Below are 72,085 nucleotides of genomic sequence, written 5' to 3'. Positions count from 1 at the left end.
ATTGATCAATAAACTTTTCTAGGAAAAATTAATTAATACGACGTGTAGGAAATTCAACATAACAGAAAATTCAAGAAACCAAATGCAAGAGGCTTCTTCGATTATTTGAATTAGCTATCAATGAAAGCATCGGAATCTCGATGCAAATTTTCACTGTCTTAAGTCTTGACGAAAATGCACCTGCAAAACAATCAAACACTTAAGCCTCACGCACCCACGAGGCGGGGGAGGGGGGGTTAGGCCAATGGATCTTCGATGCCTAAGTTAGTTTCTTGAGAGAGTAAAGTGTTTAGGACTTTTTAGGGGTAGCAAAAGCTTCTGGAAATTGGCAGAATATGGGGTATTTATAGGGATAGAGCTAGCAATGGTGTTAGGGTTTTACCCTACATGTGGCGGCATCCTATTGGGCAAGGTTTATGGAGAAATATTCTCAAGATATTAAATAGGAAATAATATCTTGAGATAATGGAGTAAATATCCCTAATTGATTTAAATTGGGATTACTTACTTGATTGGAGTCAATCTTTAATTGGGAATGTATTAAATATAGGATTTGGGTAATTAATCCTTATCTTTAATGATTTGACTTTTCCTTGCCAAGGGCAGGTGAGCTGGTAGCAGTCATATTCAGCTGCTGGGACATTCAAGGGTGTGAGCTGTGCATGGGAGCATCTGAGAAGCTTGCCCATTTATTGAGGGCAATCTTTTCCTTTTTTAACAAAAGTCCAAGTGTCACCTCTAGGATTTTTGGGATTATTTTAGGCTCCACATTATCAACTTATGAAACTCTTATGTGGTCATTTTATAGGTATGATTAATTAAGGTCAAACATTGTTAATTATAAGGATCATTATTACATTATATATTTCTAGATTCCTACACGCGGAGGTCTTTGATACCATTATAAACACATGAAAAATCTCCAAAATATAAAATCTTCAAACTAAACATAATTTCTAGAATTGAACATTACCATTATTTTTAGAATTGATGTCACATCCCGGCCTGGGAAGTGGTCCTCCCCGGGCCACAATCCCACATCACCCAAGGGAGTGATCCTTATATGTATATTATCATCCCTACCTAGCACGAGGCCTTTTGGGAGCTCACTGGCTTTGGGTTCCGTAGGAACTCCGAAGTTAAGCGAGAAGGGGGCTAGAGCAATCCCATGATGGGTGACCCACTGGGAAGTTGCTTGTGAGTTCCCAAAAACAAAACCGTGAGGGAATGGTAAGCCCAAAGCGGACAATATCGTGCTACGGTGGTGGAGCGGGCCCGGGAAGTGATCCGCCCAGGGGCGGGATGTGACAATTTGGTATCAGAGCCTAACCCTGGTCACGTGTGTGCCGACGAGGACGTCGGGCCCCTAAGGGGGGTGGATTGTGACATCCCACATCACCCAGGGAAGTGATCCTTATATGTATATTCCCATCCTTACTTAGCACGAGGCCTTTTGGGAGCTCACTGGCTTCGGGTTCCGTAAGAACTCCGAAGTTAAGCGAGAAGGGGGCTAGAGCAATCCCATGATGGGTGACCCACTGGGAAGTTGCTCGTGAGTTCCCAAAAACAAAACCGTGAGGGAATGGTAAGCCCAAAGCGGACAATATCGTGCTACGGTGGTGGAGCGGGCCCAGGAAGTGATCCGCCCCGGGCCGGGATGTGACAATTGAGAACTAACACTATCACTATTTCTAGAAATAAACACTAATGATTCTTAAAACTGAACAATGACTATTTCTTAAACTGAATGCTAGTACTATCAGTATTGTAGTTTCAGAAATAGTATTGGATATTTTGTTGTAATTTAGAAATAATGTTTATTTTGTTCCCTTCTAGAAATAGCTTGAGTTATTTTGGTTCAATTTCAGAAATGGTGTTGGATATATTTATGTAGTTCTAGAATAATGTTTATTTTGTTCACTTCCATAAATAGTGTGGGTTATTTTACAGTAGTTCAAGAAATAATGTGGATTATTTTGATTCAGTTTAATAAATAGTGTGGTTATTTTGCTGTAGTTCCAGAAATAATGTTTATTTTGTTCCCTTCCAAAAATAATATGAATTATTTTGGTTCAGTTTCATAAATAGTGTGTATTATTTTACTATAGTTCCAGAAATATTGTGGGTTATTTTACAGCAATTCCAAAAATAGTGTGGGTTATTTTGGTTTAGTTTCATAAATATGGTTATTTTGCTATAGTTCCATAAACAATATGAGTTATTTTGTTCAGTTTCATGTATAGTGTGGTTATTTTGTTGTAGTTCCAAAATTAGTATGAGCTATTTTACAGTAATTCCATAAATAGTGTGAGTTATTTTGGTTCAGTATTAGAAATAGTGTGGTTATTTTGCTGTAGTTCCAGAAATAATGTTTATTTTGTTCCTTCCAGAAATAGTGTGAGTTATTTTGGTTTAGTTTCATAAATAGTGTGGTTATTTTGATGTAATTCCAGAAATAGTGTTTATTTTGTTCCTTCCATAAATAGTTTGAGTTATTTTTGTTCACTTTTCAAAAATAGTGTGTAATTTTACTGTAGTTTCAAAAATATGCGAGTTACCAATGCCCCCTTAGTTGATATGATTTCGTGTATTAGATTAGAGATCAATTATGTATGTATGCACAAACACAAGAAAGTCAAGAATCATAATAATTTCGATACTTATTTTATGTAAGTAAAAAAATTGTGGATGAAGAGAAAATACTTTTTGAAAGGATAGTACATAGGAGGTTTGTACTGGTGCCCATGTTTAGATTTAGAAAATAGACCAAGGATGTCTATTTCTTGATTCACCTTTGCAAACTAAACTAGGGGGTGTTTAGTATAGTTGCTCACAGGCTCAAAAATCTTTTGATGTAATTTCAAGAAAACTTTCTACATATCTTAAACTCGCAAGCTAACTTTATTGGCAACGACCATGATGTATCAGTCGGTATTAGGTTCTTTCTGCATGGTTGACATGCGCTCGAACAAGAAAGAAATATCAATTCGAATGCTCAAGCTCTAATTTGTACACATAATTCAACATCCGTGAAAAGAAGAAACCTATTTGTAGAAGGCATTTCTACTTGTTACATAATCGTATGTTGTATATCCCACAAAACTTAAGAAACACGTGGAGCTAAGAACGGCCAGAAGCACAAGGTTAAAGGCTTGCCTGTTTAGCTTCACTTCTCATGGAGGTCCAAAAGTACCCCACAAGAGTTGTTTGTCATGCAGCATGGGATGCATTAGATTTACTTTTCTCGTTGGTGGATACCATCGACATCTTATAAGCCTGTTGATTGCTCTATCCATTATGGTCCTTCCCATTCCTCTTTGATTATGTGCTTCTCCTCCATTGCAACATGTATTGTCAGATCAAATTCCATCAAAGTGCCAATCAACATACACTAATTCACACAGATTTCAGTGCCAACTTTTTTATCATCTCTCATCAACCAAGCAGAAAAATAAAAAACAAACAAATTTGATTCGGTTTAGTTTACTAGTGCTAAAGCGTTAAAGCACCAACCGCTAGAGGACCATTCAAAGATGAATGGAAGAGATGGAAAATATACAGAACCAAAGTCTCCAAAGCATATGTTGAAATCAAAACATGACGGCACCAAGAATTCGACTCCCATAATAGCACTTTGCCTTAATTAGTATGCTACTGCGCTTGAAAAGGTGATCTTTGCCAATGAGGCGATCAACCCATGCAATAAGAAGCACCATGGACATGTTTAGGGAAGCCAAATAACAAGGGACATAAATTCCAAAAAATCACAAACCACTCAGATCACCAAAAGCATACCATAAGATCAAAGTAAAACAATTAGTCTTTACAGAGGAAAATCAAAAGTTTTTCGAAATAGAATCAAAATAATGACTAATGACATAGACACGCACATAATAATTTAATTCAAGGGAAATGCAAGTTACACAACATAAACTCAACGTAAAAACTTTACTAGACATAGATGGCAGCATCAACACTATGTTGTAACTTATACCTATCATCAATCTAATAAAATTAACAGGTAAAAGCTAAAAACCTCTGCCCGAATCCATTGGACATCTTTCACCATAAACTTAGCTAGCAGCCATATTTTGATATTCCCTTTCAAGCGCAGCGCAGATGTCAGTGGCCAACGCCTCCTCAACATTCATACCACCCAAAGCAGTCAAATCAATATCTCCATCAGGCAGATAGGTTTTTAGAGGTACAACCAAACCACGGCAAGGTAATTAAATGAATACTATCATTTATCATTTTCGCAAAAGCGAAAGGTCAATAGAAATAGATGAATCGCGGCAAGGTAAGTTTTAGCTCCAGACAACAAATTAATCTAAACAAACAATTTATATGCAGAATTCAAATTCACCCAAAGCCCAATTCATAAACTATACATACAAATATATGAGAAATTGGTTGTTTTGTCGCTCAATAAGCACAACAATTTGAATTAAAAAAGTCAAAACAAAGATTTATACCTTTGTTTTTTGAGATTTGTGCTCGGATCCTTGCCAATATTAGATGCATGCACATAAATATCTAAGTCTATAAGAACATGAAACAAAGAAAAGAGATGCACAGGTAGAAATAAAATGCAGAGTAACAACTTCAATCTGAACAATCAAGACGGTGAATTTTCGATCGCATCTGTTGTCCTTGCTCAGAAGATCTGCAACAGAAGCCAAAATGCATCATTTTAGATGCTAATTATGCTCAATCGAGAGACAAAAGAACAGTAGAAAGATCGCAGAGACAAAGAGAGAGAAAGAGAGTGAAAACAATTACACTATGGCTTTTTTACTAATGGTGAAAACTCCAGGTCCCTTTCTCATTTTTACAGAAGGGAGACATAGTGAGAAATTTTGGGAAAGGGAGTGACAAAATCATACCGTTTTGCATGCCAGGAAGAAATGGGGGAGAAAGAGAATGGCAGAGAGATCCATAAATGAAGGGAGATATTAGACGGAAGTAGGCTTTGCCATCAGGGACAAAATCGGAAAGTCAATATTTGGACCATTTTAATTAGACTGGTTTAATGTTGGGCCTTGTCCTAACCATTAAATAAAGTCTATACATGGTTTTCTATTAACATTTAAAGTTTTCAAGCGTTTTTCATTAGTTTTTAAAAAAAATTAGAACATCAAATGTGTTTGATAAAACAAAAAAAAAATGTTTTTTAAGAATAGAAAAAAAATTGATGTCAATGATAGTAGAAAAACATTGAAAAGTAGAAGCAGAGTCTATTATGCTTCTAAAAAAATGTTTTTTTTTTTTCAAAGCATAATAATCAGTACCTATTTAATGAAATTTTCCAATTATAAGTATACCCCTATATATTTTACAAAATTACTCATTGCCCCCTACATTATTCTCTTTAACAATTATTATATCACATTAAATATCTATCATTTTTAGTACTTTAACATATTTACAGTAATTTATATAAAAGTTTACCAAACACTTAAACACATTTTTTATTTTTTATTTTTGTTAAAAACACCTTTACAAAAAAAAACAAAAAAAAAAAAAAAGGTTTACCAAACACTTAACAACTTTATTTTACCGTTGTTTATTCTCACAACACAGTAGAATCAACTTTTTTCAAAAAGCGCAGCAATACAAAACTAGTTCTATGTAAGTTGTTTTACCTTCAAATGCATGAATTATTTATTTCTTATATTATTTACAAGGCGTCATTTTATAAACAAACCCCTTTTGGATGTCCATGGATCTGAAATTATTTTCGTATCTACAGCTGGAGGTTGGACTTTGCTCTTGGAATCATGCTAGAAGAGGACACATATCGTGGTCAACAGTCTCAAGCTAAAAGCAAGTGATCAAATGTGCTAGAGGATAAAATTTGTTTTATCAACTAATTGCGTAATTGCCTCAAACTTTCTCTATTCTTTTAGTCTAGCTAAAAGTAATAATATATATAATTATAATTAAAAAAGAAACTTCAACCATTCAACAAATTTGAATAATTAACTTAGAACTAAATATTTTGTTTTTAACTTGCCACTTAGTACTATAATCTAATGGTATTTCTTTTTACTTGTAAATAAGAGGTGTTAGGTCTAATTCTTGCCAAATGTGAATTTGAACCACATTATTGCTAGCTCATTGTAAAGTTTAATCCACATCCTTTTTTTTCTTAGCATAAATAATATCATTTGTTAAAAAAAAAAAATTTAATTCGAAAATAGTGGTTCATGAGTTATGAATGGATGACTTTCTCCAGCCAAACAAAGGCAGAGAATGCTGATTGTTACAGTGACCAACCAAGATTAACCCACAATAGCCCTATATTTTCTGTCATCTACTTCTTTTAGAAGAAAAAAAGTACATTTACATTCTTTTTTTCTTCCTCTTAAAAAAGATACAAAGGTTGGCAAGCTACAACTATTCATCCCTTTTAGGTCTTGAGAGGCTATGAGAAATTTTACCCTATCCATCGCCATAGTCAAACAAACTCATCAACTCGGAGTATCGAACTTGGGACCTCCCACATTTTCTATGCCTTTTTAAGGAACTGCAGTCCACTTCCTTATTGCTGAGCCACTTACTGTGGTTAAAAAAAAACATTTTATATTCACAAAAATAAAATAAAAAATTTCAGCACGTGCCACACATTTAGTATAGGCAATTATTGTGACACGATTTTATTTTTCTTCGTTATAAAAAGGCAGCTAACTAATTCTTTAACCCAATAGATGTGAATAACCAAGTGGGGTCAATGATAAAGATTCATATAGTTACAATAATCTGTGGTTTATAAGAGGAAGAGAGAGCTCAAAAATATTAGTTACAATAATTTAGGGAAATAAGAAGTTTCGAACCTGCAACTAGACCTAGTAATTTCTTACATGATCTGTTAACACGAAATGTAAACGACACAAAAATAACAGGTTTCGGGTCAACACGATAACTAATCGAGTCATTATCGGGTCACACGATAATAACCCGTTAATAACTGGTCCTTAACAAGTTTACATGAGAGTGACACGTGGGTAACTTGTTTCAACACAATAAGAAAAAAGTTATTTTAATGATTTTAATTTTTTAAACTACTAAAAAAAAACTTACTATAAAATACAATAGATATAATGAATATGTATATATTGTTTATTAATTATTATTCTATATAAATTTTAAATTTTAAGTTTTATTTATTTATTTATTTTTATAGTATATTATAGGCAAAGATTGAGATTAAAAATCATAAAACACATTAAAAATAAAAACATTAAGTAATTTAAAAATACCAAACACATTAAAAAAATTATAATAATTAATTTACATGTGCGAAAAATATAAAAAAAAAATGCAAACGCTCGTAGTCGCATTATCTACGCTTTGAGGATGGGTATATGATTGTCTGAATTTTTAAAACCATACAAACTCTCATGAATAGTATTTTTAAGGGAGTTCAAAATAAACAAAATTCATAATCATTAATGGATAAGTCTGAAATATGTGAAAGCATAATAAACATTCATAATTGCATTCTCAACGCTTAGACAATGGTTACATGGTCGTTTAGATTTTTAAAACCCTCCAAATCTCATGAATAGTGTTTTTTTATTTGAGTGAAAAATTAATAAAATTAATAATAATTATTGTAGAAGTGTGAAAAATTAATAAAATCAAGGCGTGCTAACCGTCACGCGAGGGTGACGAAACCATGTGCACAGTGCGGAAGAAAAAATAATAATATAAGTACGAATAAATAAAAACCAAACTACTAAACAATGTAGTTAACGTACAAGTGCAAGATTAAGTGTGATAAACAATATTCAGAGCACAGAAAGCCTAGTGCAGTCCAGAGGAACAAACACTAACTAAACACACCCAAAGGTGGTCCTACACTGGTGATAATCTTGCAGAGATGTCGTGGATTCCTCGTAAGCCACCAAAAGAGTAATCCAAACTAGAACCTGGAGGGGCGTAAAACAGAAAGTGTGAGTGGGCAAAAACAAAGTTTTTCAAAATCATTTCATTATCAAAAGTTCTAACCCCTCGCCGTAAAACCTGTATAGTTTCCCAGAAAATAGAATATACACATATATCGAAAACATGTTCAGAAATATGCCATGTCGAATGCCTCAACATAAAGTGTAAGTAACCTAGGTAGTGTCAATCAATGTAAATAACATGTCAGCCGGAGTCACCTAACGTGACCTGCACGACTGAACCTAGAGCTCAAATCCACAACTCACTAACTATACCTGCACACGAGTCGGAACTACCTAAAGTGGTCTGTACGACAGGACTGGGTGTAAATAAATATGCTCAAGTGCTATAATCACGTGAAGACTGGGCGAATAATCACGGGTCACCTACGAGTCGGAACCACCTAAAGTGGTTTGTACGACAGAACTGTGCACCTAACTTGGATCCAAGATGAGTGTGTGGTGCGGGAGGTGAACATCACGTGAAAGACTGTGCCCTACTCTGGGTGGGAGCAATAACACCGGGGGTGCAAGTTATGAGCTCTCTATGCATCTCACATAACTGCTACGTCACAACCATAAACTATAACTTACTTGACACTTACCTGAGCGTCCGCAGCACCAAACATACATATATGCTACTACTCATGCATAAATAAATATGCAACCACTATGCATGGCATTTTAAAACATATAAACATTCAATTTCATTTTTTGGGAAAAACCACAAGCATATAGGTATGTACGGAAAACCAAAAGCCCACTCACTGGTATGTGGAAGGGTCGTAACCCCTAAGCCTTGAGTGACTGCGCTTATCCTCAGGATAGATCACACCTATACGCGAAACAACTATAAAAATGTCAATTTAAAGCACATAACCAAAACAAGGTAATAACTTCTCATACAATGCTCAAATGGGGTGTTTGGATACACCAACGTGATTTACTCAACCTCACGAACATCCTCATATTTTTAAAATAATTTTCCGCGACCCCATGCGTCGGTGAGTGCACGGACCTACGCGCCCCCATGTGCGGCCACGTGACAGTCACACTGACGGCGTCAGTTAACGCCGTCAAGAATATTCCGTTAAACCCTAACGGATTTCGTTAAAACTGACTGACGGAATATTCCGTCTTCTTCTCCGGCGAGTCGCTAGTCCCCGGAAACTGGAAAGTCTTTAAAACCTTCATTTCTCACTCGTTTCTTCACCATTTTCTATGAAATTTGCACAATGGAAAGCTGGAGATGAGTAGAACAACGTTATACCTATTTGAAACCTCAAAGATCACAGGATCTCACCAGAGATATTCGAGAAAACCCGACCAACTTCAAAACTAGTTTTCCCGACGTCCAATTTCACCCAATGAACCACCTAGAGCTTCCTAAGGATCTCACTAAGCTTCCTATAAGCTTCAAATTCCCTGAAAATCAATATTCCACGTGTGCATTAACAGTGACAAAATCGGAGGCTCATGGTTCGATGTGAAATTGAAGGATTCCTTACCTAAATTTGGTATGGTTGAACTCGTATGGTCCTCACGAACACAAAGGTACTATTTTCCACTTCGATCCGTCACGTTTGCAAGGGTTTTAAGTCCCGTCCGTACAAGTGAGAAGGAGAGAGAGAGAGTTCACGATAGAGAGAGAGAGACACAGAGGGAAATAGGAATGGGTGTATGTGAGTGTGTGTGGTCCAGGTGTAACCAACCAAAACAACAAAACAACCACCCAAAATGAGAAATAACCACCAAAGGCAAAATTGTCATTTCACAACTACAGTACGAATAATTCGGAACGGGCTATCACAGTGCATGTGGCAAGATGCAAGTGGAGTGACAATTTTGTTGGTTTTGTGAAAAAATAGTTGTTGATGCCACTAAACTTCAACTTAATTACGATACTACCACTACGCTTAAACTTCAACTTACTAGTACTCCTATCTGCGATGGCTAATTTTTGTTAAGAAAGGGGTAACTTTTTTTTTTTAATTTTTTTGTTAAGAAGGTGCTAAATTTCTAATCTTACTTGCTCAACCATAATTTACCCAAAAATATTTTGGTGAGCTAAATTGTCTCGCCTTTAGGCTGATTTATTAATTAAAGTTAAGGAAATCACTTACACACGTTTGATCGACTGATTATAAAAAATCTCCAAACAAAATATTACCTAATTATGATGTCAAAAATTCTTTATTGCACAAAAAATTTACGAGATGTGAATGGTTGGTTAATTGGTTACATTGTGTTGATCGATTGGCTACTTAAATCCCTCAAAGTGTATTCAAAATAGTAGAAAACCCAATCATAGTCTTATGACATGCTTACTTATCACAAATTGTCATGTAAGGTATACATCATTTCCATTATCAAACACCCCCTCAATACTACAGTCTAATAATACTTTTTTAGTTGCATGTGAGAAAGCTTACGTCATACTCCGTCAATTGGTTTCAAATCTCCCACCCTAAGACCCACTACAACCCTGGGCTAAAACCTATAATTCCCTTCTTTTTTTTCCCCCCAAAACCCAAACCAATCCATGGCCTAAACAAAACCTAAAACCTAAAATTCATCCCAGGGCAAAATACTTGCCCAAATTTAGGCCACAAATTGGAGTGGGGCCCACAGGGTGCGAGTGAAACACATAGTTGACATGCCCAACACGCTAGATGGAAGCCAAGGCGAACCCTACCCATGTGGGCGTGTTCCCTGGCTATTAGTGGGTGTCGGTAGCCTAACGGCTACTTTTTTTAATCCAACGGTCCACGTTCATTTTTTTTCCTTTTTAGTTTTATATTTATATATTTATTGAATCCAACGGCTTAGATCGAATATAATCAAATCTAACGGTAAAAAAAAGATCTAACGGTCCAAATTTAAATCTAATGCTAAAATAATTTAAAAAAAATAATTTAACTAAAAATTCACCCAAAAACTCTATAAATACCTATGTATTTGTTCAAACATCCATACAAAACTCACGTTTCTCCTACAATTCTTCCAATTTTTCTTTCTACCATTTCTTCTCATTTCCAAATTTTTCAAGATGGCAAAAGAGCATGTTAGAGGTTGTAATTGGACCTTTGACGAAGATATTGCTTTATGTTTCGCATGGATTTCTATTAGCGAAGATGGTGCCGTCGGCATGAATCAAGATAGAAAGGTTTTGTGGGGTAAAATTGTTGATAAGTTCCATGAAAACTCTAATGCCGGTCGAAGGGAAGCTGGTGGTGTTTATGATTGGTGGAAGATTATCAACGAAGCATGCAGTTTATGGAAGAGAAGCTTGGAGAGAGCCACGGTTGACATGCATAGTGGAAGAAGCTTCTCGGAAATTGTGAGTTTCTTTGTTGATATTTTATTTGCAATGTATGTAATAGTATTTTTCAACTAATTGTTTTTACGTATGTGATGCATAGGGTGACAAAGCAATGGCAATTTACAAGACAAGAACTACACCAAAAAAATCAAGTTTTTAAGTTGAATCATGCTTGGAAGTCCTCAAGAATTGTTCGAGGTGGGGAACCGATGCAGACCAACAATGGGGAAGATTATTTCATAGTGAAGCCCCGCCCCCAAATGATTTCAATGAAGGTGTGAATGAAGGTGTCGAACAAATTACCCCCAACTTTTTCTTTTGCAAGGCCTCTGGGAAGAGATAAGCAAAAGGGAGCAAAGAGAAAAGGGAAGTCCCAAGATCTGATGAGTGGACCCATTGCTACCGGAATTGCAAAATTGAGCGAAACCCATAGTGCTCGCCAAAAAGAAGCAGTCTGAATGCATTTGCAAATGAAGGAAGAAGGGGATAGGGAGCAAGAAAGGTTCGAAATAAATTTGATGATGGAGGACCTCAACAAATACACTCTAGAGAGGAAGAATTACTTACGTGGTAAGCAAAGGGATGTCATAAGGAGTATGTTTCAAGAAGATAATTCATCTCAAGAGTATACCCCAAGTCCACCACGAACTCAATCACCAAATCAAGATGATGGATATCATTATTAAGTTTATGTCATTTATGAATTTTCGATTGTATTAAATTTATGTGGTTTATTAATTGTCGTTTGTATTAATTATTGTTTCTATTAATCTAGATGTCTTCAATAATTATTATACTTATTATTCCACACTTTGATGTAGAATAGATGTCTTCAATAAAATTAAAATGTGTCGATTTAATGATTTTTCAATATTTATTGGAATTTAAATATTTTTAAATTAAAATATTCATAAAATTAAATTACGATAGTCTACATAATTTTTTTTTTATTTTTAAAAAAGTTAATTCAAGAAAAACATTAGCCTAAGTTCATTCTTTAATAATTCCGAGCTAAAATTTTAGGCCAGAAGAGTTCGAGCAGAAAAACTGTTTCTGAGCTAAAATCTAAATTTTCTGAGTTAAATATTTTTAGGTTTTAGGCCAGAGTTGGAGATGGTCTAAATATAATATATAAAATAGAAAATTCCATTATGAAGCAAGGAGAAAAGTGTAATCTGGGAGATAGTACGAGGGATAAGAAGGTAAAACAAGTAAGGAGGAAGATGCACTAGTGTAATCAATAACTTTTGCCGTTGAAACTTTCCCATCAGAAGCTCTTCTGACAAGTGACAGCCTTAAAAGAGAAAAACAAGAGAGAGAAGAAAGGAATCCCAACGACCGAGAGAGAGAGAAGAGAAGGGAGAGGATGATTTGGGTTGTGGGAATAACTGATACGTGATCCCGTACGCGCCCTTCCTGCGCTTCTCTCTCTCTCCTCTCTCCCCCCCCCCCTCCCCCCTCTTCACAAGTTGAATCATTGGCAGGCAGCATTGGTTCTGGATTACAGTCCCTTGGATATGTTGGAGAAAATGAGAATTTAGTGAAGGAGAAGAAGAAGCAGAAGCAGATATTTCTTCACCTTGGTACTCTCTCTCTCTCTCTCTTTCTCTACATTTCCAAATTGTGCAGGAAGATGTATTTTTTGGAATTTCGGTTGTCATAGATAGACGATTTGCGACATGGGATTTCTGTTGCTTGAATTATTTTGCAGTGGTTGGGTGTTGAATGAATGTGTTGTGTAAAAGTAATGACCTTTTGGGTTTTCTTTTTAATTACAGGAAACTAACAGTTTGATGCATTAATAGTAATACTACCTTTACTTTGAAGTAGTTTGGTTGCAAAACAACTTCCATGGCCCATGTTAGTAATTATTCACAAAACCATTTCCTAGATTTCCCCAAATACCAGAAATGAAAAAAAGAACATCATATTAACTTGTCTCACAACTTAGGTTATTGTCTCATCGAGAGTGATACTTTCGTAAACTTTGTGTCTTTGTGCGGAACGAATTCCACACAAGCGTAGAAGAGAATTAGACAGGTTACGACAGTTGCAATTAGGATGATAGAGGTCTCATTAATTGGTTACTCGGCTCCAATGGATGTTTATGCACCCTTCCTTTTGTTTTACATTTTAAAACTTATTTGTCAATCACTGTGCAGCTGGCAATTTAGCCATTAATTATAATTAGTGCAATCATAATTAGTTGCGTTTGGATTGGTTACGGTGACATAATTTTTAATTGCAATAATTAGTGTTGGTCAAACTATTGAGGAGAGGAGAGTACAGGAGAGGAGAGGAGAGGGAAGGATAGGTAGTGGAGAATAGATTATTGCTAGAAAAAGTCGGTGGGGGTGAGATCATAGCAAAATAGCAAGTGAGAGAATACAACAGATATTTTGCAAACTCTTCCTTCAAACGGCAAAGAACAACGTTTTGGTTGCCAGTGTAGAAACCACTTCTTATTACTTGCAATTAGTCAAACAGAGTTTTGTACGGACTAGGCATGAAGTACGTTGTGGAAATTGGTTATAAATACTGTTATGTTCAAAGATTCAAAGATGTAAAATCTGATTTGATGTAATTTCAGAAACAGAAAAAATGTTGATGCGGGGAGATCTTGATCTGAATTCAATGCAAGCATACGCTGGTTCTCTAGACGATGTTGTGAGGAAGACTATGCTCAGCCAGGAGATTATGTTTAAAAAACAGGTATTAGGATACTCTAAATCACAGGATAAAAGTTGAGTCATGGAACAGATCTTGTGTTTGTGTATGATTGGCTATCGTATAAAATAATTTGCATTGGGAAAACCTTGTTGTTGATTGATGTTATGTAAGGCTTGAAAAAAAAACAACATTTGTATCAATTGCATATGTGAAACTTTTGCTGCTTACTTTTGGCGGATTGGAAATTTTGGGTTTACTCAAAGTAGGCTGCACTGAATTTGCCTTACACGTGTTTAAGATGCAAATGGGGAAAAATGCAAAAAAAAATAGATTCCACTCTATTTAATTTTCGCTACTGATTTCCCTCCAGGTTCATGAACTCCATCATCTATATAGGATACAGAAGACACTGATGCAGAACCTTGGCAGGATGGAGTTTGGTAGATACAATTATAGCATAGCTGGTGCTGAGTTGAATCTTTTACCTCGGAGAAATTATGGAAGAGACGAACGTATGGTAAGTGTGGTTTTATGATAAAGGGGAGTGGAAGCAGCCACAGTTTGTGCTCCCACTTGGCCCTTGTTTGTTTCGTTGCAGTGTATGTGGTATTTTCAGACTGATAGCAGTAGGTCTAAGGCAGAATATATGGACCGAAATTTGGTCGTGCCTTTGTAACAAACTTATCAACTAATTTGGTCAAGATCTATCCTGAGGCAGAGATAAATAAAGTATCTAGTCTTTAGAGATGGGTTGATAACTAACCTAGTTTCATTTTATATTACTTGTTATTTATGGTGTTAGTGTGGTGATTTGGTGCTTGTCTTTGAAGTTTGCTTTACACAATCTATATTTCAGAACTTGTTAGAACGGTGCAAGGGTGTAGATGATAAGATTCAGCCGAGGAATCCTGAGCTTAAACTTCACACAGATCAATGCATTAGCTATATTGGTAAGAATCTCCCGAAGGATAATCATACAAGGTATCACTTGAAAGTAACTCTGGAACTTAGGTGATCTCTTTGTTGTGATAATGTCGCAGATCCAGCGGAGCTGAAGCTATCCCTGAGCATTCAAGAGGACAATAGGAAAGAGGGAGGTACTAAGAGGATTTGGTTTGATTTAGAAACTCATTCCTGCTCGCAACACATGATTGATTTAGAAGAACCGATTGAAAGGACATCAAATGAGGGCTTGGAACAGTCACCTTCTTTCAGCAGTACTGCTCCAATAACAAGCGCCAGGGGCACAGACAATTCAGAAGTTTCTGTCCTCTTTGATCTGATCATCTCGAGTAGTGTGAAGAAAAATCTATTCTTTCATGCTGCTGAGAGTAACCCTCATTTAGATGGCAGCGAGTGGAATCCTTTCAATCAAGGTATGGGTTCAGTTATTCCGTGCACAACTATTTACGTGGCATTGAGTTGTTTCTGAAAGTTCAGTCTTGTGTACATTTTAGAATTTGTGTTGGTCTCTTTTTTCAGGATTAGAAAAGCGTTCTGGTGGCATTGCAATTAACAATTCATCCACCAGGAGGCAGCATTTCGGTTCATATGAAACAGGGCTACTGGACCTTAACAAAATTCAGAATGATGATTCATCTTGTCTCTCAAATGATCATACAGTAGCCCATTTTTCAACAGCTAGCTCTTCACATTTACGCGGATTAGTTAGCAAGGTAGAGGAGGGCCCTCATTGTTACGAAACTGGGAAAAAACTAAATAATAATGGCTCAATTGAAACTTCTGAAGGGTTTCAAAAATACAATGCTGGAAACTTCAAAGTTGATGGATCGAGCATAAGTGGAATGGGCAATGTAAGCTTGGAGGCTGTGCCTAGATCGAAGATAGACCTCCAGGAAGCAGTTGGTTTCCACAGTAATGACCCCAGTAATGGAAACAATGGGTTCATCATGAAGCTCCTAAACAGTCGAAGTAGTTCGTGCACTTCTGCTAGACAAGTAAATTACGAGAACAACAAAGTAGAAGACCCTGTATTTTCATATACTGATCATTGTCGAAAAGTTGATCCAGATGGACATGGCAATATATCTTCTGCTTCATGTAAACCATGCTGCATTGGCGAAGATGATTCCAGAAGTGTAAAGACTATGCAGTCTGAAATTGAATATGGAAACTCAAATCCCTTTTCTGTTGATCAGTTTTCAGGAACACATGTAGAGTCTCAAGTTTCAGAAACCTTAATGGGTGAGCAGGACCGAAGATCTTCTGACAGCAGTGAATTAAAACACAAAGACCTCAACAAGGGAGGGGATTCAGCTGAACTGGATGTTTTGATCAGAGCAGCTGAAGCACTTGTCGGAATCTCATTGGAGAGTTCATCATGTTGTCATGATTGCACTTACGAAGTAGGAGGTGCAAATAAGATGGAAACGAAGGAGAGTGAACAACCGCAGTGTTCTTCTGATTCTTATGAGTTACTCACACTAAATCTAATAGAGAGCACTGAAGATGACTATTGCGTGTCATTAAAGCCTTCTGAGGTGAATTACAATGACAGTAAGGAATTTGGCATTAAGTTGAGAAGGGGGAGGAGAATGAAAGATTTTCAGAGGGACATTCTTCCTGGTCTGGCATCTCTTTCCAGACACGAAATTCGTGAAGATATTAACATTATGGAGACAGTTTTAAGATCAAGAGAGTACAAAAAGCTAAGAGGCAAGGTGGCTGATTATCAGAGCTGGTGTACTCCTGTCAAAAACAAACGTTCACGACTCAGCTATGTTCCGCGGAGGAAAAGAAATTTATGAGAAGCTTAAGTTGGGAATGACAGAGATTGTGGAAGTATGATATCTATTTGTACCATTAGCTGCATATAAGCGTATTCAGGCTTTAGAATCATTTATTTACTTTCTGATTCATGTACTGATCTTATTATTAGTATTGGTAACACGATAAGTGTTCACGCAGAAATTCAAAAATAATGATTCAGAATTTGTTGTCATTTATTGTTTTTTCTCGTGATTGATGCGCTTACAAGAGCCAAAGAAGGTTTCTAGTGCAATTGTTTTCCCTATGAAGAGACGGGATTTTCTGATTCTTCAGGAGCACATTAGGCCGCACAATTGACGATGCAATGAACAGATTTTGGAAGAAAAGAACTTAGATGTAGACTTATGAAACATGTTTGTGCAGCTTTTGTTCGCTTTGATTTTGCGATTGTTTTGTTTGAGCTTTCAAGTTGGTCGAATTCGTAGTTGCATACTCGGCCGAAGCTTTAGCCCAACCAAATGAGTTCTACGGATACAATAATTAGCGAAAATTTTACTATGCTCAAGTGTAGGAGATGCATCAAGGTAATGAATGATTGAATGTGCAGTCAATCCAACGAATATGTATATGAAAAAAATCCCTGAACTTTGACAATACAGAATCCTGTGAAATTAATAAACGATGCAGTAAAGTGATGAGTGGAGGCAAAGCGACTAGTTGCCACCCTTTGGGAGCAAGCATGCTTCATGCTACATAAAACCAAACTCTTCACTCAAGTCATCGAATCCTTATTCGTCGTCTTCTTTGCTACATGCCCCACAATTCACAAATGCAAATTATGAGATAATAACATTGAATTCATATGCAAATTTTGAAACCAAACTTCGTAATAGTTTTCCTCCAGATACTTTTTGTTGATTAATTTTGTTTGGAATTAAGGACTGATAAACGAGGGGAGAGAGTGTGAAAAGAATTGAAGCCTTTGTGGTTACAAGGGGCGGAGAGGGTAGCGTAAGATTTTAGAATAAGTTCGAACTTCAGTTTCCTTCATGTACTTTTTGAGGAGTGAGTTTTGATTACTTAATTTGTTTCCTGATTTTCAATCACTTATTTTGTTTCCTTGCATACTTATGTTTATTTTTGCTTTTGAGTTGAATTAATCAAAGAAGAATCAAGTGAAAGAAATAAATAGGAGTGCGAAGACTACATAAGGAAGAAAAAAAGTGAGAAAATCATTTTCCTAATTTTTTTTCTAGCCACCAGATAATGAAAATGGATTAAACAACATTTTATTTTGTTAGTCAATTTTAGATTTTGAAAAGACGATACTTTAAGCTACATTAAGTTTTGATCTTATACTTGAAAAATGATTGTTTTCTTTCATGTGTGAACTTACTTATTCCCCCATTTATGATTAACACGTCATCATTGTGAGGACGTCATATAAAGTATTAGTATGTACATTTTTCAACATCTTATTGAGATTTATGGTTTTTAAATAGATGAAGCATGCAATTTATTATTCTTCCCTGTACTTCGCTCTCTCTCTCTCTCTCTCTCTCTCTCTCTCTCTCTCTCTCTCTCTCTCTCTCTCTCTCTCTCTCTCTCTCTCTCTCAATCAATGTAAGATATGTCAGATATTGTGTTGGTTAGTGCCTTAGTGGGTTGTGAAACTTAAGGCACCATTGACTATCTGGGCAGCAAGCTCTTGTTTATTTCAACATATAACCAAAGATCCGATGAAGTGGATGATGAATATTTTATCCACTAAAGCATCACACTACATTGGGTGGTTTCTGCCACATTGCCTTTACCCTTATCACAGTCACATTGATGTGCCGGAATATTGAGGTTGCAATTGCATAATTTGCATGAATATTAATCTGCAATTGAATCATGGAAAGGGAATCAGGTGTCTGTCTTTCAATGAACCCAGGGTTGGATTTCAGAATTCATGAGGTTGCTCAAAGCAGTTTGAAGCATGCCCATCGCCTCTTTGGTTCCATCTCTGAGAAAAAGCATAAGAGAAGTGCTCAAGAAGTAAGCCTGGTTGCTCAAGATGCAGTAAATGAATTCCGCAAACTGCTTACTCTCCTTGATGGATCAATCTTATCAAATCAGAAGAGGATCAGAAGGGGTCCACTGCCCGAATCCCGTGGCATAAACCAGGTTGAACTGTTGGAATCCCATCAGCCTAGCTCAGGGTTTAGACAGTTGTTTAGTAATACTCATCAGAGTGATCATGCAGCTGCAAATGTGTTCCGAAGTAATGGCTTTAGCATGGTTAGAGAGCGAAAACCGAGCCTGGCATTGCAACAAGGCCACTGTGAAACCAGTGTGGTTCTTCCTAATAATTTGATCATGGGTTTGAACCAATTCTCACAGAAGCCTAGTACTTCTTTGATTAGTATGGACGGAAGTAGCATCAACACGCAGACGCGGATGATTCACTATTCTTCGTCTGAACTCTTTGCTTCTCAAGATAGCGGCTCTATGTTTTCTTCTAAAAAGAAGTGTGAAGAAGCCAGTACAAGATGTTTAGCCTCTACCGGTGGATGTCATTGCTCAAAGAGAAGGTATTTCAGTCCCAATTAAAATACAATCCTATACGTTGCTGCTTTTTGTTGTTTGTTACACAATTTTATAATTGGTTTTTTTGTTTGCTTTTTTCTTGTTGCTTGCTAAAGGTTTTTAATCTCTTATGTTTGTTCGTCTCCTCACAGGAAACTGAGAATAAAGAGAAGAATACGAGTTCCGGCCGTAAGCAATAAGCTAGCTGATATACCTCCTGATGACTATTCTTGGAGGAAGTATGGGCAGAAGCCTATCAAAGGGTCTCCATATCCTAGGTATTTCTATGTTATTATTTTCATTTCCATATAGATTTCGAAAAGTCTTCTAAATTGCATACAAGTTAACCACTAACCATGAAGCTGCACCGGTTTCCAATCTCAGTGTTCAGATTATTTGATGTGTATATATTTGTTTAATTGTATCATGTATGCGTGCATATGTTGTCATTGTCCTGCTAGTAAAGCATAGATTCGATGTTTTATCACCAACTAAGTACAAAATCTGAATGTTATGCTTAACCATTGCCAAGGGTTTAGCTGATATGTCTGTTCAATCATGCTTTTGGTTTCAAAGGAGTTATTACAAATGCAGCTGTGTGCGAGGATGTCCTGCACGAAAGCATGTCGAACGATGCTTGGAGGATCCTAACATGTTGGTTGTTACATATGAAGGCAATCATCAACACCCAAGGTTTACATTTCAAGCACCCTCTGTTGCGATTTAAGTTCACCAAATGAATCAAAATAGGCCGACATTTCACAGCTTGACCTGGTTTTACATTGTAAGCTTCTCTTCTGCTCAAATCCTGAAACTGTTAAAAGTGTAACTTTGAGGTGTGATCTACTCCTCCGTCCCGATTTGTCTTTAATAATGTTTTCACTCAGATTAGATCATTGTACATATTAACATGTGAAAAGTTGTATTTGAATTACATCCCTTATGGTCTTATGGTTGGGAAGAAACCAGTTAATAATGCACCAGATTCTCAGTTTTATGACGCCTCAATTTGGTCAGTGAAAATTGCCCATGTGTGAGATGGCAAGCTGAAAATAAAGCAAAAACGAGCAGGCTAGCTTTGTTGAGAGATTGAATGACAATGTAGTGCAGGTGCAGGATATGCAATGGCCCTTCCTCAATGCAAAACCCTAAATGACCCAAGTGGGCTCTCAACTTTTGTCTAATTAGATGGGCTCAAATTTAAAGACCACAATGTGTGGCTGGTAGTGACCAATTCTAAGGACAAGTAGGATGCTTTTATAATTTGGTAAAACTAATGAAAATAACTTTAATTTTTTACATTTTAATTAAAAATTATTCACTAACTTTATTTAATAATAAGAACAAAAAAATAAAAACATAAAAAACCTAACTTGCGCCGGACGCGTCACCCCCTCCCCCTTTTCCACTTTTCACCTTTTTCTCTCATTGTCAACTACATTAATAGATTTTTTATTTTTTATTTTTGTGTGCTTAGAATAAGAAAAATACTTCAAATTAAATTACATTCCCTAGTTTTATTTTTGTGGTGTTGTTTTCCAATAGTAGTCTTCATGATGACGAATTTTCTTTCAATGTGCTCGGAACACGAAGTGTTACACCACGTGTCTTTATACAAGTTACGAGATTCTTATGTTAAAAAATTAATAACATAAAAAATAAAATTTTTCTTCACTTACATATTAATACGTGGTATACCATTTTGTGTTACGGGCACAAGGAAAATTTTCTCCAAGATGATACCCAAGCTCAAGAAATTGGATGGAGAGCTACATTTATTATTGTAGGTATGTAAAAAATGTGAGGAAATTTTAATTTGGTAATTGAAAACAGCTTTTTAAATATAATTACTGAGAACATAATCTTCGCAAGGTTTTGATCTAAAGGGTCACTTCTGGGTTTATCGTTTTCAACGCAATGGGTGCTTTTACAGGACCAAACATGGTCTAAGTTTCAAACCTTATGAAACTGAACCAAGAATTCAACACTATTTAAAAAATTTGATCAATAAGTAGACACTATTCATGAAACTAAACCAATAAGTAGAGAATATTTATGAAACTGGATCAATAAGTTGATACTATTTATGAAATGAAAACAAGAATTATGCATTATTTCCAAAACTAAACCGATAGGTAGAAATTATTTATGAAACTGGAGTAAGAACTAGACAATATTTATAAAAACCTGACCATGAGCTAGACACTATTTATAAAAGTGGACTAATAACTAGACACTATTTATAAAAGTGGACTAATAACTAGACACTATTTATAAAACCAGACCAAGAAAGAGACACTATTTATGAAACTTGACCCAATAACTAGGCACTATTTATGAAATATGACCAAGAACTAGACACTATTTATGAAAGTGGACAAAAAACTAGGCACTATTTATGAAATTTGACCAATAAATACTATAATATTGTTCAGTTTCATAAATAGTGTTTAGTTTTATAAACAGTGAACAGGTCCCATACGTAAGTTTTTTTATTTTATTTTTTATAATTGTGTCCTTTTCATTAAAATTTAATTTTTTTTTTCATTTAACAAAGTTATAGCATGGTTTTTGGTTAAAATAAATTTAGGGCAAGCCCTTTTATGAAAGTTCCCTTATAATTTTGATCAAAATAGTTTTCGTACAACTATTTTCTTCTATATATTTGTGTTTATATTTAGTTCTGGAGTACAATGTGGAAGAATGAAACTCAAGGAACTGAGGACTGTAGAAGCGGTGGAGCACGTGGTTTACTCCGATGCATAGCAAAGAACCTTAACATGATTTAACATGCCGTGAATCCTCTTAAAAGATGTTTGATATAGTATCAGCATCTTGTTTACAAGTGTTCCTGAGTTTGATCTTCATTCCCCACATCTTTATTGATTTACAAAGCTCTTGGTAAGGCTTCACTTACATGTTTGACTCGCTCTTCTACAATATGGGCGTTTAAGCTTTCTGAGACTGGTTTCTAAGAAAAAAAAAAGAGACTGGTGATTCCCTAGCATGCCCTACCAAGTAATTAGATTTAACTAATATTTTACATTATATTATAATTATGTGCCTGGCTCTCAAGCTTCGGCTCAATTTGATACGGCTAATTTCCCTCACATATCTTTTGCAAACAAATCCTAAAGACCCACCAATTTGTCTGAAGTGGTTTCTAGCCAGAAGATCTCACGGGCTCGAGATATGTAAATAACATTCTGTCTGAGGCATAAGACAAACCATCATTAATTCAAGCACACCAAACACCGTGTATTGGCCTTCTTCTTTTTTTTTTTTTTTTTTTTGAACAAATGATATTATCTACGTTAAAAAGGAAGGGTGGACTTGGTCTCACAATAAGCTAGCAATGATGTGGTTCAAATTTGCGTTAACAAATTTTAATGTAGTGCCCTAGACACGACTTAACAAATTCTAATTCCAATACACACAAGCTTTTAGTTCCCTTTACTACTTATTTGGAAATATAAATGGACTGGTTCCTCCTCTCAACAAACCTTCAATGTATATTAGAACTTTCACTAAAAGACACTACATAGTCAATAATAGTGTCCCATTTTTCTCTAAAAGAGATATCGGAGCATGTGGGAATCAAAATTCTCCTCTTGTATAGTTAAACTATCTCATTTTGTTTCATTATGTATCACATCACTTCAGCTTATTCTTGAGATCTTAGGTAAAGAGTAAATACGTTTAACCACCTAAGTTATAAGTCATTTTAGTGTCTCTTTAGTGTCCATTAAGTTCATCTTTATTGTCTGTTTTAGAGGAAAAAAAATTGTTTTTCATTGAACATTTATAAGAAGTTCTACATAAGTAAATTTCCCTTACTCATTTTGACTTTTCATATATCTAATTATGGTTTTTTTTCCCTACAAGTTGCATTTGATTACACTTTCTCGACATTGGATACTCCTTTCTGAAGGATGTATGATTTTGATGTTTTATTTTAATAGTGTACATTCTTTTAGAAATGGATAAATGCTAGAAAAATCAAAATTTTAAATCAAATTATGTGTCACAAATAATAAATAAGTACGTTAATCGATACTTAATTAATAATCCAATCATTTACAACCACATCATTTGGTTTGTCAATTTGGTTTAAAAAAAATTTAATCTCCTTAACATTACTCGAAATATATATCATAGATTGAATCATTAAGGTCCTTTAGGAAATATGATGTTTTATTTATTTATTTTCATCAAAAGTGTGCTAGCTCGAACGCTTATTGAATGATGGGTGTAGATTGATGCATATGCATGAATGAGTGATGGCTGATGAGTGCCAGCAGTAGAAGGTGTTATATAAAGTTGGGCACCATCCTATGTTATCCAGTCTCAACCATTAGTTATGCTTAATCTGCTGAAGTGGGAGGGCCAATATCATAATAATAAGCATAAGCCGCATGAAAATCCATCCAATTATGGTTGATGTAGAAAACAAGTTTGAAGGTTATTGCAGTCAATCGTTTTGCTTGATTTGTCCCTTTGAAACTGCATCTGCATGCTTCCTTTTCTTCTCGAATATTATCATCAAAAGCAGAATTTATGATTACTTAGTCTTGGATAAATGTATAGATAGTTGAAACTCACATCACAAGGAATGATTCCACTTTGGGAAAAAGTGAGTAACTTGGAGAGATTGATTGATGTCGACATAAGTTGAGGATTTTATATTTTCCATGTGATTCGACAAGCAAGTCCTCAATTTAGGTCTTCTCTAGAATGTTACCGATTCGACGGCGTTCTAATGAGAGCAAATTGGAAGATGTGTAAACATTGTCGAGAAGTTACTGACAATTTGATTATCATATCCAACTCTTGGACTTGGACACACATAGAATTTGGGATAACCAAATTCACCAGGAGAAAATACTCTTACTAAATGTTACTAAAACATGAACCATTAAAAGATAGGTCAATAATGTATATAAACTTGAACAATATGTCATAAACATAATATATATATATATATATCATCCACGAGAGGATTAATTTGGTAAAATCTATGTCTAAAAGGAAAATTTCCTCCTTTGTATTAAACACGCAAACACTTGTGCATGTACACATTTAACAAGCTAAAAGTGGCTTAAGGATCAACTTTGTTGTTATAAAATTGCCTTTGCTAGGTAACTCGTGTATACAACTTACAAGTACTCCTATATTAATTTGTTTAGTGAATATGATAAATTGTTGTATGAGTAAATCGACCAATCATCTAGTAAAACTGTACAAGTTAGCAACTTTCTAAAAACAATCATTTTTAAATAGACCTGAAAGGGGTCCTTGTGTTCAATCTTCCATAATTTTGGTAGAAAATTTTGTCCTCATAAAAAGTGAATAGTATGTCCCTCAAATCTTTTTGGCCAAAAAGGAAGCACATTTGTCACCATACTTATCTCTTTTTAGCCAATCCGCTTCCTTTCTCCTCGCCATCATAGATAAGAGGACATATACACAATATAAGATATATAATATAGCTAGGTCACAAGTCCTATGAAACTAATGGACTTCCACCAGAACCATTGAATTACGAAGAAAAAGACAGACCTGTGAGAGATACGTCTTATATGTGCAACTTGGTTGTCGAAAGTCTGTCGAAAGTTTTTATCGGAAATTTCTACATCGCATTATGACATGTCTGTTCTCGTTGATCTTTTTGGTGCATGTTAATCTTTAAGTTTTGCCGAAACAACCTCATTTTGGAGCTCAAGGCTTAAGCATATTGGAACCTTAATTCCAATTATTATTAATTTGATCCACATATCAGGTGCAATTTGGATTTCGCAGACTCATTGGATTCTTGATAAGAGCTCTGCATTTCTAATCCTCAGGGCCACTAATGTTATTGTTGATAACAGTTGTATAAAGATGAACTTGAAGAACCAAAAAATGAATGAACTGAGAGAAAAGAAAGAGCAGAGAAGAAAGACTGCAAACACAATGCTTTTGATTACTATTAATCTGAATGAATTACACATAGATACAACAAGCTTTATATAGCTCTCACGAGCTTTCTTCTGTCTTAAGCTATAGCTAACAGTCTTAACAGACTCTAACAACTACTAACAGTCTTAAGTTTCTCTAACAAACTTTAGCTGAGGTGGCACTCTTCCGCTGATGTGGCATTTAGCTGATATGGTTTTATTATCTTCAACATCCCCCCTCAATCTCAACTGGGTCTTCCAAGTTGAAGATTGTAATAGTGTCTAACCAAAGCTGGATTGTGAAGTGCTTTAGTCAATACATCTGCAGTTTATTCATCTATTGGAATATACACCACTTCCAAATTTGTCTTCTAAACTCTCTCCCTTACATAATGGTAGTTTGTGTCTAAGTGCTTTATTCTTGAATGAAATACAGGATTTGCACTTAATGCAATTGCAACATATTTGAATCACTGGAGGATTAGACAAAGCAACAACTAAATCTTTCAAAATATTTCTCACCCAAGTAATGTCAGATGCAGTATGTCATAGAGCTTTGTATTCAGCTTCAGTTGAACTTCTAGACATTGAGCTTTGCTTTTTTGATTGCCAAGAGATTGGATCCCAAAAACACCACATAACCAGTCACTGATCTTTTAGTATTAAGATCAACAACCCAATCTAAGTCTAAAAAATGCAGTAAACTGAACTAATGTGTCTGCAGAATATGTAATCCCATGGTGAATTGTACCTTAGAGATATCTAAGAATCTTTTTGACAGCTCCATAATGCAATTCAGTGGGTGCAATCATGAATTGGCATACTGAATTTACCGCAAAAGCATTGTAGGGCCTAGTGAAGTCAAATACTGCAATGAACTAACCAAACTTTTGTATACTATTAGATATGTCAATAAGGTACCTTCTGCATCAAGTAACTAATATAGGGTTTACAATGTATGAATCCATTCCTGCTTCGTGAATCAAGCCTTAAATGTATTTAGACTGATTTACTGACATATCACCATTTGACTTATAATTGGTCTGTAATCCTAGGAAATAGGTCAGCTTACCCATATTCTTGAGTTCAAACAGTTCAGAGAGTTCTCGAATAACCAATTGTACTTTTGATGAGTTAGAACCAGTAATGGTGATATCATTCACATATAGTAACAGAATAACCATATTTGAACCATCCTTCTTCACAAATAAACGTGTATAAGAAGAAGCAATGAAATTCAAAGTTGCTAGGTAACTTTGTAAACTTTGAGATCCATGCTCTTTGGGCCTGCTTTAAACCATATAATGACTTGATCAATTTGCATACATATGTGGGATAAGTAGCATCAACAAAGCCTTGACGTTGTTTCATATACATCTCTTCATGTAAATCACCATGCAGGAGGCATTTTTAAGGTCTAATTACCTAAGATCCTAGTGATTAACAACAATCAAGGCTTATATCATCCTAACTATTGTACGTCATACCACAAGACTAAAAGTATCCAAATAATCAATACCATGCTCCTGAGAAAAATCTTAAGCCACTAGTTTGGCTTTTTATCATAATACACCGCATTTGAGTTGTTTTTAACCTTGTATACCCATTTACTTCTAACCATGGCTCTATCATCTGGAGGTGGCACTAAAATCCATGTTGCTTGAACCTTAAGTGAATTATATTCCTCTTGCATTGCCATTTTTCAATATGACATAGTAGCTGCCTTTCTAAATGATGAAGGTGCTGAGAAATCAACAATATCACAAACAAGGGAATAACCTCCAACAAATGGTTCATCTTTAGTCAACTGAAGTGACTGCAACTCAGGAAATGATGCTAACTGTGCTAAATAATTCTTTCTTGCAATGGTACCACTTTTCAATTTAGTTAACATAGAATGAGATGGTGAATTATTGCATGAATTCAACATTGGAGATGTTCCAGAGTGATGATGTATGAGAAAGTGATGATATGAAGGCCTTGAAGTCAACATTGTTGATGAAGAACTGAGAACACCATTAGTAGGAGATTCTAGACTACTGATACTTGAAACTAAATTTGCACTGTTATCTGTAACTGAAACTGTATTGACCTCTCGAATACTATGAGAAAACTGTTCATGATCTTGAGGAGGTACTCTTAAGTTTGGTAAGTGAACAATGGCATGAGTTTGTATTGTCTTCTGAGCCTCTTTTGTATTACCTGAAAATGAATTGCTTATCTACCTAAAGGATAGACATCTTTGTCATGACACAACTAGTAACTAGCTAATATCCATTGTACATTTGTCATCACAAGATGATGTCATCTGGCATCCTAACAATACCCCCTCTTAAAACAGAACTTAAGGAAATAAAATCCAAGTACGAAACTACACAATGAAAACAGAACAACTCAAAGATTAACAATTTTTGGAAACTTGAGCTTCAAATCATGGTACAACTCCTAAGTAACACTTTTAGTAGCAACATCATTGTCTTTCTTGATCATTGTCCTATCTAGAGTCGCTCACTGCCAAAAAATAACTCCACATTACACCCTCCTAAAAAATGAGCAATGATATTGACTATAAAGTAATCTTAAAATTTCATTGCTTCCTCACATTCTGACTTCCTTTTAAAATAATTCAAACTCCCTTTCTAAATATTTATTGCCTTCTTCCCCATCACTTTAAGCAAACATCAATATGAAGTAAAAATAGATGCTGACAATATTTTGCAGTTGAAACATTATACCAATCTACCAACTTAAGCATCATCTTTGCACCATTGAAGGCAGGATCCCATTTTCTTTGGCCAATATATTCTCTACTAAGATGGTAAAGAATATCAGGGTCTCTCATTGTCATCATTCTTCCATCGGTTAATAACCAAGACATGGAAGTTCTATTTTAGATGCCTTTCCTGATAATGTTCTCTAATAACAGCTATTCTTTTGCAACTGTAGACTCACTAACATCTTCATATCCTTTCGTTTCTACACATGCGGACTCAAAATCATGTTCATTACGTTGAAATATTTCATTTTCCTTGGATAAGTTCTTTATACCATCTTATACTTAGATCTAATTGAGACCCTCCACCCTTGTCATGAATTTCCCATAAGGTAGTTGAACTCAAAACCAATAGCAACAATTACATCATATAAAACCCACTCAAAAACCGCATTTCATTAACTAGTTGAGCAGAAGCATTTGCAACACCGAAATGGTTTCAACTTCCCTTGTAGATTTTGAATTAAAGAGCCCTTGAATAGTTGTTCCGCCTTTATAACAAATGGACATATGGAACCCAAGCTTCAAAGAAACAATGTCTGTTGTTTGCTGCATTCCAACAAACACATTGTGGGCATACATTCCATCCAAGTGTTTCTGGCATTCATTCTCAACAATTGAGGGCTATGCTTGCATAAACTGATAGAAACCCGCAAAACCCAATGTGATTATCTCGAATTCATCACTTTTCTAAAATTTTGAAACAAACCACGCCCACAAATATGTGTAGTCGGAAACTAGCATATGATAGCCTAATTGAAAATCACAATCATTTATTGAGTACGACCTTTCATAAAAAAACCTGGAGTGTAGACGAATCATTTTTCACGAACCCAACATCAAAAACAGAAATTTTGAAAATGAAATCCTGGGCCACTTCATTCTTACAATTAGATTCACGAATAAACAAAGGCGTTGTCCAAAACAAATTGAATTTATCTCCGAAAGCAATAGCCAAGCTGTTAGGAATTGCAGAACCCAAAAATGCAAGCTTGAATCTTGTATTCCATGCCATCAAAATCATGAACTGGAGAAACTATCACAAAATCTTCAGCTTTCTTTTCAATTAAATGAAAAAAACCCCTTCATTTTGCCCAGCCAAATCATTACAAAAATACCCAAAACTTTCTTGAAATTTGGGATTGGAACGAAACGTTGCAGAATAATCGTTATGGTGTTTGACGTAGTTTCGAACCTTCTTGAATTTCTTCAATATGAGTTGTAAGCAAGGACGAGCCTTGGGCTTGTATCTTGGACGAAATTCAGAAAGAACTCATGCTTTTTCTCGGGCTCGAATCTTTTCCTTGTGGAAGGATTGAAGCATGAGAACAATTTTATTCGATTTCAGAATAGAGATACAAGACACCATTTTGATGAATGGTCGCCACAAATTTGGTACTAAATCGTGACATTGAGAATCGGGGCCAAAATTAGGGTTCATCCCCTCTTGGAGATATGGATCGTCGAGAGTAGCTTCCGAAGATTCCCCAAGAGAACCTCCATTACACTTCGCCACAAGGGATTGCAATTAAAGAAGAATCAAGCCTTGGGTAATCTTGATTTCGTTCTTAAATTCGTCAAACACAGTTTCTAGATTGGAAACTCGCAATACCATGGTTTTGCACGTCATACAATGGTGAAGGATTGAGAGGAACGAAAAATGGCTAATACTATATTTCATTAACTGCCTATCTTCTTGTACAAGATATTGTTTGTTCTAATCACTAACTCTAAAACTAGTAACTAAACACCATAAGATGCTGCCATTTGGCATCCTAACATAACCAAGTTCACTCGACAAATCAATCTTGCCTTACGCAATTATTTCATTGGGTTTCCGTAAAAAAAAAATTAAATATTTTGCCACATGAAAGTAGTTGTCAGGCAGACCTTTTAATTTTATTTTATTTTTATAAATGTAACTTAAATTATGTTAACCTAAATAATCACAATATGATATAAAAAAAGTTAATTATATTAAAAATAAAATATTCATTTACAAAAAAATCCTAAACCAACTACAACTACTAGGTCGTTGATGAGCTGGCTAGTGGGATAGTGGCTAAAGGTCGCTCAGAGGACTAGGAAGGCAATGCTTGGGGTTGCCATTTCTTGGGTTACCCTAACAATGTACCCTAACAATGTACCGCAGAAGGCTCTCTTCTCACTAGTGCACTTCTTTCCAAGCTTATTTTTCTCGTTGCCATAGGTCCGCTAGCACAATCTCTAATTGTTGGAGTCTGGAAAACTTTTCGCGTCAAGGATGACCGCTAGATGAAGAAGATCCCCTGAGGTCCCAAACTTGACCCGCTCCTAGGTTGCAGAGTTATTTGCCTTTTCGTTATCCAACCTTGTCCATCAACAACTATAGAAGCCTATAAAAAAAAAACCTTGGATCAGGTGCCAGCTCCTTCATTGGCATGTATGGTTACGACTGGGAAAGGTTGGTGAGGTACTCATCCTTTTTCTGCAACATAGAAGCCTATCAAAAACCAATTAAGATTGTCGATCATAATTCTAAATTTTTTGTGTAAAAATTAAAATTGTGAACGAAATACATACATAAATGTCGTCTACCACCTGATTGCCATAATTGACATACGTATGCTCCTAAGCCTCGACTTCTGGAAAAAGCAAACCCTCATCACACTGTTTTTTGACTTGAGAAGTGAAGGGCTGAGAACCAGAGTGATGAAAGTACGGCTTCTCTTCCCTGTTAACCTTATTTGCTATCGATTTATTATGCAAATTATAAAAATCAATTGCTTTAAAAAAAAACTTAGATAGAAAAACGAAAATAGAATTAAATTAAAAAAAATTATAAAAAATTCCAAGCTCTAAAAATAACTGCATAAGCATTCTCACTAGTTAATCATCTTCGCAAACTTTAGGGGTAGATCGATAGGAGCTTAGTCCACACCCAATTTGTATACTCCTTCATACCCAGGTGTTGCATGTCGATAGAGAAGTTGGTCTGAAATAGACCATAAAACAAGTGTATTAGTTTAAAACATACATTTAAGGGTTTTTATCACAAATGGTCCCTGAGATTGATCAAATGTATCATTTTGGTCATTCACTTTTGATAGGAGCATATTCATGCGACTTAAATGGCTTGTTCTCGTACATTTACGTTATGTTTCTTTAGTTATTTTAGTCTTTTATGCTTCTTTTGTGTGTTTTCAGGATCATAAGATGTGTTTGTCGAAAGGATGCATTTTGGAGTAGTTTGGGGCATTAAATCGGACTTGGATTGGATAGCTTATGTTTGGAGCAAAAGGAATGGACGAAATTAAAGACCAAACTATCATAACCACCTATCATCACTTATCATCACCACATATCATTCATTTATCACTTAACATATCATTCATTTATCACTTAACATATCATTCATTTATCACTTAACATATCATTCACTTATCACTTAACATATCATTCACTTATCACTTATCATAACCATACACTTATCACTCACCTAGCCTAGATTAGGACCATCCGTACCCTTGTTCTTGAAGCATAGTAAGCATGACGGAAAATGAATTCCTTTTGAGTTACATTATGCAAGAGAATGAGTGTGGGGGAGTAAAAGTTTGTTCTTAAGTTTATATGTTTTGAGATTCAAAAGAAAAAGAAGAAGAAACGAAAGAAAAGGAGTGAAAATAAGTAAGAATGAACTCACAAGCGTTGATGGTTGAAGAAAGGGTCCAAAAAAGTTGAATATGGCCCTAAGTTTTGTGTGATTCCCCCTTGAGTGATCAAAGTTGATTTTTGCGTTCTAAAGGGAATTCTAAATGTCTAATTCATTACTTTGCTCACTATTGCTTAAAGAACCTTTGTTTTCCATATCCCTTCTTTGTTATCCAAACACCCCAAGCCCCATTACAACCCGTGACTTCACTCTTGAGTGTTATGTGTTTCAATTTGTGGAGTTTGAACTTGGTATGAGCATGGTATCACTGGTTCTCGCATCTAAGTAGTAGCATCATACCTAAACATGCTTATTAACTCCAAAAATTGCTCTCTTTATGATACATATATGTGAGTGTTCGTTTTCATGTTTACATCAATCTTCTCACATGTAACTAGATTAGGGTGTGTAGTCAGAAAATATGAGTGAAAATTGAGTGCACATCTTGTAAGGAATTGAGCAAATTCTCTAAGGCATGTTACTACATTCAAAACATGGTTTTAAATGCTTAATTGTGAATTAGTATGTGGTGACTATGATTAAGTATGTACTTAAGTGTAAAGATAACCAAAATTTGTGGGAATGATGATTTTTAACATGTCATGTGCATTGGAAATCCCTGAGGCAACGTTGGAAGGTTTAAGATTGTGTTTGGTTTGTTTCGTTTTGTTTTATTTTGTTTTTTTGTTTTGCTCGAGGACTAGCAAAAGCTAAGTGTGGGGGTATTTGATAGGACCATATTCATGCGACTTAAATGGCTTGTTCTCGTACATTTACGTTATGTTACTTTAGTTATTTTAGTCCTTTATGCTTCTTTTGTGTGTTTTCAGGATCATAAGATGTGTTTGTCGAAAGGATGCATTTTGGAGTAGTTTGGGGCATTAAATCGGACTTGGATTGGATAGCTTATGTTTGGAGCAAAAGGAATGGACGAAATTAAAGACCAAACTATCATAACCACCTATCATCACTTATCATCACCACATATCATTCATTTATCACTTAACATATCATTCATTTATCACTTAACATATCATTCATTTATCAGTTAACATATCATTCATTTATCACTTAACATATCATTCACTTATCACTTAACATATCATTCACTTATCACTTATCATAACCATACACTTATCAATTATCATACTCATAATCATCTACACATTTCAACCATTTAAACACATGCATTTCAACACACATGCACCCATCACCAAACACTAGCCTTGTGCCGTGCATCCCTTATGCCATTTTCAGATTTCCACCAACTAACCTAGTTGTCACTCACATGCATTCCCTTCACATTCACCCACATGCACATTCAATCATTCACTCATGCACCCTTTATTCTTCATCATTCCAGCCATGCACATTTAATCATTCATTTCCCAACTCAATGCCGTGCCTTTCACTCCCATTTCCAGCATTCACATGCAACTCCAGCATGCATTCACATGCATTTTCAGCACCATTAACATCTTTGCCGTGCATTTCATACCCTTTCCAGCTCTCACTCTTCATCATTGCAGCTACCTACATGCATTATTTATTAACCCTTCATCATGCAGCCAGAAAATCAGCAAGAAAACTCAATGCCGTGGCCTTCACACACCATTCCAGCACATACACACACCTTGCCACATGCAATTCCAGCTTTCACATGCTTTCCTAGCTGTTTTTCCATCATTAACTAGCCACATGCATCCTAAACAAACAGCCATATACACCTCCATTCCTCCTATAAAAACCCTTGCATTCCCATTACCAAAGGACATCTCATTCTCATACACAACACACCACAAACACATCCATTCTTCCTTGCCGTGAGCTCCCATTCCCTTATAATCCATTGCAGCCACTATCCAACCACTTCCCATCCCTCCAAAACACTTCACACCATCACACAACCTATCCTTAAACCTTGTGCTACAACAACGAGGAAGAGAAGAGTGCCTAAACGTTCATACAATTCAAGTTTGAGTTGTTGGAATGTTTAGGTGTTTCTTTAATTTCAAAGTTTAAATTCAATTCTCTTTGTTTTGTATGTATGAGGAATGGAAGAGAAGAGTGCCTAAACGTTCATACAATTCAAGTTTGAGTTGTTGGAATGTTTAGGTGTTTCTTTGATTTCAAAGTTATGAGGAACTAAACCCCCTTTAGCTAGGGGGTGATTCGAAACTATGTTTATATTTGCAATATGAATTGATTAACTTTCGTTGGAATTTCATAAGTTGTGGATTCAATTTGTTTAACCGTTTGATTGATAACTTATTTATGAATGTTTATTAAGAATGCGCGCTTAATTTTCATGCATGAATATGACGCTAGAATATAAGTGAGTTTCACCTAATCGTTATGAACTTATATTCACAAGTAGTGGAGGTTGCTTATAAACAATCGCGTTAAATGAATTCTTGGCACGAGTTTCATGCTCATCATAGTAACGAATGCCTCGTCAACACTTATAGTTTTCATAATGCTTAATGATCTTTGATTGTATCTTTATTGTGCTTTTCACGTAAAGGACTTTTGGAGAATGTTGTGAATTGCGTTGCGCAAACCCATCCAATTCATTAACTTAAAGGAGAACTTGACGGTTAATTTAAGCGAACCTAATTAACCCGGGGTGTTGAGTTTCATAATTTATCGAAAGACCAACTGAGAATCAATCTTGTATGCAAGTGTAACATGTGTGGAGAAGAACCCCTTGGCTATTCCATCATCCATATTTTCATCACATTCATATTTACGTTTTGCCTTTAATTACAATTTGTGCATTTTAGTTAATTTCGTCAAAAACTCAACCCCCCCCCCATCTTTTGTTAAGTCTTAATCATTCGTATTTGTTTTATTTTTGTGTTTTCAAGTATTTGAAGTCTTGTGTACTTGTTTTGAGTTCTTGTTAAGTAAGTTAAGTGTTTTAAAAGTTAGTTTTATTTATTTGAATCAAGTGTTTAGCACCCCTAGCTAATCCCCGGTTAGAACGATCCCTACTTACATCATTACTACAATTGTCACAAATAGGGTTTAGTTTGTGTGCGTATAAATCTCGCATCAAATTTTGGCGCCATTGCCGGGGATTGGCAAAGTTGCTAATCCCTTGTCTTGAGTCTTGTTCAAATTGTTTAGTTTCTGTTTTGTTTTAATTTTTGCACCGTGTGTATGTGTTTTGTTTTTGTGCCGTGTGTGGCAACTTGTTTTCTTACTTGTGCCAAGTCTATTAAGTTGGTTACTTATCTTGTTTACTTTTGTGTGTAGGTACTAGTTTATGACCCGTAGCTCACAACCTGTTCGTAAGCATATCTCCGACTTTGACGGTGATTTCGAGAGGACTTTGAGAAGGAACAAGAAATTGCAAGATTCTAATCCTCCTAGTCCCGAACCTGAAGTAGAAGAGGAAGCCACGGATTGGGTTAAAGAGGAAGTACCAACCATGGCCGTGGACAATCGAACCATCAAAGAGCTTTCTGCCTCGGGTTTGGCCAATGCAGCCCCTCTTTGCATTCAATACCCCGCGGCTGCCCAAGGCAAGACCGATGAATTCGAGTTGAAGTCAAGCTTATTGCACCACATTCCGAAATACCATGGGCTTTCCATGGAAGATCCCAACAAGCATCTCAAGGAGTTCGAGGTTGTTTGTTCGAGCATGACATGGTCGATGGGAACATTCTGATGATAAAAGCTTTTCCATTCTCTCTTGTGGAAAAGGCTAAAGATTGGCTTTATGAATTGGCACCCGGGACCGTTACTTCTTGGGAAAGCATGAAGAGAGCGTTCTTGGAAAAGTTCTTCCCTACTTCAAAAATCATTCTCTTGAGGAAGAAAATTAGCGGAATCCAACAAAGTCAAGGAGAATCTTTTCCGGCATACTACGAGCGTTTTAAAGCCCTTGTTGCATCGTGTCCTCAACATCAAATGAAGGAGGAGCTTCTCCTTCAATACTTTTACGAAGGTCTTCTACCACTTGAACGGCAAATGTTGGATGCATCCGTGAGAGGAGCTCTAGTGGACAAGACACCTAGGGATGCCAAAACTCTCATTGCTAATCGAGCACTCAATGCACAACAATATGAAGGTGTTGGGCAGAGAGACACCCCACGGCCACATCATGTAAATGAGGTAAGTTCTATTTCTGAGTTACAATCCCAAATGGCTAACCTTACATCTATGTTGTCGCAGTTTGTGGAGGGCCCCAAAGCGCAAGGAGCTACAATTTGTGGTGTATGCTCCATTCAAGGACACCAATCTGATCAATGCCCTCAATTAATTGAGAACGGAGGGTGGGAATCTGCCAATGCCATGGGCTATGGGAATCAAAACCAACCGAGGAACGATCCATATTCTAACACATATAATCCAGGTTGGAGAGACCACCCAAATTTCAGATGGAGAGATGCACAACAACCTGCCCAACAAAATGGATTCCGACAACCCCCGGGTTTCTTTCCAAGGCCAATGGCACCACAACCACCTCCTCAAGCACAATCATCCCAAACCAACTCAGGTACGTCTATGAATGACGATAAAACATATCAGTTACTAACCACAATGGTGCAGGGAATGCAGAACCAAGCAAAGGAGGTTAATGAGCTAAAGAAGCAAATGGGCGAAATGACCGAATTTTTGGGACAATTCCGTGAAAATGGTAAGTTACCAAGCACTGCGGTAGTCAATCCAAAGGGTGGTTTCGAAACTGCCAAGGCAATCATGTTGAGAAGTGGTAAGGAGGTCGGAACCACCCCAAGGCCGTCCAAAACAAGTCAAGAAGAGGACATGTTGCTACAAGAAGAGGAGGAACAAGCAAAGATGGCCACGGCAAGGGTGAAAGAAACTTTGCCACAGCCCCCTATTGTGCCAAAACCGTCCAACACGCCTAAGGTAAGTCCAAATTCGACTTTGTCAAGTTCTATTCCACTAAACGTGCCCTTTCCTAGCAGGTTTAGGCAATCAAAAAAAGAGGAGAGTGAAAAGGACATTCTGGAAACCTTTAGGAAAGTTCAAGTCAACATTCCGCTCCTTGATGCAATCAAACAAGTCCCCAAGTATGCCAAGTTCTTAAAAGAGCTTTGCACAACGAGGAAGAAGATTTCAAACAAGGAGGTGGTAAGGGTAAGTGAGAACGTTTCCGCTATTTTACAAAGAAAGTTACCACCAAAATGCAAAGATCCAGGTAGCTTTACAATCCCTTGTATTATTGGTCAAACTAAGTTCGAACATGCTATGTTAGACTTAGGAGCTTCAATTAACGTCATGCCATACTCTATTTATGCCTCAATGAACCTTGGTGAATTGAAAAATGATGGTGTGATTATTCAGTTGGCCGATAAATCTAATGCCTATCCAAAAGGCGTATTGGAAGATGTCTTAGTGCAGGTGAATAATTTGATCTTCCCAGCGGATTTCTATGTCCTTGAAATGGAGGAAACCACCCATGCTCCATCCTTGCCGATTCTTCTTGGGAGGCCATTCATGAAGACGCCCTGAACTAAGATAGACGTGTTTAAAGGCACTTTAACAATGGAATTCGATGGGGAAGTGATTGATTTTAATATTTTTGAAACTATGAGATTTCCTAATGATGATCACTCATGTTTCTCTATTGATATTCTTGATCCTTTGGCGCAGGCACACATTGATCAATTACATGGCGATGCACTTGAAACGGTCATTACAAATGGCATAAAAATGAAGGACCATGTTATGGAGGAGATCCCATTGCATGCCGTGGGCTCTAAGTGAGAAATGAAGGTTTCGTCCGGCTGCAAGACGTAAAAGAAAGCGCTACTTGGGAGGCAACCCAATACACTGAATAAAATAAAGCTGTCCATTGATCTCCGATTTGATTACAAAAAAAAAAAAAAAAAAATAGCAGAATGATGGAGCCTTCACAAAAGTTGTTTACGTGAAGCCCCACTACGAGGCATCGGAGCGGAAGGCATCGAAGTGGGAGGCATCGAGGCGGAAGGCATCGAGGCGGGAGGCATTGGAGCTAGATCATTTGAGGCCACAATGCTTGGTGGAACGCTGGATGACCAAGGAAAAAGGTGCCTCTGGAGATAAGCCGCAAGCCTTTGACGGTCACTTTGAATTCGACCTTCAGATTCTTGCAGCTCATCAAGTTTCCTCTTCATGCCCGACGAATAGTTATTTGCAAGCACATGCAAACTTCTATTCTCGTACTTAAGCTGTTTGATCTCCTGCTTGAGACTTTCCACTTCTGCCATCAACGATTCAACCTGACGGGAGCGAGTAAGTAGGCGTTGGCCCATGTTGGACACAGAGCCTGCACACTGAACACTGAGAGCGAGGGACTCTTGAACGGCCAACTCATCGGACCGTCCTGAAAGCAGCCTACTATCCTTAGGAGTAAGGAGGTTCCTAGCTACTATCGTAGCTGTTGTTGCATCCGTCATTATGGAGTCTTCACCTGTAAGAGGACCGTTAGAAGATAAAAAAGAAGGGCGCCATACATTACCTTGACGGGGCGCAACCGGATCGCTGCTGAGACTCAAATCTAAGCAAAGGTTCGATGAGTTAGTCATTTTTCAAAAGGTGTTCAAAGAGAAGGGTGGATGAAGTTAAATCTTAAAGGGCCGGAGTCGATTTTCAAGAATGGGCAATCTTCAGAGTGTGTTTGTTGGGGTGATCGATACCTCTATAAAAAGCAAAAGCGCCACGACCACCGATTCAAAGAGCCGGATTTTCCTGCGTAAAGTTCGGCGACGATCTCTCGGCTTTTCAGAAGACGCGTTCAACTTTGTCAAAAGATTTCTTCTTTTCAGAAAACACGTGGAGGCCATCATCGCAACTACACATCTTTAGCCGACAAACGCAAAGTTCGGCGACGCTTTCTCTGCTTTTCAGAAAACGCGTGCAGCTTTGTCAAAAGGAGCCGCATCTGCACTACTACGTGTCCTTCAGAAATCGAAGAGGCGTTCTTCAGAAATCGAAGAGGCGCCACTATTTCAAAAAGCCGGTTTTGCGGGATCAAAATGTTTGTCGACAAGGGTAAAAGAACAGTACCACCACTTGCTATTATCTCTATATATGTCGACGTTCATCTTTTATGGCAAGGCAGACCTGAAGAAAATGCCCAATTCTTCCTCACCTCTAAGGGCGCACTCCCAGCAAAACCTTTCGAATTACTCATTTTTTTCTTCTTCCCCAAAGATGATACCAGATGCCTGGAGTACAGATGACCCAGGAGGAAACGGCAGATTGAAGCATGTGCTGATTCATTCACCGCTTCTTCAAAAGCAAAGGTATCTCATATCATCAAGGTCAAAAGCAAAAGTATCTTATATCATGCTCTTTCCCTGTCTTTTTCTTTGTCCTTGTTCTTACTCGCATGGCAAAGTGAAAGAAGCAATCAGCCGGCACTTGGAGTCAGTCTTTCGATCTGGAGCCAACTGCCTGGAATCTATTCCTGGTTGCTTACCTAGCGTTGCTCTCGAGTAGTCATCTTCAACGGAGCAAGTAAGGCAAGTGAAAATGATACATTGAAGCATGTGGAGACAAGCATAGGCTGAGTTATCCTCCAACCCTTTTCAATACGAATTGGAAAGATTGAACAAAGAAACAGACCAAAGGAGTAAGCTCAGACCTTCGGGGGAGACCAAAAGAATCCTGCTGCCCAGTTCAAGAGTAGCACAAAGGAAAATCAACGATGGGAGGAACCCCTGTGGAATCACCAAGATCAACCCATGCATTCAACAAGGAGAAGATGAAATTTACACTCCATAACCAGATTTGCGTCCCTAAACTCTTCTCTTTGTTAATTACATTCTGCCATGTTTAGTATGTATAAGTGCTTTTTGTGTGTTTACTTATGTTTTGTGTGAATCTATGCTTAAAACATTGAGGACAATGTTTGATTTAAGTGTAGGGGGGGTAACTAAGTATATTTGATGCAAATTCGTTGGATTTTATCGCCCATAACTTCAAATGTTGTTCCTTGCTGTTTTAAGGTGTTTTTAAGATGTTTTAGAGTGTTTTAGTATGTTTTGTTTTTATAACTCCGAAAATCACATAAAAATTTGAAAAACATGTTTTGAAAAGCCTAAAAAGAGTGTTTTGAGTCGTTTTTGTGTGTTTGTGTCTTAGGATACCTTCCAACACAATGATGAGGATTTGGTTTGTAATTGCATGACTGTTAAAAAGAGTTATAAACATGGATGAAAGTTTGATTTACGCTTGGTATATGCTTAGTTATGGTTATAATGTATGACTTCACATGCAATCATAAAAGAAAAATTCGTTTTTGTAACATGCTTGAAGGAAGGAACTCATACAAATGCTACAATCCTGTGAGACTCGAGCCATTACTTTCTTTGGAGAGTTATAATCTGTGATTCTTTGTTTTCTAAAGTTGTTGCATGATCTCATTATTCCTTGCTTGGTTGCTACTTAGAATGCAATTGTATCATGATAGAACTAAATGCTAGAACTTATATCCGTTTCATTCAAAGCATGACATTGAATTGCATAACATATATCAAGATGAAGTTGTGTAGTTGCCACCATAGCCAAATATCCTTATTTCCCATATTACGTATATATTGTAAGTTTTAACCCCGTTGAGCCTCGTTTAGCCCATGTTCTTTGTTAACCCATATCATCTCACCTAGCCTAGATTAGGACCATCCGTACCCTTGTTCTTGAAGCATAGTAAGCATGACGGAAAATGAATTCCTTTTGAGTTACATTATGCAAGAGAATGAGTGTGGGGGAGTAAAAGTTTGTTCTTAAGTTTATATGTTTTGAGATTCAAAAGAAAAAGAAGAAGAAAAGAAAGAAAAGGAGTGAAAATAAGTAAGAATGAACTCACAAGCGTTGATGGTTGAAGAAAGGGTCCAAAAAAGTTGAATATGGCCCTAAGTTTTGTGTGATTCCCCCTTGAGTGATCAAAGTTGATTTTTGCGTTCTAAAGGGAATTCTAAATGTCTAATTCATTACTTTGCTCACTATTGCTTAAAGAACCTTTGTTTTCCATATCCCTTCTTTGTTATCCAAACACCCCAAGCCCCATTACAACCCGTGACTTCACTCTTGAGTGTTATGTGTTTCAATTTGTGGAGTTTGAACTTGGTATGAGCATGGTATCACTGGTTCTCGCATCTAAGTAGTAGCATCATACCTAAACATGCTTATTAACTCCAAAAATTGCTCTCTTTATGATACATATATGTGAGTGTTCGTTTTCATGTTTACATCAATCTTCTCACATGTAACTAGATTAGGGTGTGTAGTCAGAAAATATGAGTGAAAATTGAATGCACATCTTGTAAGGAATTGAGCAAATTCTCTAAGGCATGTTACTACATTCAAAACATGGTTTTAAATGCTTAATTGTGAATTAGTATGTGGTGACTATGATTAAGTATGTACTTAAGTGTAAAGATAACCAAAATTTGTGGGAATGATGATTTTTAACATGTCATGTGCATTGGAAATCCCTGAGGCAACGTTGGAAGGTTTAAGATTGTGTTTGGTTTGTTTCGTTTTGTTTTATTTTGTTTTTTTGTTTTGCTCGAGGACTAGCAAAAGCTAAGTGTGGGGGTATTTGATAGGACCATATTCATGCGACTTAAATGGCTTGTTCTCGTACATTTACGTTATGTTACTTTAGTTATTTTAGTCCTTTATGCTTCTTTTGTGTGTTTTCAGGATCATAAGATGTGTTTGTCGAAAGGATGCATTTTGGAGTAGTTTGGGGCATTAAATCGGACTTGGATTGGATAGCTTATGTTTGGAGCAAAAGGAATGGACGAAATTAAAGACCAAACTATCATAACCACCTATCATCACTTATCATCACCACATATCATTCATTTATCACTTAACATATCATTCATTTATCACTTAACATATCATTCATTTATCAGTTAACATATCATTCATTTATCACTTAACATATCATTCACTTATCACTTAACATATCATTCACTTATCACTTATCATAACCATACACTTATCAATTATCATACTCATAATCATCTACACATTTCAACCATTTAAACACATGCATTTCAACACACATGCACCCATCACCAAACACTAGCCTTGTGCCGTGCATCCCTTATGCCATTTTCAGATTTCCACCAACTAACCTAGTTGTCACTCACATGCATTCCCTTCACATTCACCCACATGCACATTCAATCATTCACTCATGCACCCTTTATTCTTCATCATTCCAGCCATGCACATTTAATCATTCATTTCCCAACTCAATGCCGTGCCTTTCACTCCCATTTCCAGCATTCACATGCAACTCCAGCATGCATTCACATGCATTTTCAGCACCATTAACATCTTTGCCGTGCATTTCATACCCTTTCCAGCTCTCACTCTTCATCATTGCAGCTACCTACATGCATTATTTATTAACCCTTCATCATGCAGCCAGAAAATCAGCAAGAAAACTCAATGCCGTGGCCTTCACACACCATTCCAGCACATACACACACCTTGCCACATGCAATTCCAGCTTTCACATGCTTTCCTAGCTGTTTTTCCATCATTAACTAGCCACATGCATCCTAAACAAACAGCCATATACACCTCCATTCCTCCTATAAAAACCCTTGCATTCCCATTACCAAAGGACATCTCATTCTCATACACAACACACCACAAACACATCCATTCTTCCTTGCCGTGAGCTCCCATTCCCTTATAATCCATTGCAGCCACTATCCAACCACTTCCCATCCCTCCAAAACACTTCACACCATCACACAACCTATCCTTAAACCTTGTGCTACAACAACGAGGAAGAGAAGAGTGCCTAAACGTTCATACAATTCAAGTTTGAGTTGTTGGAATGTTTAGGTGTTTCTTTAATTTCAAAGTTTAAATTCAATTCTCTTTGTTTTGTATGTATGAGGAATGGAAGAGAAGAGTGCCTAAACGTTCATACAATTCAAGTTTGAGTTGTTGGAATGTTTAGGTGTTTCTTTGATTTCAAAGTTATGAGGAACTAAACCCCCTTTAGCTAGGGGGTGATTCGAAACTATGTTTATATTTGCAATATGAATTGATTAACTTTCGTTGGAATTTCATAAGTTGTGGATTCAATTTGTTTAACCGTTTGATTGATAACTTATTTATGAATGTTTATTAAGAATGCGCGCTTAATTTTCATGCATGAATATGACGCTAGAATATAAGTGAGTTTCACCTAATCGTTATGAACTTATATTCACAAGTAGTGGAGGTTGCTTATAAACAATCGTGTTAAATGAATTCTTGGCACGAGTTTCATGCTCATCATAGTAACGAATGCCTCGTCAACACTTATAGTTTTCATAATGCTTAATGATCTTTGATTGTATCTTTATTGTGCTTTTCACGTAAAGGACTTTTGGAGAATGTTGTGAATTGCGTTGCGCAAACCCATCCAATTCATTAACTTAAAGGAGAACTTGACGGTTAATTTAAGCGGACCTAATTAACCCGGGGTGTTGAGTTTCATAATTTATCGAAAGACCAACTGAGAATCAATCTGTATGCAAGTGTAACATGTGTGGAGAAGAACCCCTTGGCTATTCCATCATCCATATTTTCATCACATTCATATTTACGTTTTGCCTTTAATTACAATTTGTGCATTTTAGTTAATTTCGTCAAAAACTCAACACCCCCCCCCCATCTTTTGTTAAGTCTTAATCATTCGTATTTGTTTTATTTTTGTGTTTTCAAGTATTTGAAGTCTTGTGTACTTGTTTTGAGTTCTTGTTAAGTAAGTTAAGTGTTTTAAAAGTTAGTTTTATTTATTTGAATCAAGTGTTTAGCACCCCTAGTTAATCCCCGGTTAGAACGATCCCTACTTACATCATTACTACAATTGTCACAAATAGGGTTTAGTTTGTGTGCATATAAATCTCGCATCAACTTTCAAATTCAAGAGGCCTATAACAATCAATATATAGACAAATGAGCCGACTTGATTTTTTGGCATTATAACCACAAAGAAGAACTTTCGGATTTTTATTCTTTTGTATCTTGGAAAAAAAAAAAAAAAAAAGAAAAAAGAATCATAAATCATAGAATTAATAAATTTCAAACTTTACCCGTTGTGCCCCTTGCTTGGCCCATCCTATAAGGAGTTGTTGTGTAACAAGTGCATAATGTCCACTGGAACTTCCATGTATTTTGATCATCAACTTGATGAATTAATTTCAAGATACAAAGCTTTCCTATTAAATCAGGTTGTTCAAAAGGATCTCCTGTTCTTCCATCAAATATTCTGCTTTTGCTTGGATACTCAGGTTCAAATACCTATGGATTCACTGTTTGCTTACTGGCTTCATATAATTCAGAAAACACTAGTTTTCTCAAAGCCTCTTATTCACATCTCTCATCAAAAGGTGCTATTCGATAATGTCTATCTAGTAGACCCCTCGCTAACCCAAGCGAGCATTCAAATATCTGTCCTACATTACCAAGCTACCTAGACAGAACAATCACACCTTTTCATCTTTTCTACTAATATGATATGCGATTTCAACCTTTGAATCCCTGGATGTAATGTTTCGAACAATGCCACACCCTTGCGGCTTGTGAACTATTTCACCTTGATCCTAACTTTTGGGCATTCATTTTAATAAATCTTGACGCTTGCTTCCTCCATATAGTTTTTTGACTCAAGTCTTTTAACCGCTGTTTGGGAGGGGGCATAAGAAAATCGATGTTGTCCCTAACATTTACTACCCTACATCAATTTGCTCTTTTCATTCAGATTCTGTCAACTACTATGTTAGTTTGTATATAGGACCCACAAATTCAATGAAATGGTGACACATGATTACACAAAATAAGGATTTTTATTGCAAATGGTCCCTAACATTGATTCAATGAAATAGTGACAGGTGGACTACACAAAATAAGTAAAAGTAAAAAAAAATTCCACACTTATCAAAATCTCTCTCTTCATCTTTTCTTGCATCTTGGGGGAGAGCTTCTTCCATGAAAGGGTGAACATATGGCACTTGGTATGGATCATGACACCCATGTCTAAGTCAACAAGCTGTTGACTTTTAGGCTCGTTCGTAGATGAAGTGGTTTGTAATTAACCACAATTCAATTTTGCGACAAGCGGGGTAATTTGGTTGGAGGTCAAGCCTCTACAGATCCCCTGCACTTTGACCTTTTTCCCAGTTGGGAGTTCTCCGTCTCCCTCCGAGGGCACGGCTGCCAAACCAACATCAGTCTCTGCCCCGTCAATAGAAGCTGGGACAATGTCATTCTGTCTTCAACTATGAGCACACCACGTAGATCTTAGCAACCAACCCAATCCAGCAAATGTATTAGAGTCAACCGTTGATTCGGTAGTGGCCGCTTGAGTTCCGTTGACACTATTCTGAAAATCCTGCCTAGCCCAGACTACTGGTCATTACTAATCCCTAGGTATTTGAAAATTAATAAATGGCGCCTATACCTACTCACACTATGCCTAGCCCACCTAGGCACCTACTTAGACCCGCCTAGGTAGCTACTTTCCCTTAGACAAAATCTAAATTTCAGCTTGCATTTTATTTTTTTTTTCTAGTAAAATGTAAGAGATTTGTTTGTTAAATTCTTGGATGAGCACTCATTATATGCTTGTTCTCCATGTTTTCAATTATGTTCTAATACTTTATAATCTATATGTCATTTTATTTTGCAATTTATGTCTCTCAATACAATTATGTATTTTTTTTTTAAGTATAAGAAGACACTTATTTATATATATAAAATAAATTTACTTAAATCTGCCTAGACTGCTTAGGATCCCACCTAGACCCCATTTAGCGGTCTAAGCCCTAGGCCTTAGCCAGCCTCCTGACGAAGGAAAATTTTGATTATGCCAGTTCATTTGAGCAACATTAACACATACAATTAACAATTAAAAAGCGGAATCATGCTTTTATGCACTCAAATCTAAACTTTACCCATGAAATCGAAGCCTAGTAGTTGTGAACCAAGATTCAAATTAAATAAGAGAGAATAGAGTTGAGATTTCTTATACCTTTGAAGATTCATCTTTGCATAACCAAATGCTAATCACCCAAGAGAGAGGAACTTCATTCCTTGCTTCTTTTCTCCATGGATTTCTTGGAGTTGGATGGATGAATGGAATCTCCAATTTCTCAAGAAAGGGAGCCTCTATATTTCCACACCAAGGATAAGCCTTGAAGAAGAGATGAATGACTAAGGGAGAAGAAGATGCTAGTGTTCTTCTCCCTTGGGGATGGCCTCTTGGAGAGAAAATGCTAGTGGTTTTCCCCCTTGATCTGAATACCACAAACGGATTGCGTGTTTGATATACGTACTAGATTGAGAGTCCAAGTAGAGCATACTTTAGGAAAACCAAACCTTCAAAATATGTATGTATAAGTCATAAGTAATTGGGAGAACTACGTAGGAATGTTAAGGTGATGGTTTAACCATAGTGCTTTTATGATTTAATTTTCAAAAATCGTTTTCTTTTAGTTTATTTTACTTTTGCTGATTTATTTAATTGTTTTTAGTAAAATTTGTTTTTATTATTTTAAGTCTTAAAATCAAACTTTTCTAAACTTTGTGTTAAATAATTAATTAAGAATTGGTTTCAAGTACAAATTATTCATTTAATCCATGTGGAGAACAACCTTGCTTGAGCTGCTATACTACAATTACCTTGTTCTCTTGTAAGTATTTTAGGTGTTTTTATCCCTGTAGGTAGTAAAAATTCTATCAATATGCGATCTCAAAGTATATACAAACAAGTTTGACGATTGGACTGTTGAAATTAGTTTTGTAGACTGAGTATCACGTCAAAACAATAGATTCAACAAAAGCTCAAGTTTATTCCATACTTCCATTAAATAGAACATGCTTTTGCGGTAACCACTACTGTAAATATTTGAAATTATGATCGGGGTTCGTTCATTATATTCTTCTAGGGTCGAGGAGTGTAGGTGTTAAAATTTATCAAAATCAGAGGTAAAATAACTGTCAAGTCATGATTTTTCATTTCAAATTGTCGAAGGATTTCGTCCGATTACCTAATTCCCGAAAGTTTGCATTTGGTGATTTCTTGCCTATGCAATCTTGAAGTATATACAAACAAGTTTGATGGTTGAATCATCCAAATTAGTTTCGTAGACTGTGTATCCCGTCAAAACAATAGATTCAATAAACACTTATTATATTCTTCCATTAAGTAGAACGTAAGATTTTGTGGTAACCAGTAGTGTAAATATTTTAAGTTAATGGTTGGGTTCGTTCATTATATTCTTGTAGGGTCGACAAGTGTAGTTGTAAAAAATTATCAAAATCAGAACAAAATAACTGTTAAATCTTGATTTTTTTTGTTCCAAACCGTCGAAGGATTTCGTCCCATTACATAATCCTTGAAAGTTTGCTTTTGGTGGTTTTTGTCATATGTGATTTCGGAGTATATACAAACAAGTTTGTCGGTCAAATTAATTTTGCAGACTAGGAAAACCATTGAAGGAATTTAATATGCCAAAATCATTAACACTTCATAAAATATATATGGGAAATTTTATTTGAACCCATCTAACCTCTTTCTACACCCAATTTACTCTTTGCACCCATTTGATTTTTAACTAAACTATCATTATCTCTTTAAACCTAAATTTACTACCTAAAATGCCCTCACATACTCAATTCAATATGTAAGTTTATCTTTGCACCCATTTGATTTTTAACTCTATTAATGACAGTAAATTGTATTGGAGTGGTTCATCCTCAAGTTTCCTCAAGTCTCAAAGCTTAATTTTCTTCTCTTTCCCGGATTTCGCCATGAGATGGCCATTATTGTAACATCCCACATCGCCCAGGGGAGTGATCCTTATATGTATTTCCCCATCCCTACCTAGCGCGAGGCCTTTTGGGAGCTCGCTGGCTTCGGGTTCCGTAGGAACTCTGAAGTTAAGCGAGAAGGGGGTTAGAGCAATCCCATGATGGGTGACCCACTGGGAAGTTGCTCGTGAGTTCCCAAAAACAAAACCGTGAGAGAATGGTAAGCCTAAAGCGGACAAGATCGTGCTACGGTGGTGGAGCGGGCCCGGGAAGTGGTCCCCGGGCGGGACCACTTCCCGAGCCTTAATTGTCACATCCGGGCCTTAATTGTCACATCCCGACCCTGGTCGGGGACCACTTTCCGGGCCTTAATTGTCACATCCCGACCCGGGCGAGACCACTTCCCGGGCCCACTCCACCACCGTAACACGATATTGTCCGCTTTGGGCTTACCATTCCCTCACGGTTTTGTTTTTGGGAACTCACGAGCAACTTCCCAGTGGGTCACCCATCATGGGATTGCTCTAGCCCCCTTCTCTCTTAACTTCGGAGTTCCTAAGGAACCCGAAGCCAGTGAGCTCCCAAAAGGCCTCGCGCTAGGTAGGGATAGGGAAATACATATATGGATCACTCCCCTGGGTGATGTGGGATGTTACAATTATGGTGGAATGAGATTGCAGAGACAGGTCCCTTGTAACAACCCCATTATAGGGGTTTACCTGCACTGCACATCAGTACTGCCTATGGCTGTCCTGTAACTACCTACCATCTCACCCATTATCACATCTTGATAATGAAACTGCCCAGAAATTTGGGAGGAGGGAGGAGGGGAGAGATGGCACCAGTAGAGAAAAACAATAAAATATAATATAAAATGCATGAAATTTGACCCAAAGAAGAAGCAAATGGAATTGAAAGTCCTTGCATTGTCTACAAGTCCTTTTAGTGTTTTGGGGTGCACAGAGTGACCGGGAGAGTATTTCCAAGAATTTGATGTTGCGGAAAGTTTAAAAAACTATGCGGGATTGATGAAAAAAAATTGAAACCCAAATACTCATATTCTAAACTCTAAAAAAATTGAAATCAAACGAACAAAAAATCCATAAATCGAGTCATAATTTAGTTGGAGGATTTAAAACTTCAAAATTACCATCCATCAATAAAAAAAATTTGTTTTTCTGTATAATAGCTATTAGGGTTTTAGCCGGAATGAAAGTAGGATAAACAAGGAATGATGGTAGGGTCTAATTATAGTTTGGGTTTATTCATAAATTTGAGTTTTATTATTAATTTCATTTATACTTAATAGTAATTATGCAATAGGATAAAAAAGACAATTAACATTTAAAATTTAAGTTGGATGTACAAAGAGATTACATGGGTTTAAATAAAATTTCCCAATACATATTTGCACGGTGAAACTTGAATGGTTTGTCAAGCAAAGGATGCCATATTACGTGCTAAGTTTTTCCTTTGGCATAAAAGCTTTACCCAACGAAGGACATTTTCCCTGTTGAGTTACCTTCGTCGAGCAAAAGCCTATGAAGAAACCAAAACATTGGTCATTTTTGCCCGACAAATGTTTGTATTATGTTGTATAATGGTTATTTGCCCGATGAAAATCCATGACAAATGGAGATTTTTTATTGAAGTCCAATGTTGTCCGAGTGTTATTCATATTTTTCTAAAAATGATAATACTAGAGAGACCAAATTTCTAAAGCAATTTGTGTAAACTAAATGATATGAATGTTAATTGACACACCTCGACCTAGATCAGGGCATGCTGGCCGTCACGTGGAAGTGACGTAACCATGTGCACAGTGCGGAAGCTAATAAAATAATAATGGAAAATGTTCGAATAAATAAAAACTGGTTTTACATAAAGTAATAACAAGTGCAAGCGTAAGTGTGATGCTAAGTTTAGAGCATAAAGCCTAAGCAGTCCGGGAGAAAATGACGCAACAAAAGTACACCCGAAGGTGGTCATACGCTGGTGATTGTTTGTCAGATATGCCGGGAAAATCCTCAGGGAAACCACCAAACGTGCTAGCCAACTAGAACCTGGAGGGGCGCAAAACAAAAGCGTGAGTGGGCAAAAACAAAGCTTTTCGAAAACCATTTAATAAATAAGTTCTAACCCCTCGCCGTAAAACCTGTATACTTCCCAGAAAATAGATATATATATATATATATACCAATCATGCTCAAGAATATGCTATGCCAAAACCTCAAAATGAAATGCAAGTGCTCAGGTAATATCGCATCAAAATCATATAACTGTCAGCCGGAGTCACCTAACGTGACCTGTACGACTGAATCTAGAGCTCAAATCTCAATCTCACTAACTAGACCTGCACATGAGTTGGAACCACCTAAAGTGGTTTGTACGACAGGCCTGGGTGTAATATATATATACGCTCAAGTGCTACGATCACGTGAAGGCTGGGCGAATAATCGCAGGTCACCTACGAGTCGAAACAACCTAGAGTGGTCTGTACGACAGGACTGTGCACCTAACTTGGATCCAAGCTGAGCGTGTGGTGCGGGAGGTGAACATCATGCGAAGGACTGTGCCCAACTCTGGGTGGGAGCACTAACACCGGGGGTGCAGGTTATGAGCTCTCAATGTATCTCAAACCACTACGGAATGTAAACATACTCACAACTCACCTGGCACTTACTTGTGCGTCCGCAGAACCAAACATACATGTATATATAAACAATTAACGATGCATAAACAACGGCAACTATAGGCATGGCATATAAACAAATAAACGTTCTAAATCAATTTCTAGGAAAAGTATAAGTATATAGGTATATACGGAAAACCAAAAGCCCACTCATTGGTATGTGGAAGGGTCGTAACCCCCCTGCCTTGAGTGACCACGCTCGTCGTCGGGATAGGATTCACCTATATGCGAAACAACTACAAAAACGTTAATTTTAAAACACATAACCAACCTTAAGAAATAACTTCTCATACAATGCTCAAATGGGGTGTATGAATACACCAACGTGGTCTACTCAACCTCAGGAACATCCCCATATTTTTAAAATAATTTTTCACCGCCGCACGCGCCCCCACGCCTCGGCTAAGGCACGGTCACACGCGCCGGCCAGGCGCAGGCGCGTATCTGGCACGCTGATGGCGTCAGTTGACGCCGTCAGGAACATTTCGTTATCCCTAACGGTAACCGTCAACGGCGTTAGGAATATTCCGTCAGTTTTGACGGAATATTCCGTCGTCTTCTCCGGCGAGACTTTGGCGCCGGAAAATCGGGAAATTTTCAAATCGTGATATCTTCTTTGTTTTTCAACCAAATTTCACAAAATTGGTACCAAAATGAAGCTTACAATGAGAGGAACAAAATCATACCACTTTCAAGTGCTAAAATCCACGAAATCTCACCTGGAAAATACCCCCAACTCCGGGCAACCTCGAAACTCGTGATCCCGACATCCAAAACCTTCAAACGAACCACCCCGAGTCTCCTAAGGACCTCACCAAGCTTCCTACAAGCTTGAAATTCCCAAAAACATAAGAATTTACGTGTGCATAAACAGTACCCAAAATCGGGTATCCCGAGTTCGACGTAAAAACGAAGGTATCCTTACCTGAAATGGGTACGGTTGGACTCCTACGAGCCTCACGAGCATGGATATGTACTTTGTTTCTTCGATCTGTGAAGGTTTGATGTGTTTGTGTGTGTGTCCGTACGTTGGAATGAAAAATGGGAAAGGAAATGGCTCGGGACAAGGAAAGGGTGAGTGTGTGTGGGGAATGTGTGGTCCACCATCAGCCAACAACCAACCAAAAACAACCACACAACGTAAAGAAATCGCACTAGGGGCAAAATCGTCTTTTCACACGTACGTTTTTAAAATTTTCGGAACGGGCTGTTACATTAATGATTGGATTAGTACTTAACTATTAATTAACGCGCTTATTTTCTATTAATGACACATTATTTGAATCGCAAATTTTGATTAGTCACTTCTCCCTAACAATATCCTTAAAAAAAAAAAAAAAGAGAATTGTTATTAGCACTCCAAAAATCTCATTCTACACTCCTCACAAGTGTATTTTTTTTTTTCCAATTATAGAAAATTTGAAGTGTCAAATGAGATTTTTGAAATATTAATAACAATTCAAAAAAAAAAAAAAAAACATAGTGTACAAGTAAAAATAAAATGCAAACTAATGTAATGCTGACAGCATTTATTTTGTTTTCCTCCTAAATCCTTGGCAAATTGCGCAGTTGGTGCTGCGCGTGGAACTGCATTGGTAGGTGAGTCCATAGCTGAAGAAAGTGGGGACAACAAAGATCTTTGGGATATCTTCCAAGATAATCCCCCGTTGATGTCTTTACCAAGCAGAACCTCTTTGTATTGGCAGACAAGGATTGTCTCTCATTTCACTTTTGGTGTCCTTCCGTATTTTTCTATTTGTGTGGTTACGGTTAAGTCACATCAATGTTTTATATTACTATTTATTTTTGTCTTATTATCTGTATAAAAAAAATAATATAAAATGTTGACGTAGCTTAACCGTGACCACACAAAACATGAGAGCACCAGAAGTGGGAGGGCAGACAATCATTGTCCTGTATTGGTTTATAGGTTAGCCCTACCCTACTTCCCTACTGCCCTATACTGATTTATCTCTACGGTTCGAAAGAGGAACAGCTCATTTTTTTGGGATTATGGATTCCATCCGGATCCAATTTGTGAGGATTTTAGGAATTCTTACATTATAACCGTTCATTGTATATTATGCGATCATAAATTATTTTGAATTTTCTTATTTAAAATTAAACTTAAATAATATCTAACGAAAACTGACCGCATAATATACGATGATGAACGGTTAAGATGTGAAAATCCTTAAAATTCTTACCAAGAGAATCCACAAAGACTCATTCATTTTCTTGTGAGTGAGTTGCCCAATACGCAGGGCCTTGTTCAAAACTTTTTCTTATGGTTCTTCACGTCATATAATTGATTATGAAATACTTACACTTAATGAGTTGATGCAACCGTTGTACTTATGCACGTAAACTATATGATGGGTGTTGTAGAATAAAATGTCACGTCATCCTAGTATATATAAGTGTTTCTCTGCATGGTCACCGTAAAACTTTGTGTGCAATTGTATGATACACGTTACTTAGAGACTCTCTATCAAAACTTGATTATCTTGTAAATATGAAATTCTAGCAACGAATGGCAAAAGAACACATATACAAAATAATGAATTGTATTAATGAGAAAATTAGGGTAACAATCTCTAAGTACAAAAGTTGATTCTCTCATTTAGTCTTCATAGGTGTCTAAATGAAGAACAAAGTGTGAGTGTGCGCGTGTGTGTGGGTAGTTGATCCAAAGGTAGTAGAGACTTTATCTTGAACTAACAAACAACGCAAAAGTTTGGCTTGTGATGACACACCCCGACCCGGTATGTCCATTAGAACTCCGAATCGAGCTATGCTGGCCGACACCTGGAAGGTGACGAAACCATAGAATGTGATAATGTGTAAAATATAAATAAATTTAAAACTAAAAGTGCCTATATACACAAGTGCGCAGTGAGCAGGTATGAACTCATTTCACATGTGATACCGAGCATAAGAAAAGTACAATGAGGTAAGATAATAATTATATCATCATAAGGAGACATCTATACTGAAAAATGCCACGAATCCTCGTTGATACGGAACTTTGCTGCTAGAACCTGAAGGGGTGCAAAAATAGAAAATGTGAGTGAGTGAAACAAAACATTTCAAATCAATCTCAATACCAAAGGTAGTAACCCTTCATTGTAACACCTGTATAATTTCCCATAAAATAACAAGTGTGACTATAACTCAAAACCATAACCAAAATAATAGTCTCACACCTATGCCATGTCAAATATCTCAACAAGAATAAGTAACCCAGGTGAACTAAATCAATATGAAATGGTATGTCATCCGGATCCATCTATTGTGGCCTGTACGGCTGAACCAATAGCTCATCAACATGCTAGCTGGACACTTCACATGACCTGTATGACTGAATCAATAACTCATCAACATGCTAGCCAATAGCTCAATAACATGCTAGCTAATAGCTCATCAACATGCTAGCCAATAGCTCAATAACATGCTAACCAATAGCTCAATAACATGCTAGCCAATAGCTTATCAACATGCTAGCCAATAGCTCAATAACATGCTAGCCAATAGCTCAATAAGTATACCTGCACACGAGTCGAAACCACCTAAAGTGGTATGTACGACAGGATTGGGTGTAAATAAATACGCTCAAGTGCTACGATCACATGAAGACTATGCGAATAATCGCAGGTCACCTACGAGTCAGAACCACCTATTGTGGTCTGTACGACAAGATTGGGTGTAAATAAATACACTCAAGTGCTACGATCACATGAAGACTGTGCGAATAATCGCAGGTCACCTAAGAGTCAGAACCACCTATTGTGGTCTGTACGACAGGACTGTGCACCTAACTTGAATTCAAGGTGAGCGTAAGGTGCGGGAGGTGAACAGCACGTGAAGGACTGTGCCTTGGCCACAGGCGAGAGCATTAACACTGGGGTGCAGGTTTATGAGCTCTCAGTGCATCTCAATATAACATGTACAACTCATGGGCAACCAGTACGACAATGTCGGAGTTACCTAACACATAAATGTAGTCATGCCATAACTCCATCAATTCAACTAATATCATAAACTCACCTGAACTTACCTCGGTGTCCTACGTTCATCTTTACACTTCAAAGCATTCACAATAATTGTGTGGAGGTAATATACATATGGATATACCATGATGCAATCTAATACTCAACCAACATAGTGTTTCCAAATATATAAATATGACATGGCATGAAATGCATAATCTACAACGCCCCACCTCCAAACTATTTATTTTCAGGAATAATTATCAGTAATAAACCCAACTTGACAATAGTTTAATTAACTAACATTACTTACGTTTCCCTACTTTGATTTCTTGATTCTTCACACATTGATTTATAAGCAACATTTAACCACCAAAAACATAAGGTTAAATCTCATCTTTAAACCAACTTCCTTCACATTGCTCAATTATCCAAACAAGCTTTTGTCTCAATTATTTAATCTCATTTTTTTGTATGGCTGCATCTAACATATCGTTAGACTGCCTACGTACCCTAAACAGGGATCAAGCCAATCGTAGTTCACGTCAATTATTTGTAGGTAACATGCATATGGATATACCATGACATAATCTAAACTTGACCATTTCGTAGTACTTTAGAGCATATAAATATATATAACACGACACAAATTGCTTAATTCAATTTAAAAGTATTTTTGAAATTATCAATTATGTGTGTGTATATATATATATATATATATATATATATATATATACGATAAAATGGAAAAGATCCACTCACCTGGAGTTCGCCCTATCATTTTCCTAGCATGAACATCGAGGCGTCTCGGACGAACAGCGCCTAGAACAATTATTGAATCACATCTCAGAACTCTTATCAATAGAATACATAATTCACCATCCCTAAGAAATTCAGTCCAGAAGATCTGCATCACGGATTTCCAATCCTGCAAAGATCCACATTATGTTCCTAGAACAACATCCTAATGTTTCATCACGATCCAATGGTCGGATCTCCGCCAATTGCCAAAACCAAGTGGAGATCAACATTTTATTTTGTGAACTTATAAATCCAATTCGGGAAGATCCGTACATCAGATTCCCAATCCATAAATTTCTATGGTCCTCAAATATTACGTACTATAATGTGTTAAAGTTTGGTGACGATCCAACGGTCGGATCGTCGATTTACACTTTTACCAAATAACGTATTGTAGAGAATTTAGGTTCCAACCATCAACCTATGTCATACAATTATCAAAACTAAACTCAAGGAATCTAATTTATCCTAAGAATGACATTGACAGCCCCCTGGCCACACGCTGCTGCACGTGCCGTCGTGGGTGGCGGCCGGCCGTCCCGACTTGCCGAAAAATCCAACTATTTCCAAAAATTCTAGAAATGTAGATCTCAAAGAGTAGAGTAAACTTTATACCTGCAACCAAGTCCAATTCGACCGAAAAAGGCTCCAATTTCACTCAAACCCGCCGTAACCCTAAAATGGGTGGCTTTCGATTCGCATTCACCGGTGCTCCAATGCCTCCAATTTTGATTGGGTTTTGTTACTGGAATCCATTGAAGTCAGATGGTAGTGATGGCCCTCATCAGCACATGCAGATTTGCTAGAATCGGCGATCGTGCACCCCGCAACGCCGTTGGTGTCAAACCCCACGAAATGGAGCCATTAATTCTCGGATTTGGAGTGAAAACTGAAGAAGGGCAATAGAGGTGTTGTTCTTAAGTGGTGGCTAGCTTTGAATAGTCAGAAAACTGCCTAAAAAGGCGTCGGAAAAATTACAGGACCCAGGTCTGCAATGGGGTTGAACGCGGGTTGAAAACTGTGATCCAGGTAGGGTGGTTTTCACTCCCCCTCATTTCCCTCCTTTCCCCTCTCTAATTAGCCATCGCCTTCCTCTCTCCTTTCCAATTGGATCTCTATTTCCTTTTCTCTGATTTGGGTAGCCAATGCCCTTATTCTTAACTTCCTTCGCACCTCTCCTTCTTTCCTCCCCTTTATATTAACTCATTTAACCTTTAACCCACATGTGGAAATTAAATAATTCCCACAGTCTATAGTTTTACAGCTTCAAACGTCCGTAACTAAACCCATATAATCCGGACTTGCAAATGGCTTTTGCCTATGCGTTCATACCAACGAGTACTACACAAATGCGCTAAGTGAATAAGTCATACATTTCTCTACACGTTGGTCAAAGAAAGTCAAAACTTTCACTTCTAGGGCATTGGGCATAAATTCATTCTTTTAAAATTTATAAAATCGTAGAACTAGGGACAGGTTACCACATGTGACGTGTAGAATATTGGCTTGTGGGGTGATGGAGGAACCGACACATGTAAATGGTGCTTGGTGGTTCTTTACGAGAGTGACGAAGAATGCAGAGACTTTTTTAAGTCTTATGAGTTTGTAATGTGTCTGAGAGGTCCCTTCTTTCTCCTAGAACCTTGTATTTATAGGTCTTTCCATGATTCTTTGCATTGAATCAATTCATTTGCCGGGTCTTCATTTATGGAGTTTATCTCCATAATTTGTCTCGATTGAAGCTTGATTTAGTATTAATCTAAACCAAATCACTAAACTTGGTAATTTAACAACTTAACTTGGTAACTTCAAAGGAGTAATTAGAATACCCTAAATTTTTTCCAACTTGTTTACACTAAACATATGTTCTTTTACAAAATTTGATTAAGATGCTAATTGCGAAATCAGGATTTTTCTATTTATTAATGTGACAACCCATTCCAAATTTTACGTTTTTATTTTATTTTAAAAGCGTGAATTTACGAAATTGCCCTAGAGGCAAGGACTTTGACTTCTGTTGACCATCGTCTAGAGAGACGTATGACTTATTCTTTTAACATATTCTCGTAATACTCATGGATGTGAACGCATAGGCGAAAGCCGTTTGCGAGTCCGGATTATAACGGTATAGTTACGGACGTTCGAAATTGGTTATTCAAGGTTTAGTGTTAATTAAATTAAATCCCCAATCAGAAATTGGTTATTTAAGGTGAAGCCCAATTAGAAATAGAGGAAAAAGAAATGAAAAGAAAAAAAAAAAAAAAAAGTGGCTTCCCGTCCACCGCACCCACCACGAGTTCCCATTTTCCAAGGCCGATTCTGGCCAACTCCGGTGGAGTTTTTCGATGCCACCACCACCATCTTGAAGCTCTCATTCCCCTCTACAAAACCCACCCAAGAACCACCTTGATTAACCATGGTATGTGGCGGTTTGAGGCCACGAAAGTTGACAAAAATCAATGGTGCTCCGGCCACCCTTTTCGATTTTCCGGCAAATTGGCAAAGCGATGGCCGATGCCACCACTTGGGCTTTGTAGCCCATCATCCCAGGAGCAAAACCCAGCCAACCTTGACCTCGTTGGACCACCGTAGACGACGAATCGACGTCGGGAAGTTTTAGGCACCCGCCGGCTTTGTGGGCAAAATTGACCATCTTCCGTCCACTTTTGGACTTCGTGGCAGGGACCAATCATTCTGGACGCCTCGATGCGTGCGCTAGAGAGTCATAGTGTGGACTCCAGGTGAGTGCATCTTTTTCTTTTTATCGTACATATTATTGAGAGTTCTATCGACACTTTTGAATTGATTAGGTATATTACTTTCATATATAATTATTGTGAATGCTTGAAGTACTATATGAACTACGAATGACTTGATCCCTGTTTAGGGTACGTAGACAGTCTAACGAGACGTTAGATGCAGCCATAAAATATTTGAGACAAAAGCCTTGCTTGGGAAACTGAGTAATTCCAAGGAAATTGGTAAAGGCAAGTTTTAGTTTTATGAATTAGTTAGTTAAATTAGTGTTAATTGGGTTGTCATGGATAATTATCCCTGAAAATAAGTAGTTTGGGAGGAGGGCGTTATTGATTGTACACTTCTCACCGTATTGTTTATAATTGAAAATGCTACGACATGGTTGAGTATTAGATTGCATCATGGTATATCCATATGTATATTACTTGCATATAATTATTGAGAATGCTTTCAAGTGCAAAGGTGAACTCAGGACACCCAGGTAAGTTCAGGTGAGTTTATGGTATTAGTTGAATCGATTGAGATATAGCATGACTACAGTTATGTGTTAGGCAACTTCGATACTGTCGTATTGGTTGCCATGAGTTCCACATGTTATATTGAGATGCATTGAGAGCTCATAAACCTGCACCTCGGTGTTAGTGCTCCCACCCGTGGCCAGGGCACAGTCCTTCACGTGATGTTCACCTCCCGCACCTTACGCTCACCTTGGATCCAAGGTAGGTGCACAGTCCTGTCGTACAGACCACTTTAGGTGGTTCCGACTCGTAGGTGACCTGCGATTATTCGCACAGTCTTCACGTGATCGTAGCACTTGAGCGTATTTATTTACACTTAGTCCTGTCGTACAGACCACTTTAGGTGGTTCCAACTCGTGTGCAGGGATACTTATTGAGCTATTTGCTAGCCAGGATTGATGAGATATGGATAAGTCGTACAGGTCATTATAGGTGACTCCGACTTATATGCTAGCCAGGATTGATGAGATATGGATAAGTCGTACAGGTCACTATAGGTGACTCCGACTTATATGCTAGCCATGATTGATGAGATATGGATAAGTTGTACATGTCATTTTAGATGACTTTGACTGATATATCACTTTGTATTGATTAAATTCATTTGGCCTACTTATTAATGTATGATAGAGTTGATGGAAAACCGTGGTTTTGGTCATTTCTGAGTATGGTTTGGATATATGTATATATGTTGTACTGTCCTATAGAAAACGATAAGGGAATTGCAGTGAGGGGTTATTACTGTTAGAAAGGTAATAGTTTTGGAAAGCTTGGTTTTACTGCTTACTCACTTTCTGTTCTGTACCCCTTAAGGTTTTAACTGCTGGGTTCGTATCGACGACGATATATAGCTAATCTTAGTATTGGTGGCTACTTTTAATGGTATGATTCTTACACACACTATTGTACCTCACTTATGCTTTGAAATCGCGTGTGAAATGGGTTCGCTCCCACTCGTAGCGCACTCTGGTACTTAGACACTTTTAGATTCAAATTTATTCACTTTTTATACACTATCACATTTTATGGCTTCGTCACATTCTAGGTGTCGGCCAGCACAGCTCGATTCAGGGTCCAAGTGGACTTTCTGGGTCGAGGTGTGTCAGTTTGGTATCAGAGCATATGTTGGGCGGTATTGTGTTCATCACACGCGTGATGTGAGCACTCTTGGTTTTTGTGTTTGACGTTCAAATGATGCCACCTCATCGAATATGGAAAAATATGTTGACTTTTCTTCAGTTTTGGACAATTTTGTGGTCTTGACGACATTTTATAAAATCATTTTGGCGGTTGTCCTTAGAATTAAAATGAAGATTTTTCTTGTGGAGGAAAGGTGTAAAAGTGAGGCAAGTTGATGGCCTAAGTAAATGTTTTGATAATCATGTATCGCCAGAGATATTACCAAATAATTCTATCATTGTCCTACCGCCGTTAGTATTGATCCTTTAGAGATTGGAAATCTTAGTTAGTCTTGATTTTTTTTAGTAACATTTCGCGGAAGATCATCTGAGGGATAATTATTTTTTTTGGTCCCTATTAGCACTAATATCTTCAAGCATACTTGTGTTCATGTTGAATCTTTAGGAGGAAGATCGACTGTCGATGAAATCTTTTTGAAAGTAGATCTTAAGCAAGGTCTTTTTCTAGCATTGGGATTTTTCAATTAACGCTATTCCCAGATTTTTGCTTTCGTAGTTGTACTTATTAAATGGGTGAGAATAGGCTTGCGATTGTAAGTTGTCATATCCTGGGAGTTGTAGAAATCCAAAAAGCAATCATCAAATCCTCATAGGATCAATGAACTACTTCGCTTGAGCCGAATAAATTAGGATCGTGGAAGCTTAGGAATAAGCTTTGCAATAGGACGGTAAACTCATGATTGTTGTTTTTACCCTATCACTTATCTAGGTAAACGAAAACCCTTTGACTAACCACCTCTCGATCACTTCCATAGGTAGACATTAGAATTGAAATGCGGGATGATATCTCACTGTTAGATTGTTATGAGTGTCGAGGAAACTGTGAAGACCTTTTAGTTCGTGTCGTAGAGTTGGTTAGTAGTACTGTAAATTCGAGGACGTATACTTTTGGCGTTATATCCCAAAAATCTTACCGCGGATACCACCACATTGTTAAGTTGGTATGGCAACATGATGGAGTTTTACTTTTATTTTTCACGATTAGAACCGTTTGAAACGAACCATCTTATTCATTGACCTAAAGTCAACAGTCATCACCTTCTTTCGAAGGTTAGATGACACTTCTCGGTGGAGATTTTGATGATGCATAGTGATTGTTGATTGATGTGACAAGTCAATTCGGATTCAGACTTTCTTAGTATGTTAATGCTTATGTTTCTCGGTGGTAGAACCGCTAAAGATGAACCATCATACTTATGACCTAGAATTAACAATTTCTAATTTCATTGGAATATTGATTGGGACTCTTATGTAGAAAAGTGTGTCCAAATCTTCATTGATCTTAGAACTTTTTATTACATTTACTTTTTGGAACAAGCTAAGTTCTGTCAAAGGAAATAGTAGAATTAAATTAGCATCTACGAGTGCACTATTGTGTATCTACTCTCGCACACTTCCAGCATGTCCTATTCTTTTTAGTTGAGAAATATGAGTATTGATATAGAGTTACCTTTAATCTATCAAGAAATGGTTCCAATGATTTTAATCATTTTGTATGAATGGAGTTAGGAAGTATCTTTTTATATGCTCAGTTCGAGATATGTTGTATATGTAAAGAATGTGCAATTCATTAACCGTGATGCTAAACCAATGATACGCTTATATGATGTTCCAATTGGTGGTTGTTTACTTAAGTAGAAAACAATATTCTTCTTGCTCTACAAATTGAAGTATTAGCAATAGTTATTTCCTTAAAATGGGTGTTGAAATTTCAACAAGACACTTGTGAAGACCACTAAGATAGAAGTGGGATGTAGTCAACCTCTTCGGGGGATGTGATCTAGAAGTTCTCTTTGTGACGTGATCAAATGTGGAAGTAGGGAAGAGATAAAATCGAGGCTCTCGTTGATGTGTTCTAAATGAATCCTCACTCTAGATGCACCCCGCTTTTGATTAATGTTGTGGGGATATTGAGGATATAGAGTTCAAACTTCCTTGGGCAACTGCAATTTTCTAATTGCGTCCAGAGGACGATGACTTTTTGAGAAAACTACTCCAAGACTTCTGTACAAATTCAACAAACAGAAACCTGACAAGATTATCATCTTGGTGTATTTATATTTCATCGTGTTACATGTTTCACTTCCAAGCCTTTGGAAGTCGTTATGAAGGTTTTGAGATTAGAAGTTGTTCAGTATTGCATTTCTACCCCTAGATTAACGATTAGTTTGAAGTGAGTTACTTAGACCTTTGTGGATGAGTTGCATCTTGTTTGTCCCACCAGTAGCATGGTTGCAGTATATCCTTATTTCCATTCTAGTCACTTGTAACCACAGTTACAATTTCGGGTTAACTATGGTATCATTGGAGTTGATGTATGGAGATTTTACGCACAACGCATATTTAATGGACGCATACTTTTGTTAGAATTATGGGTAACTACGGTTACATTCCTGTTTAGGAGTATGGTATCCTTCGAAGTATAATACAAATATTGTATGTGCAGCTTGTGATTTACAGCAGATTATTGCGAACAAATATTTGATTGAGATTGTGATGTAGAAAATTTATGTTATTGACGATGTTGCCTCAGAAGGTAGTGAATGAGTACGATCGAGGCTGGTATGTGTATTTCCCATTGAGGGGCAAGATGGTAATATTGCACCCTTGTGAATTGTTACTTGCTTATCAAGACAACAGTGAATTGTCGGTTTTGTGGGGTGCAGACCGTAATATTAATAACTTATTCGTTGGGTTGTTAAGTAAGTAAACAAGTAGATTATTCTACGTTAATATTTGTATTTACTTATTTAATTCGTTAATTGTTGTTTGGGCTTGACCCAAAAATATTACATGCTTAATTTCGAAGTGCGTTACGCCTTGAACACGTTTATGAGAGGATAGTAGGAATTTGGAGGCATGAAAGAAGAGTCACTACACTCTGATCATGACGGAATGTCATCCTTTTTTTTATGTAGTCACTATAACTTGATGTTTTCCTCGTGTATGTATTTACATACATACCTCCTTAAATTTGACTATTCTACAATGGACTAATGATTTTCAATTTCGAGGATGAAATTTTCTTAAGGTGGGTAGATTGTGACAACCCGTTCCAAATCACTAAACTTGGTAATTTAACAACTTAACTTGGTAACTTTAAAGGAGTAATTAGAATACCCTAATTTTTTTCCAACTTGTTTACACTAAACATATGTTCTTTTACAAAATTTGATGAAGATGCTAATTGCGAAATCAGGATTTTTCTATTTATTAATGTGACAACGCGTTCCAAATTTTACGTTTTTATTTTATTTTAAAAACGTCAATTTACGAAATTGCCCTAGAGTCAAGGACTTTGACTTCTGTTGACCATCGTCTAGAGAGACGTATGACTTATTCTTTTAACATATTCTCGTAATACTCATGGATGTGAACGCATAGGCGAAAGCCGTTTGCGAGTCCGGATTATAACGGTATAGTTACGGACGTTCGAAATTGGTTATTCAAGGTTTAGTGTTAATTAAATTAAATCCCCAATCAGAAATTGGTTATTTAAGGTGAAGCCCAATCAGAAATAGAGGAAAAAGAAAAGAAATGAAAAGGAAAAAAAAAAAAAAAAAGTGGCTTCCCGTCCACCGCACCCACCACGAGTTCCCATTTTCCAAGGCCGATTCCGGCCAACTCCGGTGGAGTTTTTCGATGCCACCACCACCATCTTGAAGCTTTCATTCCCCTCTACAAAACCCACCCAAGAACCACCTTGATTAACCATGGTATGTGGCGGTTTGAGGCCACGAAAGTTGACGAAAATCAATGGTGCTCCGGCCACCCTTTTCGATTTTCCGGCAAATCGGCAAAGCGATGGCCGATGCCACCACTTGGGCTTTGTAGCCCATCATCCCAGGAGCAAAACCCAACCAACCTTGACCCCGTTGGACCACCGTAGACGACGAATCGACGTCGGGAAGTTTTAGGCACCCGCCGGCTTTGTGGGCAAAATTGACCATCTTCCGTCCACTTTTGGACTTCGTGGCAGGGACCAATCATTCTGGACGCCTCGATGCGTGCACTAGAGAATCATAGCGTGGACTCCAGGTGAGTGCATCTTTTCCTTTTTATCGTACATATTATTGAGAGTTTTATCGACACTTTTAAATTGATTAGGGTACGTAGGCAGTCTAACGAGACGTTAGATGCAGCCATAAAATATTTGAGACAAAAGCCTTGCTTGGGAAATTGAGTAATTCAAAGGAAATTGGTAAATGCAAGTTTTAGTTTTATGAATTAGTTAGTTAAATTAGTGTTAATTGGGTTGTCATGCATAATTATCCCTGAAAATAAGTAGTTTGGGAGGAGGGCGTTATTGATTGTACACTTCTCACCGTATTGTTTATAATTGAAAATGCTACAACATGGTTGAGTATTAGATTGCATCATGGTATATCCATATGTATATTACTTGCATATAATTATTGAGAATGCTTTCAAGTGCAAAGGTGAACTCAGGACACCCAGGTAAGTTCAGGTGAGTTTATGGTATTAGTTGAATCGATTGAGATATAGCATGACTACAGTTATGTGTTAGGCAACTTCGATACTGTCGTACTGGTTGCCATGAGTTCCACATGTGATATTGAGATGCATTGAGAGCTCATAAACCTGCACCTCGGTGTTAGTGCTCCCGCCCGTGGCCAGGGCACTGTCCTTCACGTGATGTTCACCTCCCACACCTTACGCTCACCTTGGATCCAAGGTAGGTGCACAGTCCTGTCGTACAGACCACTTTAGGTGGTTCCGACTCGTAGGTGACCTACGATTATTCGCACAGTCTTCACGTGATCGTAGCACTTGAGCGTATTTATTTACACTCAGTCCTGTCGTACATACCACTTTAGGTGGTTCCAACTCATGTGCAGGTATACTTATTGAGCTATTTGCTAGCCAGGATTGATGAGATATGGATAAGTCGTACAAGTCACTATAGGTGACTCTGACTTATATGCTAGCCAGGATTGATGAGATATGGATAAGTCGTACAGGTCACTATAGGTGACTCCGACTTATATGTTAGCCATGATTGATGAAATTTGGATAAGTTGTATATGTCATTTTAGATGACTCTGACTGATATATCACTTTGTATTGATTAAATTCATTTGGCCTACTTATTAATGTATGATAGAGTTGATGGCAAACCGTGGTTTTGGTCATTTCTGAGTATGGTTTGGATATATGTATATATGTTGTACTGTCCTATAGAAAACGATAAGGGAATTGCAGTGAGGGGTTATTACTGTTAGAAAGGTAATAGTTTTGGAAAGCTTGGTTTTACTGCTTACTCACTTTCTGTTGTGTACCCCTTAAGGTTTTAACTGCTGGGTTCGTATCGACGACGATATATAGCTAATCTTAGTATTGGTGGCTACTTTTAATGGTATGATTCTTACCCACACTATTGTACCTCACTTATGCTCTGACATCACGTGTGAAATGGGTTCGCTCCCACTCGTAGCGCACTCTGGTACTTAGACACTTTTAGATTCAAATTTATTCACTTTTTATACACTATCACATTTTATGGCTTCGTCACCTGACAGGTGTCGGCCAGCACAGCTCGATTCAGGGTCCAAGTGGACTTCCTGGGTCGAGGTGTGTCAATTAATATATATCAACTTACAATCTAGGAATTTTAAGTTTAGCTTTATTAAAAATATTAATCTAACTTTTTATTTCTGATATTATATTTAATTAGTCTTCTCCCTCATTAGAAAAAGTTATTACTACTTTCATAAGAAACCTTCATTAATTTTTTTTTTTTTAAATTCTACGTAGAGATATAAAAAATGTATTTAAAACATATGGTGCATTTGAAAATAAGTGTACCGTCTTCTTGTACATTTAGTGACACACCTCGATCGAGATCAGGGCATGCTGGCCATCACGTGGAAGTGACGCAACCTTGTGCACAGTGCAGAAGCTAATAAAATAATAATAAAAGTAGTACGAATAAATAAAAACCAGCTTTACACAAAGTAATAACATACATGTGCAAGCGTAAGTGTGAAACCAAAGTTCAGAGCACAAAGACCTAATGCAGTCCAAGAGAACAATACTACATAAACACACCCCAAAGGTGGTCCCACACTGGTAATAATCTGTCAGATATGCCAGGGAAATCCTTTGGGAAGCCACCAAAAGTGCAAGCCAACTAGAACCTGGAGGGGCGCAAAACAAAAACGTGAGTAGGCAAAAACAAAGCTTTTCAAAAAACCATTTCATAAACAAAGTTCTAACCCCTCGCCGTAAAACCTGTATCCTTCCCAGAAAAATAGGATATACATATATATAAATAAAAGTCATGCTCAGAAATGTGCCATGCCAAATGCCTCGAAGTAAAATGCAAGTGCCCAGGAAATGTCAAAACCAATGCCATGTAATCTATCAGCCGGAGTCACCTAACGTGACCTGTACGGCTGAATCTAGAGCTCAGATCTCCAACTCACTAACTGTACCTGCACACGAGTCGGAACGACCTAAAGTGGTCTGTACGACAGGACTGGGTGTAATATAAGTACGCTCAAGTGCTACGATCACGTGAAGGCTGGGCGAATAATCGCGGGTCACCTACGAGTCGGAACCACCTAAAGTGGTCTGTACTACAGGACTGTGCACCTAACTTGGATCCAAGATGAGCGTGTGGTGCGGGAGGTGAACATCACGTGAAGGACTGTGCCCAACTCTGGGCGGGAGCACTAGCACCGGGGGTGCAGGTTATGAGCTCTCTATGCATCTCAAATCACTACTGAACATAAACATAAATCATAACTCACCTGGCACTTACCTATGCGTCCGCAACACCAAACATATATAAATATATGCGACACATAATGCGTAAATAAATGGCAAACAATAATCATGGCATATGAACGTATAAACGTTTCAATTCATTTTCTGGGAAAAACATAAGTATATAGGTATATACGGAAAACCAAAAGCCCACTCACTGGTATGTAGAAGGGTCGTAACCCCCTTAACTCGAGTGACCGCGCTCGTCCTCGGGATAGGTCTCACCTATATGCGAAACAACTATAAAAACGTTAATTTTAAAGCACATAACCAACGTGATCTACTCAATCTCAGGAACATCCCTATATTTTTAGAAAAAATTTCCATCGCCGCACGCGCCAGCCACGCGCAGGCACACTGACGGCGTTAGTTAACACCGTCAGGAATATTCCGTTAACTTTAACGGATTCCGTTCACGCCGTTAGGAATATTCCGTCCAAACTGACGGAATATTCTGTCGTCTTCTCCGGCACCGTCGCCGGCGCCGGAAAATCGTGAAAATTTCAAAACTTTGTAACGTCTTCGTTTTTCAACCAAATTTCACAAAATTGGTACCAAAATGAAGCTTACAACGAGAGGAACAAATCCATACCACTTTCAAGTGCTAAAACACACGGAATCTCGCCGGGAAAGCACCACCAACTCCGGCCAACCTTGTAACTCACGATCCCGACGTCCAAAACCTTCAAACGAACCACCCCGAGCCTCCTAAAGACCTCACCAAGCTTCCTACAAGCTTGAAATTCCCAAAAACACAAGAATTAACGTGTGCATGAACAGTGACACAATCGGGGTATCCTGAGTTTGACGTGAAAACGAAGGTATCCTTACCTGAAATGGGTATGGTCAAACTTCCACAGACCTCACGAGCAAGAATATATACTTTGTTTCCTCGATCTGTGAAGATTTGGAGGATTTTGGGGTGTGTCCGTAGAAATGGGGATGAAAATGGGAGAGAGAAAGGCTCGGGACAGGGGGTGCAGGGCAGGGAAAGGGTGAGGGTATGTGTAGGGAAATGTGTGTGGTCCACAACCAGCCAAACCAAGCTCAAAAATAACCACACAACGAAAAATCACACTAGGGGCAAAATCGTCATTTCACCCTTACGGTTCGAAAATTCCGGAACAGGCTGTCACAACCTAGCCACCTTGTAAGAATTTCATCCCGAAATTCAAAACAACCATGCAACAACCTCTAGTGATCAAAGAACAACCAAGGATACAAATCTCTCATCTGATCTTCAGTCTCCCAAGTAGCTTCTTCCACAGAATGATTCCTCCACAAAACTTTTACCAAATTCACTATCTTGTTCCTCAGAACCTTTTCTTTCCAATCTATAATCGTCACTGGTTCCTCATCATAAGTCAAATCCGGATTGATTTCCAAGGGTTGAGGAGGTATTACATGAGACAGATCAGCAACATAATGTCGAAGCATGGACACGTGAAAAACGTTATGTACTCTATCCAACTTCGGAGGCAACTCTAGCCTGTAAGCTACCTCGCCAACTCGCTCAGTGACCATGTATGGTCCGATATACCTGGGACTCAACTTACCTTTCTTTCCAAACCGTACAACGCCTCTCCATGGTGAAAGCTTCAGAAATACCCAATCGCCAACCTCATACACTCTGTCAGTAGCATGCCAATCTGCTAAACTCTTATGCCTATCCTGGGCTGCCTTCAGGTTAGACTTAATTACCTGAACATTTTGAGTAGTCTCCTCAACAATCTCCACGCCGACCAAAACCTTTTCTCCAACCTCTGACCAACACAACGGTGTGCGACAAGATCTACCATACAATGCCTCAAATGGTGCCATACCGATACTCGAATGAAAGCTGTTGTTGTAGGAAAATTCCATTAAATCCAACCGTTTGTGCCAAGCATCACCAAACTGTAACACCGAAGCTCGCAACATATCCTCCAAAGTCTGAATGGTTATCTCTGACTGTTTATCCGTCTGAGGATGATACGCCGTACTATAAAGTAGTCTCGTACCCAAAGCTTCCTGAAACGCCACCCAAAATTTAGATGTAAATCTTGGATCACGATCTGAGACAATACTCACAGGGACACCATGGTACTTCACGATCTTCGAGATGAACAACTCAGCTAATCAGCCCAAAGAATACTTCTCCCTCACTGGAATGAAATGTGTTGACTTAGTAAGCCGATCAACAATCACCCAAATGCCGTCAAAACCATTATGTGTACGCGGAAGCTTGTACACAAAATCCATAGTAATATTTTCCCATTTCCACTCTGGAACGGGAAGCGGCTGTAACAACCCAAACGGCTTCTTCCATTCCGCCTTAACTTGCTGACAAACGACACACCTACTCACATACTCAGCTATCTCCCTCTTCATGCCCGGCCAATAATAAAATGGTCGAATGGTATGATACATTTTAGTAGCTCCTGGATGCATAGCATAAGCCGAGATATGTGCTGCATCAAGAATTGCTTTCTTTAAATCCAAATTATTAGGCACAAACATCCTACCCTCCTGCATCAGCATGCCATCCGAATCACGAACTCTGAGGTCTCTTCTCCTCCATCGATCTCGAGCTTGGATCAATTCTTGAGTTTCCCTATCAGCCACCTGAGCTTCAAGCACCCGATCGACTAAAATTGGCCTAACTTGGAAATTAGCAAGTAAAGCCACCTCTCGATCTCTGCCTCCAGCTCATTCCCGTGGATCTTAAGTCTGCCAGAAGAGGAATGCGACTAGTGTACAACGCATTGATACGGCCCTGAGACTTCCTGCTAAGTGCATCAGCCACTACATTTGCACGACTAGGGTGATAATCAATCGTGCAGTCATAATCACTGAGCAACTCCATCCACCTCCGCTGACAAAGATTAAGATCCTTCTGCGTAAAAAGATACTGAAGACTCTTGTGATATGTAAAGATTTTACATTTCTCTCCATAAAGGTAGTGTCTCCACAATTTCAACGCAAAAATAATGGCTGCTAACTCCAAATCATGTGTAGGGTAATTCAACTCATGAGGTTTCAGTTGTAGTGAAGCATAAGCAATCACCCTACCATGCTGCATCAACACACATCCCAGACCATTCAAACAAGCATCACTATAAACCTCGAAATCACCACTATCGTCCGGGAGTGCCAAAACAGGTGCATGAGTGAGACAATACTTCAACTGCTGGAAACTCTGCTCACACTTATCATCCCACTCAAATTTAACGTCTTTCCTCGTTAATCTCGTCAGTGGTAAGGCAATCACAGAAAAATCCTTAACAAATCGTCGATAATACCCTGCTAAACCAAGGAAACTCCTCACCTCAATGACGGCTCGCGGTTGCTCCCATTTCTCCACAGCTACCACCTTTTGAGGATCCACCAAAATACCCTGAGCTAAAATGACGTGCCCCATAAACGCAACTTGGTCTAACCAAAACTGGCACTTGCTAAACTTAGCATACAATTGGTGTTCCCTTTCCAACACCAAAGTAAGATGTCGAACATGCTCCGCTTTAGACTTAGAGTACACCAGAATGTCGTCGATGAAAACAATAACAAATCTATCCAAATATGGTTGGAACACCCGGTTCATCAAATCCATAAAAGCAGCTGGTGCATTCATCAATCCAAATGGCATAACCAGGAACTCGTAATGACCATAACGAGTCCTCAACGCCGTCTTAGGAACATCATCCCTACTAATCTTCAGCTGATAATATCCAGACCTCAAGTCAATCTTGGAGAATACACAAGCACCTCGAAGTTGATCAAACAAATCATTAATACGCGGCAATGGATAACGGTTTTTAATCGTCACCCGATTCAATTACCGGTAATCAATACATAGCCTCAAAGTTCCGTCTTTCTTTCTCACAAACAACACTGGAGCTCCCCAAGGTGAAGTACTAGGCTGAATAAAACCCTTATCCACTAATTCCTACAACTGAACTTTCAATTCCGGCAACTCAGCGGGAGCCATACAATAAGGAGTCAAGGAAATAAGATTAGTACCTAGAAGCAACTCAATGGTGAACTCTATGTCTCGGTCTGGGGGCAAACCAAGTAAATCCTCAGGAAAAACATCGGGAAAATGTCTGACTACCCTCACATCCTCTACTCTACTAAGAGCAGCCTCATCCAAAACCACATGAGCTAAGTACCCCTAGCAACCTTTAGATAACAACCTTTTCGTTCGCATAGCAGAAACAACGCCATGTCTCACCCTACTCTGCTCGCCCACAAAAGTAACCACAGGTAATCCAGGACGATGGAACGTAACTATTTTCCCGTAATAATCAATATTGGCACGATTGAAATGCAACCAATCGGTGCCCAGAATCACATCAAAGTTAACAATATCCAACGGGATAAGATCAGCTAGCATAACAATATCCTCCACTATCACTGGACATCCTGGGTACACACGATCTACAATACATCTCTCCGCTCTAGGCATAGCAAACTCTAAATCATACCCTAGAGGTGTGGGGCGAGGTTGCGTCATTTGAGCAAATGTATGAGAAATCGCAGAATGTGTAGCACGACAATCAATTAATACTCTAGCAAAATAACCAAGGATATTTAACGTACCCATGATCAAATCTGGATTGTTTTGAGCGTCCTGCAGAGAAATATTATGAATACGCCCCTGGGTTTGCTGCCGTCCACCTCGACCTCTGCTCGTTTGGCCACCGCGACTCTGAGTACCACGCCCCTGACTGGGCTGACCAGACTGCCTTGAAGACCCCGCGCTACTCGTAGCAATCTCCCTCTGCTAAATCTGTCCTCCCTGAAACCGCTAAGACCCGCCTGTTGGAACTGGAGGATACGGCATATAACCACCAGAATACTGGGGATAACCACCCTGAGAATATGGGTCTTGGGGATATTGATATTGTCCCGGGGCATAAGGAACAGCATCGCCCTGATAGTAATAGGCACCACCCCGACCTGTCTGCCCATAACTACCCAGACCAGGAATCTGCTGAATCGGTACAGGTGGTGGCAAGAAAGTCTGCTGCGGCTTCTGCTGACTCTGGGGACAATTTGCAGCCTGATGTCCCATCTACCCACAAGTAAAGCAACCACTGCTGCCTTGCCTACACTCACCAAAATGACGATTATTGCACATGCGGCAAACTAGGGCCCTACCTCTACCAGCATCACTCTGTCTCTGGCCTCTAGCACCACCAGCAAACCTACCTCCACGTCTCTGACCAGTGGTGCTAAAACCACCGCTAGAAGAGCTAGAACTAGTGCCACCCCTCTTGAAGTTCTGTGTCCTACGAGGTCCGAGCGACGCCTGACCTTTGCCCTTATCATCATTCCTCTGATTACCATCTTTCTCTTCCTCCTCACTCTCGCTCGGCATATTTTCTGAATCCTCAATTCTCAGCAAAATCTCATAAAACTCCTGGTAGGTGTCACAAGGGGTAGTGGTCGCCATCGAACGCCACTTCTTCTTAGTGCCTAAACGGAAACGACGAAGCATCTCCGCTGGATTACCAGCAACATCTAGATGATAGCGAGACAAATCAGTGAACCTCTGGTAGTACTCATTTGCTGTCAACTTCCCCTGTCTTAACTTAGTGAATTCCTGCTTCTTGCGGTCAATATACTCAGGAGGCGCAAACCTTCTCCTGAACAACTCTCGGAATACATCCCAATCAGTCTTCTCAGCTGGAGTCAAACGACAAAGTTCCTCCTCCCACCAGGATGCAGAATCCTTACCCAAAAACCACGATGTCGTCTCTACCCCCTGATTATGCAAAACACGAAAGGTCTTCTCAATATGTTCTAGCCACCGCTCCGCACCCTCATAACCCTCGTTGCCTTCGAACTTATCCAACTTCAAATTATACATAGTCTCCAGAGGAGTCCTCTGGGGAGGGCGGAGCGCCGAATGAATAGTTGTAGCG

The 72,085-nt window shown here is 37.8% G+C and overlaps 3 protein-coding genes across 3 annotated transcripts; 2 read left to right on the top strand and 1 right to left on the bottom strand.

Moving 5' to 3' along the window:
* The first annotated feature begins 12,711 nt into the window (after positions 1-12,711).
* On the top strand, positions 12,712-17,086 carry LOC137711238 (uncharacterized). The gene is made up of 6 exons (XM_068450466.1): positions 12,712-12,854; positions 13,862-13,983; positions 14,312-14,458; positions 14,798-14,891; positions 14,982-15,317; positions 15,424-17,086. The coding sequence occupies exons 2-6, from the start codon at positions 13,873-13,875 to the stop codon at positions 16,707-16,709; spliced, it is 1,974 nt and encodes a 657-aa protein (XP_068306567.1). The 5' UTR covers positions 12,712-12,854; positions 13,862-13,872; the 3' UTR covers positions 16,710-17,086.
* A 1,481-nt stretch (positions 17,087-18,567) lies between these two features.
* Positions 18,568-20,096, top strand: LOC137709934 (probable WRKY transcription factor 21). The gene is made up of 3 exons (XM_068448916.1): positions 18,568-19,247; positions 19,395-19,520; positions 19,819-20,096. Exons 1-3 carry the CDS (start codon positions 18,568-18,570, stop codon positions 19,967-19,969), a joined length of 957 nt encoding a protein of 318 aa, XP_068305017.1. The 3' UTR covers positions 19,970-20,096.
* Positions 20,097-67,373: 47,277 nt separating this feature from the next.
* LOC137709978 (uncharacterized) lies at positions 67,374-68,000 on the bottom strand. Its single transcript, XM_068448952.1, has one exon. It carries the CDS (start codon positions 67,998-68,000, stop codon positions 67,374-67,376), a length of 627 nt encoding a protein of 208 aa, XP_068305053.1.
* Between the last annotated feature and the right edge of the window lie 4,085 nt (positions 68,001-72,085).

This window comes from Pyrus communis, chromosome 12 (assembly GCF_963583255.1).
Source record: "Pyrus communis chromosome 12, drPyrComm1.1, whole genome shotgun sequence".
Classification (NCBI taxonomy): Eukaryota; Viridiplantae; Streptophyta; class Magnoliopsida; order Rosales; family Rosaceae; genus Pyrus; species Pyrus communis.
This window is presented reverse-complemented; position numbering and strand designations above follow the sequence as displayed.

Excerpts from the sequence above, each read along its gene's own strand:
- LOC137709934 (XM_068448916.1), top strand. The coding sequence starts at position 18,568 with ATGGAAAGGGAATCAGGTGTCTGTCTTTCAATGAACCCAGGGTTGGAT. Across the intron at positions 19,248-19,394 it reads TGTCATTGCTCAAAGAGAAG|GAAACTGAGAATAAAGAGAA; the intron begins GTATTTCAGTCC and ends GTCTCCTCACAG. Across the intron at positions 19,521-19,818 it reads AAAGGGTCTCCATATCCTAG|GAGTTATTACAAATGCAGCT; the intron begins GTATTTCTATGT and ends TTGGTTTCAAAG.
- LOC137709978 (XM_068448952.1), bottom strand. The coding sequence starts at position 68,000 with ATGGCACCATTTGAGGCATTGTATGGTAGATCTTGTCGCACACCGTTG.
- LOC137711238 (XM_068450466.1), top strand. The coding sequence starts at position 13,873 with ATGTTGATGCGGGGAGATCTTGATCTGAATTCAATGCAAGCATACGCT. Across the intron at positions 13,984-14,311 it reads AGATTATGTTTAAAAAACAG|GTTCATGAACTCCATCATCT; the intron begins GTATTAGGATAC and ends ATTTCCCTCCAG. Across the intron at positions 14,459-14,797 it reads ATGGAAGAGACGAACGTATG|AACTTGTTAGAACGGTGCAA; the intron begins GTAAGTGTGGTT and ends TCTATATTTCAG.